The sequence below is a fragment of the Diceros bicornis genome, chromosome 10, assembly GCF_020826845.1.
Source record: "Diceros bicornis minor isolate mBicDic1 chromosome 10, mDicBic1.mat.cur, whole genome shotgun sequence".
Lineage (NCBI taxonomy): Eukaryota > Metazoa > Chordata > Mammalia > Perissodactyla > Rhinocerotidae > Diceros > Diceros bicornis.
In genome coordinates this window covers 6,515,234-6,587,322 of record NC_080749.1, presented here as the reverse complement: position 1 = coordinate 6,587,322, position 72,089 = coordinate 6,515,234, and the positions used below count along the sequence as shown (strand labels likewise).

At 38.2% G+C, this 72,089-nt stretch overlaps 1 pseudogene; it reads right to left on the bottom strand.

The window, feature by feature from the left end:
* Positions 1–48,420: 48,420 nt before the first annotated feature.
* LOC131411048 (constitutive coactivator of PPAR-gamma-like protein 1) lies at positions 48,421–51,833 on the bottom strand (annotated as a pseudogene).
* Between the last annotated feature and the right edge of the window lie 20,256 nt (positions 51,834–72,089).

Below are 72,089 nucleotides of genomic sequence, written 5' to 3'. Positions count from 1 at the left end.
TGGATGGACCTGGAGGGTATTATGTTAAGTGAAATAAGCCAGAAAAAGAAATACAAACACCACATTATTTCACTCATAAGTGGAAGATAAACCAACACATGGACAGAGAGAACTGTTTGGTGGTTACCAGGGGCAAGGGGGATAGGGGGTAGGCACAGGGGTGAAGGGGTGCATTTATATGGTGACTGACAAACAATAATGTACAACAAAAATTTCACAGTAAAGAAAAAAAAGAAATTCTAGAGATCTAGAACACTGTAATAGAAATGAAGAATGCCTTTGAAGGGCTTATTAGAAGAGGAAAGAAACCTCTTACCCATTAGCAGTCCCTCCCCTGTTCTGTCTCTATGGATTTGCCTATTCTGGATGTTACATATAAATGAATCATACAGTATGGGTGTTTTGTGTCTGGCTTCTTTCACTCAGCATACTGTTTCCAAGGTTCATTCATGTTGTACCATAAAGCAGTACTTCATTTCTTTTTATGGCTGAATAATATTCCACCATATGTATGGTGGAAACAGCTGAGGAAAGAATCTCTGAGCTTGAGAGTATCTCAACAGAAACCTCCAAAACCAAAAGAAAGAGAAAAATAGATTAAAATAAAAAAGAATATCCAAGAACTATGGGACTCCTACAACAGATGTTACATATGCATGTTAGGAGTACCACAAGGAGAAGAAAAATAAAAAGGTTCAGAAGAAATATTTGCAACAATAATAACTGAGAATTTCCCAAATGAATGTCAGACAACAAACCATAGATCCAGGAAGCTCAGAGAACACCAAGTAGGGTAAATTCCAAATACATGACACCTAAGCATATCATTTTCAAACTACATAACATTAAAGATGAAGTCCTGAAAGAAGTCACAGGAAAAATAACATTTTATATATGGAGGAGAAAATACAAAAATTATGTTCAATTTATCCTTGGAAACTATGCAAGCAACAAGACAGTGGAGTAAAATAGTTATAAGTGTTGAGAGAAAAAAACCCACCAATCTAAAATTCTGTACTCTGCAAATTATCCGTCAAAAGAGAAAGAGAAACACAGACTATCTCAGACAAACAAAAATTGAGGGTATTTGTAGCCAGAAAAGTTAAAAGAAGTTCTTTAGAGAGGAAAAATGATATAGGTAAGAAACTTGGATCTACTGAAATAAAAGAGAGAAAGAGAGAATTTGAGACGGCATAGTTAAGGTAAAATTTTTTTTTAATTTTTTATTATTAATTGATCTAACAGGAAGCAATGTTCAAAATAATAAAAAATAGCAATAACGTAATCAATTATGCATACATACACACATACACACATATGTGCTTATATATAAAAATATGAATAACAGCAATGATACTAGGGGCAAGAGGGAGGATTTAGGATTATTTTGTTTTGTAAGATACTCACAATACCCATGAAACACCATAGTATTATTTGAAAGTGGACTTGGATTAGTTGTAAATGTATATTGCAAACTCTAAGGAAACCTACAAGAGAAGTAAAAAAAGAAATGTAAGTTATATGCTAACAAAGAAGAGAAAATGGAATCCTATAAAATGCTCAATTAAAATGCATATCAAAAACAGTCTTTCCCTCTTATCTTGGGGTAAAACCAAGTTCTCTCCTCTGTGCCTTTCCTGTGAGTCTCCTTTACTACTCACACAAAACACCTACACTTTTGACACTTCTGATCACCAAATGTGTGGAGGTTTTACCCCACACCAAGCAATGCTCTACAACACCAGCTGGGTGTGCTATCATTTAACATAATCCTCACAATATCTACACAGAGATAGACTGCTCCCACCCTACTTCAGATGCGAATTGCAAGTAGTAGGTGCCCAGATGACCCACAACTTCTGTCCAACTTGGCTACAAATTAGGGGTTCCCATGAACCCCTCCTCGGGTTCAATTAATTTGCTAGAGCAACTCACAAAACTCAGGGAAACACTTATGTGCGTTTACGAATTAATTAAAGGATATGATAAAGGATACAGGTGAAGAGATACATAGGGCAAGATCTAGGAGAGTCCTGAGCGCAGGAGCTTCTCTCCCCATGGACTTGGGGTGCATCACCCTCCCAGTGTGGATGTGTTCACCAGCCTGGAAGCTCTCTGAATTCCCTACTATTGGGATTTTTATGGAGGCTTTCTCACATAGGCATGACCAACTATTAACTCCATTTCTAGCCCCTCTCCTCTTTCTAGAGGATAAGGAATGGAGCTTCTAATCATCACTTGATCTTTCTGGTGACCTGCACTCATCCAGGAGTCATCCAGGAGCCCACTCAATGTCACCTCAATAGAATAAAAGACTGCTCTTAACATTTGTAATTTACAAGTGTTTTAGGGGCCATGTGTCAGGGACAGGGTCAAAGACAAATATTAGAGCAAGAGATGCACCTAGAGTTCTTATTACTTAGGAAATTACAAAGATTTCAGGAGTTCTCTGCCAGGAACTGGGGGCAGAGACCAATGTATATTTTCTATTATCTCACAAAAACCACAAAAAGGAGAGAAAACGTAGAAGACAAAAATAGAAAGAAGGAACACAGGCAACAAGTAGAAAACAGAAATAAATAAGGTAGATATAAGTCCAACTATATCAATAATCACATGGAACATCAATGGTCTAAATGCAACAATGAAAAGACAGAGATTGTCAGAATGGATCAGAAAGAAGACCCAACTATATATTGTCTATAAGAAATCTACTTTAAATATAAAGGCACATATAAATTAAAAGTAAATGGATGGAGAAAATAGTGTTACCATTCTAACACTAATCAAAAGAAATGAGGAAAAGTATATTAATTTCAGATAGACAGAGTAGACTTCGGAGCCAGGAAAGTTATCAGGGATAAAGAGGAGCATTACATAATGATAAAGGAGTCAATTCCCCAATAAGACATAACAATCCTTAATGTCTATGTGCCAAAAAAGAGCATAAAAATATATGAGACTAAAACTAATAGAACTAGGAGGAGAAATAGATGAATCCATTATTATACTTGGTGACTTCAACACTCCTCTATCAAAAATGTACAGATCCCACGACAGAAAATCAGTAAGAACATAATTGAATTCAACAACACCATCAATCAGCTGGATATAATGGGCATCTATAAACTACTTGATTCAACAACAGCAGAATACACGTTCTTCTCAAGCTTGCATGAAACATTCACCAAGAGGCACTGCATTCTGGACCATAGAGCATATCCTAATAAATTTGAAAGAATGGAAATCATACAATGTGTGCTATCAGAATGCAAAAAAATTAAACTAGAAATATTCAAGCCAAAATAAGCAGAAGAAAAGAAATAATAAGAATAGAGCAGAAGTCAATGAAATTGTAAATAGGGAATCAATAAAGTCAATGAAACCAAAAATGGATTCATTGAAAAGAATGATAAATTTGATAAGCCTCTAGCCAGGCTAATTAAGAAAAAATAAAACAGAAAATACAAATAACTACAATCAAAAATGAAAGAGGGGCCATCACTTCAGATCCCACGGACATTAAAAGGATAATCAAGGAATATTATGAACAACTCTATGTCCACAAATTTGATAACCTAGATGAAATGGACCAATGTCTTAAAAGACACACTCTGCCAGAACTCACACAAGAAGAAATAGACAATATGAATAGTTATATCTATTAAATAAATTGAATCAATAATTAATAACCTTCCAAAATAGAAAGAATCAGGCCCAGATAAGTTCCCTAGTAAATCCAACCAAACATTTAAGGAAGAAAATCTATCAATTCTCTACGTCTTTCAGAAGATAGAAGCAGAGGGAATATTTCCTAACTTATTTTGTGAAGTGAATGTTACCCTAATATCAAAACTAGGCAAAGACATTACACGAAAAGAAAACTACAGACCAATATCTCTCATGAACAGACACAAAAATCCTCAACAAAATATTAGCAAATTGAATCTAACAATGTATAAAAAGAATTATACACCACAATCAAGTGTGATTTATCCCAGGTATGCAAGGCTGGCTCAACATTCAAAATCAACTAATGTAATCATCACATCAACAGGTGAAGAAGAAAAATCACATGATTGCATCAATAGCTGCTAAAAAAAATTTGACAAATCCAACACCCATTTATGACAAAAATTCTCAGTAAGCTAGAAATAGAAGGTAACTTTCTCAACTTGATAAAGACTGTCCTACCAAAAAACTACAGGTAACATCCTAATTAATGATAAGAAACTCAAAAACTTTTCCACTAACATCTGGAACAAGGCAAAAATTTCAAACTGATTTTTACCATCACACTAGAAGTCCTATTAAATGCAGTAAGATGAGAAAAGGAGATAAAAGGTATACATATCAGAAGGAAGAAATAAAACTCTCTTTTTTCACAGATAAAATGATCGTCCATGTCAAAAATCTGAAAGAGTTTACCAAAAAACTCCTGGAATTAATAAGTGATTATAGCAAGGCTGCAGGATACAAGATTAATACACAAAAGCCAATTGCTTCCCTATATAACAGCAATGAACAAGTGGAATTTGAAATTAAAAGCACAATACCATTTACAATAGTACCCCCCAAATGAAATACTTATGTGTATATCTGATAACATAAGTACAAGATCCATATGAGGAAAAATACAAAACTCTGATGAAAGACACCAAAGAAGAACTAAATAAATGGAGAGATAATACATGTACATGGATAGGAAGACTCAATATTGTAAAGATATCAGTTCTTCCCACTTGGCCTATGGATTCAGTGCAATCCCAATCAAAATCCCAGCAAGTAATTTTGTGAATATTGACAAACTGATTCCAAAGGTTTTTTGGACAGACAAAAGACTCAGAATAGTGCAAACAATATTGCTGAAAGAGAAGAACAAAATTGGAGGACTGATGGTACCCAACTTCAAGACTTACTATAAAGCTACAGTAATCAAGACAGTGTGGTACTGGTGAAAGAAAAGACAAATAGATCAATGGAACAGAATAAAGAGCCCATCAATAGACTCACATAAACATAGTCAATTAATCTTTAACAAAGGAACAGAGGCAATATAAAGATAGTCTTTATATTGAGAAAAGATAGTCTTTTCAAAAAATGATGCCAGAACAACTGGACATCAGCATGTGAAAAGAAATGAATCTAAACACAGACCTTACATCTACACAAAAATTAACTAAAAATAGATCACAGACTAGATGTAAAATAAAAAACTATAAAGCTCTTAGAAGAAAACAGTGGAGAAAAATCTAGATGACCTTGGGTTTGGCAAAGATACAACACCACAGGCACAATTTATGACAGAAAGAATTGATAAGCTGAGCTTCATTAAAATTAAAATTTTCTTCTCTGTGAAAGACATTGTCCTGAATAAAAATTAAATTGAAAGGGAAAGTAAAATTAAATGAAATAGACAAGCCACAGATTGGGAGAACGTATTTTCAAAGTCTAATGAGTCACAGGGCATTGGGTAGAGTACTCAGAAGGGTGTTATCAAAGTAGTGGGGAATAACTTTCCCTAGGATAATGGCTGCTCTGACCCCAATGAAAAAATATTAAAAGCAATATGCAAAGGATCAAACTATTTCTAAATACTGTATCCCAGAAAAAGGTCAAGAATATTTTTAGGAACACAAAAATATCCAGCACCCCAACAAGATAAAATTTGCAATGTTTGGTATCCAACTAAAAACTACTAGCATGCAAATAAGCAGAAAATTATTATGCAAAATCAAGAATAAAACTAGTCAATCCAAACTCATCCAGAACTGACACAGATGTCAGAATTAGTAAAGAAAAAAGTCCCAAATAGTTATTACAACTGTGTTCCATATGTTCAAAAAGCTAGAAGTCAGACAGAACATGTTAAGTAGAAAGATACTAAAACCCAAATTGTACATGTAGAAATGAAAAATATAGTGTCTGAGACGAAATATAATACACTGGATGAGATTAGTGACAGGTTAGACAGCTTAGATATTGAAGAAAAAAGGGTTAGTGGTTTGAGGACATAGCAATAAATACTTTCCAAATGAAACACAAAGAGTAAAAGATTCAAAATAAGAAACAAAAGAACAAAATGAGGATAGCATCAGCTCCAGTAGTCAGAAATACAACTTCAGTTAGTCTAAATTATGTATAATTGGATGTCTGAAAACGAGAGAGAAAAAATATTTGAAGAAGTAATGGTCAACTCTTTTCTAAATTTAATGAAAATTATAAACCCACAGATTTAAGAATCCCAATACACCCTAATCACAATAAACATGAAGAAAACTACACCAAGACACACTATAATAAAACTGCTCAAAATCAGTGAATCTTAAAAACACCCTAAAAGTGGGCCAGCCCCGTGGCTTAGCGGTTAAGTGCGTGTGCTCTGCTACTGGTGGCCCGGGTTCAGATCCCGGGTGCGCACCGACGCACTGCTTCTCCGGCCATGCTGAGGCCCCATCCCACATACAGCAACTAGAAGGATGTGCAACTATGACACACAACTATCTACTGGGGCTTTGGGAAAAAAAAAATGGAGGAGGATGGGCAATAGATGTTAGCTCAGACCCGGTCTTCCTCAGCAAAAAGAGGAGGATTAGCATGGATGTTAGCTCAGGGCTGATCTTCCTCACAAAAATAAATAAATAAAAAGAAAAACTGTTTAAAAAAACACCCTAAAAGTGAAATAAAATAAAGACTTTTTCAAAGATACAATAGGTAAACGAATTCATCAGCAGCAGGCATGCACTACAAAATCATTTCTGAAAACACTTCAGGTAGGAAAAAAATGATACCAGATGAATATGACTATAATAAATGAAATTAAAAGCATCAGAATTGATAACTGTGTGGGTAAATATATATGATTTTTTTCACAATATTTAAATATCTTTAAAAGATATTTTACTGTTTAAACAAAAATAATGGCAATGTAACATGGTATTTACAATATATGCAAAAACAAAATTTATAACAGCAAGCAATAACACAAAGACTGAAATGGAAGTATACAGTTGAAAAATTCTTAAACAGTATTTGAAATACTATAATATCACTTGGAGGTGAAAGTTAAACAGATATACTATAAATCCCAAAGCAATCACTAAAATAACAAAGCAAAGAATTATATCTAAAAATTAGTAAAGGAAATGAGTCAGAATTATAAAAAAAGTCAATTAATCTTAAATAAGGCAGAAAAGTGATTAAAAGGGTATAAAGAGCTAAGGGAGCAATAATAAAACATATACTGAAATGGTTCATTTAAAACTAACTGCATCAATCTTCACATGGTCTCAATGCCCAAAATAAAAGAGAGAAATTGTCCAATTAGACAGAAAAGAAACATTTAACTATATGATTCCTGCAATATACCCATTGTAAATATAAAGAAATTGATATTTTAAAAGTAAAAGGATGAGAAAGAAGATATACTATCCTAATACTAACTCAAATAAAGCTAGCGTGTCATTATTAGTATCAGACAAAGTAGATTTTATTGCAAAGAATATTACCAGGGATAAAGATGATCATTTCATAGTGATAAGGGAATCAATTTCTTAAAAGAACAAAGCAATCCTAAACATTTATGGACCTTATAACAGAGCTTCAAAATATATATGGCATAAAATAACAACACTGAAAGTTGAAATACACAAAAATAAATTATAAATGGAGACCTCAACAAAAATAGACAAAATCAGTAAGACAGAAGACTTGAATAGCACTATCAATAAATTTCAGAGAACTGACATTTATTGAAAAATATGCCTAACAACAGCTGAATACATAGAGGATTTCATAGATAAAGTCTACCAAACATTTAAAGAAATAATACCTAATTCTATATAAACTCTTCCAAAAATCTGAAGACGATGAAATACTTCCCAACTCATCTATGAATTAAGCATTACTCTAGTAACAAGCATACAAAGGCATTACATGAAATGAAATCACAGGCCAATATCCCTCATGGTCATAGGTGCAAAAATCCTTAACAAAATTATAGCAAATGGAATTCTTTACTATATAATAAGCATAATATATCATGACCAAATGGGGTTTATTCCAGGAAGAGAAAATTGGTTTAACATTTAAAAATCAATCCATATAAGTCACTAAAACCAAAAAAGTCACTAACCAAAAGAGAACAAAAAAATTGATCATCTCAAAAGACAGAAAAATCACTCGACAAAATCCAACATCTATTCCTTATAAAAACAGCCAACGAAGTGGGAATAGAAGATAACCTTACCCTGATAAAGAGCATCTGTAAAAACTATAAAAAAGCGCTACCACCACCATCTTACTTAGTAGTGAAAGATTAGAGGCATTCATCCTAAAATCAGGATGAAGCAAAAATGTCTACTCTTGCTTACTTCTATTCAACACTGCACTGGAAGTTCCAACAGTGAAATGAAGCAAGAAGAAGCAATAAAATCCATCCAGACAGGAAAGGAAGAAGTAAAATTGTCTTTATTCACAGATGGCATCATCATTTATGTAGAAAATGCAGTGGAATCTACATAACAGATACTAGAACTAAAAATCGAGTTTAGCAAGTTTGCTCAATTCAATATCAGTACACCGTATCAATTTTATTTATATACTAATAACAATCAAAAATTGAAATTTTAAAAAATATTATTTACAATAGCATAAAAATATGAAATATCTATATGTAAACTTATAAAAAATGTGCAAGACCTGTACAATGAAAACTACAAAAGGTTGATGAGAAATTTTTAAAGGTGTAACCAAATTGAAAGATTCATTATGTCCGTGACTCTGAAGACTCAATATCATAAAGATGACAATTCTCCCCAAAATTGATCTATAGCTTCAATGTAAAGCCAATAAAAACCTCAGTGGGATTTTTGTAGGAATTTACAAGCTTATTTAAAAATTCATATGGAAATGTGAAGGACCTAGAATAGCCAAAGCAACTTTGAAAAGAACAAAGTTGGAGGGCTAATACTGATTTCAAAATACATTTATTAAGACAGTATGGTATTGATATAAAGACAGATAAAGGGATCAATGGAATAGAAAGAGAACCACTCAAATGTGGACAACTGATTTTTGTTAAAGTTGTGAAGGAAATTAACTGGAGAAAGTATAGTCCTTAGAATACTTGGAGCTGAAACAATGGGGTGACCATATGTTAAAAAATATAACATCACTATACACAAAAATTCACTCAAAATGGATCATAGACCTAAATGTAAAACCTATAATTATAAACTCTCTAGAAGAATACATAGGGGAACATAGTTTTGTCCTTGGATTAAGTAAATATTCCTTAAATACAATACCAAAAGAATAATCACAAAAGGAAAAAAAGTAATAAATTGAAGAACTTCATCAAATTTAAAACTTCTGTTATTCAGTAGTTAGAGTTAAGGGAATGAAATGACTGGCCTCAGTCTGGGAGAAAATATTTGCACTTTGTATAACTGATAAAGTACTGATATCCAGAATATATGAAGAATTTTCAACCTCTATAATAAGAAAACAAGCAACCCAGGGAAAAATAATCAAATATTTGACCAGATACTTCATCAAAGAAGATATATGAATGGCAAATAAGCACATGAGAACATGTTCAACATCATGAGTAATCAGGGAAACGCAAATCAAAACTACAATGTGATACCAGTACACCTATCAGAATGGCTAAAATTGAAAAGATTGACCATAAAATGTGTTAACAAGGACTTGGAGGAATTGACATTCTCATACGCTGCGGGTGAGGATGTAAAATGCTACAACCACTTTGTAAACATTTGAGCAGTTTCTTTAGAAGTTAAACATATACCTACAATATGATTCAACCATTCTACTTCTATATATTTACCCACTAGAAAAGAAAGTATGTACATAAAAAGACTTGTATGCAAATGTTCATAGAAGTTTCATTTCTAAGCTAAAAACTGGAAACAATTCACAAGTATATGAAGACATGAATGGGTAAACAAACCATGGTACATTCATACAGTGAAATACTACTTAGCACTAAAAAGCAATGAACTATTGATCATGCAATAACAAACTAATTATGCTAAGTGAAAGAAGCCAATCCAAAAGAGTACGTATCCGGGGAGGCCCCATGGCGTACCGGTTAAGTGCGCGAGCTCCGCTGCTGGCAGCCCCGGTTGGGATCCGGGGCGCACACCGACGCACTGCTTCTCAGACCACGCTGTGGTGGCCTCCTGCATAAAGTGGAGGAAGCTGGGCATGGACGTTAGCCCAGGGCCAGTCTTCCTCAGCAAAAAGAGGAGGATTGGCATGGATGTTAGTTCAAGGCTGATCTTCCTCACACACACACAAAAAAAAGAGTACATATCAACAACAACAAAAAAATAAACAATCAAATTAAAATATGGGCAAAGAACTTGAATAGACATTTCTCCAAAGAAGATACACAAATAGCAAACAAGCATATGAAAAGATGCTCAATCAACATCCTTAATCATTAGCGAAATGCAAATAAAAACCACAATGATATACCACTTCACACCCACTAGAATAACTATTTTCAAAAAAACAGAATATAACTGTTGGCCAAGATATGGAGAAATTGGACTTGTGGATTGCTGGTGGGAATGTAAAATGGTACAGCCACTCTGAAAAACAGTATGATGGGTCCTCAAAAAAATTAATAGAATTACCATATGATCCAGGAAGTCCACTTCTGGGTATATATCCAAAAGCTGAAAGGAGGGACTAAAACAGATATTTGTACACCAGTGTTTATAGAAACATTCTTCACAATAGCGAAAAGGTGGAAACAACCCAAGTAACCAGCGATGGATGAATGGATAAACAAAATGTGGTACATACATACAATGGAACATCCTTCAGCCTTAAAAAGCAGTGGAGGGCCTGCCCCGTGGCTTAGCGGGTAAGTGAGCAGGCTCCGCTACTGGCGGCCCAGGTTCCATCCCTGGTGGGCACAGACGCCCCGCTTCTCAGACCATGCTGAGGCAGCGTCCCACATACAGCAACTAGAAGGATGTGCAACTATGACATACAACTATCTACTGGGGCTTTGGGGATAAAAAGGAGGAGGATTGGCAGTGGATGTTAGCTCAGAGCCGGTCTTCCTCAGCAAAAAGAGGAGAATTAGCATGGATGTTAGCTCAGGGCTGATCTTCCTCACACACACAAAAAAAAGAGCAGTGGAGTTCTGATTCATGTTACAGCATGGATTAACCTTAAAGACATTACGCTAAGTAAAATAAGCCAGACACAAAAGGACAAATATATGAAGTACCTTATATGAGTTACCTAGAACAGTCGAATTCGTAGAAACAGAGAATAGAATGGTGGTTGCCAGGGGTTATGGGGAGGAGGAAATGAAGAGTTACTGTTTAATGGGTACAGAGGTTTTAGTTTAGGATGGTGGAAAAGTTCTAGAAATAGATGATGGTGATGGTGGTACAACAATATGAATGTACTTAACACCAGAGAACTGTACACTTAAAACACTTAAAATGGTAAGTTTTATGTTATGCTTATTTTACCAGAATAAAAAGAGTGAAAAGACATAACAAAGAGAGAGTACTTATCATATGTCTAAATTTACATAAAATTCTAGAAATTGAAAACTGATCTGTTGCAACATCAAGCCAATCAACGGTAGCTTAATGATGGACAGAACAAGGGACATAAAGTGATTACAAAGATGCACAAGGAAACCAGGGGTGAAGAACATGTTCATTTTCTTGACTTTGGCAATGTTATCCTGGTGTACAGGTGCAGCAAAGTTTATCAAATTGTATACTTTAAATATGTGCAAATTATTGTATGTCAACTATCCGCAATAGAGTTTTAAAAATAAATTTTGAAAAGGAAATTATAGAATTAAAAAATATCACAAGTGAAATTAAAAACAATAGATGAATTTAACCTCAGACACAGAAGAAGACAGCATTAGTTAAAAGATGTCAGAAGGAAATAAACTGAAGCGTGAATAATTAAAAGGATGGAAAAATTTTAAGAGACTAAGAAGCCAATGGTATATGTTAAAAAGTTTTAACATATGAATAATTATTGATATATAATTGGAGTTACAAAAGAGTAGGAAGAAAGAGATGGGATTTAAAAGAAATAATGGCTGAGAATTCTCTAAAATTGAGAAAAATCAATCAAGCTACATATTCAAAAAATGTTACAGTGTCTAACCAGGATGAATCAAAAGAAAGTAAAATGTAGGCACATCAGAGCAACACTGAAGAAAAACAAGATGAAAAAAAGTCTTAAAAGAAGCCAGACGAAAAACACATATTACATTCAAAGGAGCAATAATAAGACTTCCCAACAGAAATGATGGGAGCTAGAACAATGGAATCTGTTTATTAAAATTCTAAAGAAAAATCTTGCAAATCCAAAACCAAAAACAATAAGTGCATGTGTATGTTTATACACGTATAGATATGTATATATAGTTAACATACGTTTATTAATATATGTATACTACTATTGGTATTAATATGAATATATGATTAAAAACTGATGTAAAGCAGTGTACACAGAAGCATCAGAATTTAGAATATTCAACAAAATTTATCATATGTTGAGCTATGAAGTAATTCCCAATAAAGTTGAAAAGATTAAAACCGTACAGAGCATATTTTCTGTTAATGGTGGAATTAAGCCAAAAATGAATATCCAAAATGAATGACTAGAAAATTCCCAACTATTTGGAAATTAAACAATACTCTTGTAAATAACTGAATTGGAGGATATATTTTCAAAATATATAACATATGAAACTTTTCTATTTAAAATATGTGAAGAACTAATACAAATCTATTGGAAATAGAAAGCCTAATAGAAAAGTGGGCAAAATACTGCACAAACCAGGATATGCAAATATCTAGTAAACATGACATTGTGTTCACTTTTATCAGCCACCAGAGGAATGTAAATTAAAATAAGATGTGCTGCCACTACACCCCCACCAACATAGCTAAAATAAAAATGTCTATTAAGGTTGAGTGTTGGTGAGTATGTGGGATCTGTCATGCATTGCTGGTGGTGTAAATTGTTACAACCACTTTGAAAAACTGGCATTACCTTCTAAGTTTGAAAATATACCTACTCTATGATTCTGTAAATCTATCCTCAAATATATATGTAACCCAAATGCATGAATATGTTCAACAAAAGACATATGCTAAAATGTTCATTAACAGCACTCGTAAGTGTTAAAGACTGGAAACAATCTACATTTCTATCAACTGTAGATTGGATAAATAAATCATGGCCTACTTATAAGAAATAAGGTGCTTTTGCTACATGCAACAACATGCAAAAACATGAATAAATCTCACAAATATCACCTTAAGGGAAAAAAATCATAAAAGCATCTGTACTATATGATTCAATTTGTATGGAGTTCACAGTAAAACTACCCAATGTTGATAGAAGAGAGCATACATAGTGGTTATCTTAGGAGAGGAGAGGTTAATGACTGGGAGGGGGCTCAAGGCAGGCTTCTGAGGAACCAGTAATATTCTGTTCTTTAACCCAGATCCATAACCCAGTGAACAGTTATGTTCGCTTTGTCAGAAGGCATTGAGTTGAACACTCATGATTGTGCACTTTCCTATATGTATGTTCTACATCATTAAAATGTTAACTTAAAAAAATAACCATATGTTTCTGGCTCCATATCTTATAGTCTTTCCCTTAAAAGGCTGTATTGCCTCCAAGTTCATAAGTAGGTGTGATCTAAATGCAAGAATGATGGTCATCATAACAAACGTTAATTGATCGCATGCTCTCTGCAGTATGTTCTATTTAGGGTCAGCGGCAACAGTGAAATTCCATATAAGATGCGGTCCCCGTCCTCTTGGGGCTTACAGTCAAATTGGGGAGAATTTTGTAAAATAACAATAAAAGTGAAGATATACATTTAGTGATAGAACATAAGCATTTAGAGATAGAATTTAGTGAGAGAACAGTGACAGCAAGAAGAGTCAGTAATCACTTATACGAGGTACAATAAAAGACTTTAAAGAGAAGAGGGGAGTATGTTTTGGGAGGCAAAATTTATAGCCTAAAAATATTTTGGCTTAAATTAGCTACCACTGCCATCCACAAACATAATTGCAGCTCTTTGTAAAATTTTCACATACACCAGAAAATAATTTACTGGTTAAATGCCAGATTATTTCTTATTTGCTAAATATCCTTTCAAAAAAAACTGATGGCATAGAAACTAATAACAGATAAATGCCATATGATCACAATTATCAATATGTTTTTCTTAATATTAAGATAAAAGGAAATTGCCCTTTAAATCAAAAAGCAAGCATCTAATTGCAATGGTAATTGTATTTTAATTAATTTCATGCAAACTGATTATTAAAACTTGGATTGATGTTGTACTATTATACGGCATAAGAGCACACAAAAACCTTGGGTAATGGCAATTTACATTTATGAGATGCCTATGCTAAGCTAAGCACCAATATCAAGCTTACAATTGCAGCATTTTTATAGTGAACAATAATCAGAAATATAGTGACGGGGGAGATTTGGGCCTTGTATATAATGTAGAAGGTAAGATGTATCCAGAGTGGAAGGACTTTTACAAGAACATTAAAACTCATAAAAGTGCTTTCTGATGCCTTGTGGAAGTCAGTTGCTCCAAGGAAGACATGCTAGCCAGAACTTTGGTCTTTAAAGCATTGAAAACTTGCAGAAATGGACACAAATTTTATAACTGTATTTTTATCCTTGTGACTCTTCCTAGCAACTGTGTTTCAAGTGTCCAAAGGGTTTTGAATCACAAATCAAATGCTTCTCTAACAATTTATGTCCAAGTCAATAGAGTTATTACCCACAACTATAATTAGAAAATGATGAGTATTAAATGTGTTCTTGTTCTCTAAAAATTAGTAATGATACATATGTTTGTGTGTGTCCTTTTTCCAAAAACAAAATTTACTAGATAAGGAAAAAGAGTTCTCTCAACCCACCATCATAGACAAAAGTTGACATAAAAATTAAATGAGGCAACATACCTCAAACACATTTATAAACTTAAAGCGCTATATGATTAAGAGCACTAATAATCTATATCTTTTCCATAATTAGTAACATAATATCTCAGAGCAAGAAGGAATTTGACAAATTTCCTTGTTAAATGCCAAAATTTTACAAATGGAGAGACTAATGCCCAGATTGGGGTTTTACCTCACAAGGCTTCACAGCCTCTTAGAAGCAGAGACAAGACCCAAATCTGGGCCCCCATAATTCCAACTCATGTGTTCTTTTTCCACCAAGTCAAACTTCTGATGTTGACTTATAGTGTGAAGTTCATAGTAGATTTTTTACAAATATTTATATCCAAATGGAGCTCAGATGCTCACTCTCGAGTACACGCTCTGGGACTTCCTTCCAAGCCTCCCTTGCTTTCACTTCTTCACCCTGAACTCCAGGTAACTTGTTCACAGCCTGAGTGCAGGGAACCTTGCACAGATCAAGGGTTTTAAAACGACAAACAATAGTATCTAAGGTTGAACATTTTCAGAATTCATAAAGTGTTGCTGTTTTAGTAATTAAAACTGGTAATAGTGGTAAATAAATTTACCCATTCCCCAAGTAATGCAGAGTAATTAATACTGTATTTCTTTGCTTGAAATTGGTGTTAATTAATTCACTTGCCAGGTAATTTGTTCACCCTGTTTAAGGATTTTTTTTTTATAATTCTGTTATTGACTTTGTTCAATAATGTATTAAACAAAATGTAATTAAATGATAACCAGAACCATCGCAAATCACGCTTAATAAGTACAGTGACAGGCCATCATTTTTGTGTGTGTGTCAGTGCAAAAATTAAATACATGGTATATGTGGTATGTCTGGTGAGCTAGGCAGAACATGCCTCTGTCTTTTTAAGCTATCCTTGGTTTGCAGAACTTTTTTAAAAAATTTTTCCCTTAAACAGTAACAGCAAGAAAGACATTGCTCTTCTCTCTACTCCCCAGCACGTAAGCCCACCCCAGTCTCCTACTGATTTCCTTCCCATCCCCTCCTCTTCACTCCACTCTATTTTAATGACCTCCACTGCGTCCTTCTCTTGAAGTACCTTGTTTGCTCTCTCACTTGTCTTACTCATCCCTCAGCTGGCTGTTAGGTCCTCCTCTCTGCTCCCATGGTGGCACTCTTCATCCTACATAAGAATCACTTATTTCCTGCACATCAACAGATATCAATTGCATTCAGGTCCCAAAAACTCTACTGGTAATGTAGTTGTTAACACAACCAACAGAGACCTTGATCTCAAGGGACTTAAAGTCAAAACAGGCAGGAAGACTTGCCAATCATAATGCAATCATTAGAAGCACACAAAATACTATGAAATAGAAATACAAGGGGCTATGTTGGCAGTACCAAACAAAATTACTGTTATACTTTTTCAGTATTTCAATAATATCTGAAATATAAGCAAACACACAAAAAAGGAAAATGGTTTATTTTCTTCAAATATTGTACATGTACAGATACAAAGAATTCTTGGGTCAACTTGACACATGAATGGCTGTTATCCCAAAGACTTTTCCCTAGACCCATGGGAAAAATCTTAAACAGCATTCTGTTTCTCTGTACTAACCCTAAAACTCCAAAACTTTCTCGGACTTTCAGTAAAGCTGATGAATTTGGTTCTCATTTAAGACCTGCTCTAAACGTGTCATTGGAGTATGAAGTTCTCTTCTTCTGCAAGGCTGTTCCTTACTTCCAGCATGCACTTTGCCTTGGAGATGGGCAGTAATAACCTTTCCAGAGGCATCTAGCTTAACCACTGTTTCTCCTTTGCTAATGAAATCTTTCTCCAATCTATTCAGGCCTGGATACCCAAACCAACTCTCTACTGATTAACTATGGTTCCTTGGAGTGCTGTGGTGATAGAGATTAGTGTTTACCAAATGTGTATCCAAATGACCAGAAGATCATTTAAAACTGCAGTTTCTGACACAGTAGGTCTAGAGTGAAGCCTGAGATTCTGCATTTCTGACAAACTCCTTGGTGATGACAATATTGCAGTTTCTGAAGACTCCATTTTGAGCAGCAAGGATGTAGAGAATACAGGAATTTATCTGGGTGACAAAAACTTAGGATTTTTCTTAGTGTTATAATATCTACCAAATCAGGGTCAAGGGTAGAGATGTCTGCAATTCAACATAATGGCATATACTTTTTTATTATTATTATTTTATTTATTTATTTATTTTTGTGAGGAAGATCAGCCATGAGCTAACATCCGTGCTAATCCTCCTCTTTTTTGCTGAGGAAGACCGGCTCTGAGCTAACATCTATTGCCAATCCTCCTCCTTTTTTCTCCCCAAAGCTCCAGCAGATAGTTGCATGTCATAGTTGCACATCCTTCTAGTTGCTGTATGTGGGACGCGGCTCCAACATGGCCGGAGAAGCAGTGTGTCGGTGCGCGCCCGGGATCCGAACCCAGGCTGCCAGTAGCGGAGCGCACGCACTTAACCGCTAAGCCATGGGGCCGGCCCTGGCATATACTTTTGAGTAAGGGTTTCAAGAGTTCCAAAAACTCCTTCTATTACAAAGTTTCATAATAACTTTCCTAGTATGGGTCTTGTTTCTCTCTCCATAATAGCATATGTCTCTCAAGAAGTGGTGGGTCATTACCAAGAAAGCAATCTGACTCTGTCCCATTTTAACCACCAAGGTCTATCTCATCATATGTTTTTCACATGAGCTCTCAGTAGTCTACGGCTGCATCATCCAGCATAGACTAAGTTCTACATTAGGGTCAGGCTTCATTCTGTATCCTATACCAGGGTAATCAGTGAATTACACCCTAAATCCACCATCAGTGAATTAGACGAATACCAAAAGTCCATAAATACTGCAAACTGCCTGGGTTTTTAAAAAGGGAAGTCAAATGTTTCAAAACACAGAGTTATTATCAGATAACTTTAAAAAAAAAAAAAAGCTAAGTGAATACACAATCATATAGGGTTATATTCGTCCCTAATTGTAGAGAAGAGAGGGAAAAATATTGACCAATGAGTTTTGACTTCAAAGTCTCATTAATTAAATGAGGAATCCCTAACCACTGCCCCAATTCTAACTGAAATTCACTCAACAAAATTACTCTCTAGCCCTTCTTTCCTCCATTATCTCTTACTATGTTTTTCTTCTCATTTTGAATTCTACGAAGACAAGGAGGTGGTGAGCTCCATGTACATCAACACAGATTCAAAGTGTGACCCTCCCCTTGTGGCAGACCCAATGGACCGTATCACGCTTCTGACTTATTTTGTTTGCATTTCTACCAGCTTGCCCCTTTCCCTTCCTCCTGCCATCCCTTCTCCTGCTTTGAGTTTGTGAAACAGTGCCCCATACGCCGTACAGGGTCTGTTAGACGAGCAGCAATCACTGTGCTGCTTTTTAAAATCTTAATTATGATGCTAACTCTCCTTTCCTTGCCTGTAAGGCAGGGAAACTGCCTTTTTTATCAGCTCAAGTACTTGGCTATTGCATTGTAGTCTCTATATTTGTTAAATAGAGATAACTAGTAGAAATTTTAATCCTCTTTCCAAGCGTTATGAAGAACAGAGATAATGATTGAAAAAATCATTTGAGATGTTGAAAACCTTGAGTCAGTGTAGGACAGTTGTTTAAGTCATAGTTTATTAAGTCATAAAACAATAATGTAGCAGGTTTCTGGCATACTGCAAACAGTAGTATTGTTTCTCTAAAAAAAGTTCATACACATTTTTTTCTTCAAGAAAAATGTATGTATAGTTTTTTTATTACTCTTTGGAATCTTCTATTCCCAATAGTTTTAAAAGAAACTTCACTTAAGAGCTTTTGGCCTTATAAGAAGCTACCACAAGTATGGCTTCTTTTATTTTTCAGAAGATAGTTGGGGAAGGGTTCCATATTATTGCTGCATCCTTTGAGAGTTTAGTTCCTAGAAAAGCCAAGGTCCGTCTTCCACTGTGCAATTCTAGCCTAATAGGGAAGTTATATCACTGTTGACAGCCTTCTTCTTTCTTAATAAATCCTGGGAGTTATCCTTTAAGGAATATTCATTTTCCTACAGACATGAAGTGACCATTAAGATGCACCAGTAAAGAATCCATGGCTTTTATTGTCAGGCTCTATTTCTTCTAGTTTAAGGATTTTTAAGGAAAAAATATTGCAATGAAACAGTATATTTTTATTAGCAATGAGGCAGATGCAGTTCTTGTTTCTTAATAAATGAGTTATTAAAAATGTTCAAATAGGATTTGTATTTTGTTAAATTGAAATTTTAAATAAAAGATACATGCTTAAGTATAAAAGAGAATATTATTTACTTGTAGAAAAATGTCTCCATAAGTAAAAACAAGTTTGCAGATTGTCATCTGAGAGTAATTGGGAGTAAGGGGATTTACTTATTAGCAAAGGGTAGTGCCACAGAATGGAGAGTGGTCCAGACCAAAGGTGGAGCTAGGTTATCAAAGGTCTCAGTTTGTCGTATACTATGGTCCTTTCTAGAACCATAATGGCTGAAAATAACAACAGAGTGGACCTACAGTGTGTTCCCGCCTCCACGAATAATTAAATAGACCACCAAGGAAAGCTGACCTTCTCTCTGTCTCTGAGAGTTGTTGACTGTCCATGATGTTTTCGCTCTACTTCCTAATAGTACCTGCTTGCATGGAGAGAGACTAATATTCCATGCTATTGAGAATAGAAAACAGTTCCCTTTGCAAGTATTCCAAGAGGAAGTAAGCATGATAAGTCTGTCCACATGGAGAGGAATGGAGGCAATATTTATTGAGTACCTACCATGTGCTGGGTTCTGTACTAAGATGCTTTCATATGTGTTTTTTTGACTAAATAATTATATTCCCTACTGTTTAAACATCTTTGGTACTGAGAAATTAACTCATTTGCTCTAGATGAGACAGTCGGTAAATATTAGAACCAATCTCAGTCTCATATCTTGATGTTCAAATCACATCACATCATGATGCTCACATACACACTAGACCAGCACTTTTCAATAGAAGTTTTTTTGATGATGGAAATAGTCTATATCTGTGCTGTTTAAAATGGTAGCTACTAGCTTCAGGTGGACTATTGAACCCTTGATAGTTTGCTACTGTGATTGAGAAACGGAATATTAAATTTCATTTAATTTTAATTAATTTAAATATAAATAGACAACGTAGCTAATGGCTTCTCTATGGGACAGCAAAGATCTGGACAACACAGATTTCCTTAGTGAGAATTATAAAGGATTTTCTTTCAACTCCCATTTTTCTCCTCAGTCTGGCATCATTGTTTCCCCCCAACTTCTGTTTATTTTTCAAAATGAAATCCCTAGATATTGGCACAAATGGTGGAATAAAGGCCTCAGAATCGTTTCTTTCATAAAAGCAATAAGAAAACTAGCAAAAATTGTGAGGATCAACTTTTTCAGAAGTCTGTAAATTAACCAGTGTTGTAACAATGCAATTTATTTGAGAAAACAGCTGAATCTCAGTGAGAACAATGAGCTTTGTGGTGTTTTCACTTGTTCTATTTCCATCCACACCTCTCTAGCTCCATAGTAGCCTTGAAAAACCGTAGCCTGAAATCACGGCCTTGGCTGGCACCCTAGGAGGCAGAATGGTGTTGAAACTCCTTCAAAGCCTCATTTCTGGAGAATTGTCATTATTTTACCCATTTAGTAGGTCATTAGAAGATCCCTCTTGCAAGACTTTCTTTATTTGACATGACTCAGAGCTCATCCAGTGCTGCAAAACTTTTCCCAGGGGCATTTGTCAAAAACAATCAGAGAAAATTTAACCTTGCAGCTGGCTGAGGCAGTGGATGACAGTTGGGTCAAACAATACGCTAATCAAAAAAAGCTTAACAGGAAAATCTGTGAAATGAGATGCCATAGGGGCTTTGAAAACCTCTGACATATTTCTGGGAATACAAAAGTTCCCTGATACTGAGAGATTAACTTACTTACTCCAGAAGAGACAGCTGGTAAAAATTAAAACCAATCTCAACCTTGTGTCTTGATATTCAAATCACATCACACCATGATGCCTCAAACACACACCAGACCAGCACCTTCCAACAAGGTAGTGTGTATGCCCAGGGCTGTGCACATACTAAGAAAAGAAGACTTAGAAGGCCCTCAGCTCTGACATTGGTCTAACCCAGAGACTCTGTGGAAGCATGAAGTGAAGGCTAACTCAGAGTTCTCAAATCCCAGGCTGAGTGTTAAAGTTATGCCTCAATATTCACAAAGAGTTCCTTGGGAAATACTTGGAAAATTATTGGTTTCATGAATTCTAGAATATCTATACAATTATTAGCTGACCACAAAACTAACAGAGCAGAGACTTCAGTGAACACACACAACAAATAGTATAGACTTTACAGAATTAGTTCAGAGAAGTCATTAAACAAACAATAACAACAACTAACAGCAGAAACAGCAAGCCCTGAGAGAGAAGGAAACCTGATTTACAGAGCTGCCCAATAATATTATTTAAAATATCCAGTTTTCAACCAAAAAATTACAAGACATGCAAAGAATAGAAATGTTGGCTCACAGACAGCAAAAATTAATAGTCAATAGAAACCATCCCTGAGGAAGCCCGGACACTGGACTTAGTAGACAAAGACTTTAAACCAGCTACTACAAATATGTTCAAGGGACTAAAGAAATCCACATACAAAGAACTAAAGAAAAGTATGAGAACTTATCTTACAAAATAGAGAATATCAATAAAAAGAGAGCAAAATTGTAAAAAAGGAAAAAATAAAAACTGCTGTAAAAGTATAATAACTAAAGTGAAAACTTCACTATGGGGGTTTGACATAATATTTAAGCAGGAAAGAGAAACAATCAGTGAATTAGAAAATAGATTAATTGAGATTATCCAATCTGAGAAGTGGAAAGAAAAAAGAAGGAAAAATGAACAGAGCCTCAGTGACCAGTGGCACACCATCAAGAATAACAGTACATGCATAATAGGAGTCACAGAAGAAGGAAAAGAAAGAAAGGGCAGAAAAATATGTGAAGAAATAATGACTAAAAATTCTTCCAAAATTTGATGAAAAATATTAATCTATACAGTCAAGAAACTCAACAAATTGCACATAAGATCAACTCAAAGAGATTCACACCTAGACATCACAATTAAAGTGTTCAAAGCCAAAAACCAAAAGTATCTTGAAAGCAGCAAGAGAGAAGTGACTCATCATATGCAAGAGATCCTCACTAAGATTAACAGAATATTTCTCATCAGAAACAATGGAGGCCAAGAGGCAACTGAATGGCATATTCCAAGTGTCAAAAAAAAAAAAAGACTGTCACTGAAAACTTTATAGCCTGCAAAACTATTCTTCAAAAATTAAGGAGAAATTAAGAAATTCCTAAATAAACAACAACATAGAATATTTGTTGCCAGACAAAAAATTCTGCCTTATAAGAAATACTAAAAGCAGTCCTTCAGGTTGAAATGAAAGAACACAAAAATGTAACTCAAATCCACCTGAAGAATTAAAAAGCCCTGGTAAAGGTAAATATAGGTAAATAGAAAACACTGTATAAATGTATTTTTGTATGTAACTCTTTTTTTTTTCTTATCATCTTTTTAAAACAACTTCATAAAACAATGATTATAAATCTTTGTTGATGGGCACACAATGGATAAAGATGTAATACATATAACAATAATACCACAAAGGAGAGATGATTGAATGGAGCTAAATAGGACTAAAGTTATCATATGCTATAAAAGTTAGGTTGGTATTAATCTAAACTAGATAGTTATATATTAAGATATGAATTGTGTAACCCCCGGGAAAACCACCGAGAAAATAACTCAAAAATACCTAGTAAAATAAATGGCAAGAGAAGTAAAATACTACTCTAGACAATATCTGTTTAACATATAAAAGACAATAATGGAGGATTGAGGAGAAAAGAAAAGACGTAAGGTATATAGAAAACAAATATTTAAATGGTAGACATAAAATTACATTAGTGATGATTACATTACAGGTAAATTAATTAAACATTCTTAAAAGGCAGAGAATGGCAGAAGAACTAAAAAATGAATCTTTAACCAAGTATATGCTGTCTACAAGAGATACTTTAGATTCAAAGACACAAGTAGTTTAAAAGTAAAACCACAGAAAAAGATACATGCAAATAATGACCAAAAAGAGCTAGGTTTGTTTATATTAATATCAGACAAAATAGACTTTAAGGTAGCTAGAATGATGCCCCTCTCCCAAAGATGTTCACATCCTAATCTGCAGAACCTGTGAATATGTTACAATATGTGGCAAAGGGGATTTTGCAGGTCTGATTATATTAGAGATCTTGAGAGAGGAAAGAGAGTCAAAGTCAGAAAGAGGAGATGTGACAAAAGACGCAATAATTGCAATGATGTGTGTTCAAGATGGAGGAAAGGGCCATGAGCCAAGGAAAGCAATCTCTAGATGTTAGAAAAGTCAAGAAAAAAAATTCTCCCTAAAACCTCCATAAAGACTGCAGCTCAGCTGATACCTCAAATTTATCCCATAAGACTCATATGGGACTTCTCACTTCCAGAACTGAAAAATAATAACTTTACACTTTAGGTAATTAAGTTTGAGGTAATTTTTTATAGCAACAATAGAAAACCAATAGAAACTAAAAGATAAAAATTGTTACTAGAGACTTTTTGTATTAATGAAAGTGATGATTATATAATCATCAATATAATTCATTATATATTAATGAAAGATATGATTATAAACATATAGGCATGAAAAAACAGTCCCAAAACACAATAAGCAAAAACTGACAGAATTAAAGAGAGAAATAGACAATTCAACAACAATAGTTGGAGACCTCAATACATGACTTTCAATAATGGCTTAACCAACCAGGCAGAAAATAAAAGACGAAATACAAAACTTGAAGAATACTATAAACCAAGTAGACCTCACAGATTTCTACAGAATATTCCACCCAACAACAGCAGAATATGCATTCTTCTTAAGTGCACATTCTTCATATAGACCATATGCTAAGCCATAAATCATATTTTAATAAATTTAAAAGGTTTTAAATCATACAAAGTATGCTCTCTGTCAACACAAAATAATCAATAACCATTCTACAGATAAGAGGAATAAGGTGAATTTACTTGAGCTAGAGTGAGGATTATAACCCAAGAAGGCCTTAGAAAGCGTTCCAGAGAAGCATGGTTTTCAGTACAGTCTTATATCTTTTTAGAACAAAGAACATGCATTAAACACACCCAGGATACATTTTCATCAAAATTTCAAAGATATTTAGTTGCAAATTAGCAGGTCAACGTGACTGTGATGTCAGGAAAGGGACTAATCCAGGCGTTACCAGTAGGGCGTTACCAGTAGGGTGTTACCAATAGGGCGGAGGAGGGGAAGTATTCATTCTTATCTTAAGAGAGTGCATTCTTTACTTTAACGGTTAAGCAGATATACAGATAGATATATGGCCTATGTTTGGTACGCCATAAGCCAGGCTTTTTAGTTCAAGCCTAATCAGTTTTGAACTCGAATAGTTATCCTATATACCTCAATATGTGAGAATCTCTTAATGCATGAAATAAAACTAAAACTCAATAACAAAAGCAAATTTGAGAAATTCATTAAGTATAGAAATTTCATATACTCATTCTAATAACCAATGAGTCAAAAAAGAAATCACAAGGAAATTTAGAAAATATTTTGATAGAGTTGTTCTGGTCCAAGATGGCAACATAGGAGCCTCACGAACTCACGGCCTCCAATGGACACACTGAATCTACCGCTACACAAGGAGTAATTCCCCCTGAAAGAAATCCAAAAACTAGCTGAGTGACACCTATATATCAGGTGAATGAGAAAACACCCACAACACCCGTATCGATCAAACTGGGTCAAAAAGGCTGAGAGACACTCCCATCATAAACCCCACCCCTGGTGTAGCACCATGTAATTGGGAGGGAACTCCAAACTCCCACTTTCCTTCTGAGGAGTGAGAGTTTGTACCCCACATCTAGTGCCCCAACATTTAAGACTCCCATCTGAGGGATGGGCCCCTAAAACACCTAGCTCTGAAAGCCAATAGGGGCTTGCATCCATGAGACCCACAAGAATACAGCACACAAAGAAACAGTTCTTAACGGGCTTGCGAGGACTCATTGACTCTCTGTGGCTTTCTCCCAGGGCTCAGTGCAGAGGGGGCTGACAGAAACACCCATCTCCTAGACTTTCCCTGAAAGAGACCTATTTGCATACTTTAAAAGCTGCTGCCTGAAGGTCAGGCTTCTAAATTAGCTTGCTTCTAGGGGCTGACTGTGTTGATCCTCCCTGGAGACCAGGGAAACCAGCTGACACCACACAGTAGCTGTCTCACTGGATCCTGCTACTAATCACTGATATCTTCCTGGAAGGAACTTGTACACATATCTGTGTCCCAGATTTTACAGCTGCTGCCCAAGGAACAGGCCCCTGGGATCCCAGGCTCTGATAACCAATGAGGTTTGCATTCACAAGTACCACAGAATGATAGCAAATAAAGAAGCAGTTATTCAGGGGTGCAGGAACACACCTCTACCCCCCCACGACTAAACACATGGGCCCAGTGCAGAGGGAGCGGGCAAAAAGCCCCCCTCCCAGTTTCTCCCTGGAAGGGCTCTTAACTACACACTTTCCCAGAGGCTGCCTGAGATCTGGCTGTTATCTTTATCAGTTCCTTATCAGTGCCTTCAGACCAGGTGTCTTGGGTTTAGCAAAACCAGCTTTCTGTGTCATCTTGGACCCCAACAGTCAGTCAGACGAGTAGTTGAAGCCAGAGTCTGGGTGATATGGACTAGAGCATTGTCCCTCCACCCTGTAGAAAGAGAGGAAGCAATGGACAACATCAGCAAGTATTTTAGGTAGGGGAGGGGGAGCTGTGGCCTTGCAGGTCATTGCTTTCCCACTAGCCTGCCTTTGGCCTTGTGAGGCTGCTGGCAGGGAGGAGGAGGGTGAGATAAGGGAATCTGTAGGTGGGTGTCCTTGGCTGTCTGCCTCCATGGTGGATGGTGGATTCTGGCGCCAGGAAGCCAAGTAGTTGGGTTCTGGGAAGCTTCAGGTTCATGATATTCTCTGGATATCAGTTTCCCTGTAATAAAACTTCCAAGGACCCATAGCTAGCCAAAATGTTAGCACAAGGCCACCTGGGCTCTAACAATTTGTAACTTCTGCCTGCCTTGTGAAGTTCAGGGATACAAAGGTTTAAAAAACCAATACTTACATGTGAATGTAACTTAGAGCAACAGGGAAAGGGGATGAGTGCTTTTGGTTTTAACCCCATATATGCTGGGTTTAATGTAGGGAAACTGATATCAGGGCTGGCGTCAGCACCACACAAAAGGAACAGTCAGCTACAAATACCCACCAAAACCAGAGAGCACCAGTAGAAATTCATGGCCAAACTCACCCCCTGTCTCTTGCTTTCTCCTTCCCCCTACCCTCAAATCCTTCCATCTAAACCCTGTTAAAAAAGAAATAACAGGCTCAAAATGGAGTTATTTGCCCCCATGACAGCAAACCAAGACTTAATTGCAGTTTGAACCTCTCCCAGGAAAGTGACCTTTAAACCTTCAATCTGAAGTTTCCTGACTAGCACTAGTGAAGTAATCTGCATGATAAGACCCCTGCCCTTCCCTCCCCCCAAGAGAAGGTAACCAGGCCTGAAACAAACCTTTCGTTTCTTTTGCTAGTGACTTCCTTGCCCGACCCCTGCCTATAAAAACCTTCCATTCTGATTCTGTAAGTTCCCCTATCCAGTTGATGCTGTCACCTAAGTGTTCCCACGCCATCTGCCTCAGGAAGCAGTGGGTTAGAGGTCACTAGGTGGGAACTAAGTCACAGAATACTCAAAAGCTCTGGGGAGAAAGAAATGTGGTTTTACAAAGTATATGAGACCACACCTGAGGAATTGAAACTAATGGACACCTGAGGGACACTCTGCCAGTTATACAGGAAAATGCTCAAGAATTCCACTGATTTCTGATCACTGGGTGAGTGATCCTCCCCTGGACAGGGATTGAAGGCCAAAGAAATGTAACTGTGTGGAGACTCCAGGCTGCACCCTGGCTCACACGATGGGTCACATGACTCTTGCCATCCCTCTCACCTCGCCCTGCCCCATGCACAGACCTGCACATCCTTGCTGTCACCTGATGGTTTCTAGCAGAGACCTGTGCTGGCTGTGTCAGTGCAGAGCAAAGTGCTCTATCACTTCATTCCCCAAGATGACGTGGATTTGGGTCAGAAAGCCTCATTCAGGCATCCTTCCTGCTGGACACCCAGACCTGAATGTATGGCCTCTTCTTTCAGAAATTCCTCTTTCCAGGCTAAGTTTTTTTTTTTTCCTATTTGTTTGTTTTGTTTTTTAACATACGAGCCAGAGGGGTCATTTTAACTTCCCTGCTTTTGATTCATACCTCTCCCGTGTGTGGGTCTCTAATGATATCTACCAGACCTCTATTACCAAGCCAGACTACCAGTCATGTGTGTCTCAGTGTCACATGGTGACGAGAACTCCAGCCTCAGCATTAAAAGTGTCTGGCTTTTGAGGCGAGTAATCTGGGTATATAATCAGTCAGACACAAGCTGATTTAAGTTTCTTCGTCCCCAAAATAGGGATTTACATTCATCCTACCTAGCACAGAAATAAACATCAAACAACATACCTTAAAGAGCTTCAGGACCCGTAAAGAGCTGCATCACTCTCTTTCGCTTGGTGCTACTGTCTTCTCCACTTGGGCCTGGAAGCTCAGCCTAGAATGTCGATTTCACTCTTAATTTCAGCCATGTCTTCATTACCTCTCTCTTTAATTTGAACTCTGTCTTTCCTCAACCCCATCCTCCCAGTTTGCCTAATTCTAGCACATATTTTCTGTTGTGATCCAGTACCTAGTCATTCATCTATTCTTCATATATTTTGTTATTGTTGTTTGTTTCTTTGATTTGGTTTGGTGCTTTTGTTTTAACACTACCCAAGTGTTGGTTTCTGCAGTCAGTACTAGAGATAATTACACCGCAGAGTGGTGAGTGCAATAAGAAAGCTTAACACAGCGTGCTTTAGAGAAAGAGAAGAAGCCTATCTATTCTGTTCTGTACTGTCCTTTATCCCACAACCTTGCTAAGACATCAAGAAACAGTCCTTCTACCATGATTAAGGCCAGGTGGCAAATTTCTAATAGACAGTTGAAGCAGCTCACCACATTAAAATCTACCTTAGCAGGTCCACTGGAACTCTGTGAGTCTCGGAGAAACAATACAAGCGTCAGACACCATCAATGCCAAATGAAAACAAGACCACGCTGTATGAAACCTAAAGGGATTATTTTACATTTAACTATTCTCTATGCAAAACCTACCAGAAGCTGTTAGAATGCCAGGTCTCATTTTTCAGGTTTAAGCAAGGGGGTGCACAAAGAGCCCCTGACAACAGCTGATGAAACATAGGGAGAATCTCAGAGTGGATATTCATCACACAAACAGCAGCGAGTGGCCATGAATTCAAGTAGCTCTCTCTTTAGGCTGCAATGGTAATTAAGTAAAGAGAGGTGGATGGACACTCTGGTTTGCCTCAGCAAAGTCCCAGAAATTATAATGCTTCTCCAAAACTCTACATCCTGTGATGTTGCTTGACCATAGAATTTTCTGTTAACACATGATTGTTTATCTTGGATTATGAGTGCTCCTGGAAAACAGAACTTATGATTTAATTCTGCAGCCCCAGCCCTTATCACTTTACCCAGCACATACTAGAACTCTGTAATTTTTTATTGGGTTAATTGTCTGAATTAATGTAGTATCGATGACATAAAACAATTGATTTTCAAAGTGGGGTCTGAAATTGCTATGACAACTCTAACTGAAAACACAATAGTTTTAATTGTTTTGTTTTTGTTTTAATATAGTATAAAAAAGATAATATAATATTCAGGATCATTTCATGATCACCTTACAATAGAATTCTGGCCCAAGATCCTGGGGTCTGCACCAGTTCTTATGATCATCCTTAGGAAGTATGATCCCTTACTTAGGGAGACCTGGGCCACATGTGTGTGCTTAGCTCTGTGATGAAGGATGCAGGCCTCTGAAGGATACCCATATCACCAAGGTCAGAGGCAATGAGAACTGATGGGAGTATTAGTTCATCTTTTTGTGATTTCAGCAAATGCTGTAAGTCTAGCCTACCCTGCTCTCCCAGACTTTACATCTGTCTTCCCTTTCTGACTGCCTGTCAGGTGGACTTCAAGGTCTAGTTTCAGAAGCAAAGACAACTATCCAACCAGCTCCCACAATTATGTAAGCCAATTCTCTGCAGTAAATCCCTTTATATTATAAGCTGGTTGTCCTGCTTCTCTGGTTGAATTGATACACGAGTTGATGCATTACCCTGCTGTTATCACTGTTTTACTCTTGCCCAAGTTTTACTAGTAGCAAGTACAATAATCACTAAGCAACAAAGAGTTTTATGTTCCTGATCTAATAAATAATTGCATTAAGGCATAATTTAATAATACTATAATCCTAACCTTATCTTCAACTAGACTAAAAAATTTTACAGAGTTATTAAGTGATGTTTGTAGTACCTGTAAGGCCTGTTCAAATGCTTGGTACACACACTTACCCAAGAACAGTAGCATAGAATTTGCCATTGGCAGGTGAACCTGGATATCTTCATTGCCTGACGTCCAGCAGGGTCACCATTCCTGTTTGTAAGCATTATCCTTTGCCTGATAAGATAAGGGCTGTATGACTAGGAACCATTTTGAGTGACAGACTTCCAGTTCTGCAGAAACTATAAATCTGACTCAAGCAATGCCATTTTGCAGTGGCAGGGGTCAACAAACACAGATATGAGAGTCCTCTCACCTCCAGCCTCAGAACTTTTTTTACCAGTATTCTGGAAGTTTTAGGCAGGCCCAACAATGATAATGCATTTAATGGCAAAGGAAAGGATTGATGAGTAGTGGGGAGCTGAATCCACCATAAATGGGGATGAGTTCTGCCGGTATATATGGTGTTCTTGCTTTTGATTAAAAACACTTTTGTTTTTCTGCAAACCAATAAGAGGAAACTAAAAATCCATCATAATCTAGAAAGGAGATCAAATTTAAGATTTGAATTTAGCATGCCAGAATTGCTTGCTGGCAGAATTTTGGTTAAGGATGGAGAATGATCATTTTTAACCAGCTAATACTGCTGTCATTAATACAATTTAGTACAACATACTTATAGGAAAGAAGATCTCTGCATAAGTATTATTGAGTTCAAAACATAAAAACATTAAATATAAAACAGAACCTTAGGCTACAACTTTCTGCTATTAAAATCAACGGCAGGGCCAGCCCCGTGGCTTAGCGGTTAAGTGCACACACTCCGCTACTAGTGGCCCGAGTTCGGATCCCGGGCGGGCACTGACACACCACTTCTCCTGCCATGCTGAGGCCACGTCCCACATACAGCAACTAGAAGGATGTGCAACTATGACATACAACTATCTGCTGGGGCTTTGGGGAAAAAAAAATGGAGGAGGATTGGCAATAGATGTTAGCTCAGAGCCAGTCTTCCTCAGCAAAAAGAGGAGGATTAGCATGGCCGTTAGCTTGGGGCTGATCTTCTTCACACACACACACACACACACACACACACAAAAATCAATGGCAATGTTGTTTCAGAAAAACATAATCCATAAGATATTAAATTAATTTTGTGAATTTTAATATTGGTTTTTTGATTTTGTATATAATTCTAATATTTGTTTTGGTTTTATAGTTCTATAAGAGGTATAAGTAAGCTATAAGCAATGTTTAAATCTCTATTTTTTACAAATTTAAGCAACATAACTATTTAAGTTATTTCTGTCAACAAATAGTGTCAATAAGAATTTCATTTTTCTCTAGAACGATAGTTCTCAACTCTGCTGACACATTAAAATTACTTAGGGGAGTGTATTTCTAGTGATTCTGATTTAATGGGTCTAAGTGGGGCGCTGGCCCCTAGGTCATTTTTAATACTCATCTCTCAGTAACCAATAAAAACAATAGAAAAACAATAAGGATATAGAAGATTTGAACAACATCATTAACCAAATTGGCATAATTAGCTTTTACAGAGCATTACACTTGACAAATGTAAATTTATTTCAATTGCACCTGGAATCTTCACTAAGATAGAATACATGTTGGGACATTAAAATACATCTCAAGAAATCATAAAATGATTAGAATATTTCATAATACAAGCTCTGACCACAACATAATTACATTAGAATCAGTGACAATAGTGTATTTAGAAAAAAGCCTCAAATGTTTAGAAATTAATCAAGATACTTCAAAATAATAATTGGGTAAAAAGCAAATTACAAGATATATTAGGAAATATTTTGAACTGAGTGATAATGAAAATACAGCATATCAGAACTTGTGGAATGCAGCCAAAGCAACACTTTGAGGGAACTTTATAGCTTTAAATACTTATTTTAGAAAAGAAGGAAGGTTTAAAATCAATTCTCTGTATTCTACCTTAAGAAGTTAGAAATGAAAAGCAAGTTATACCCAAAGTAAGTGGAAAAAAGAAGATAATAGAAATAAGAGCATAAGTCAGTATATTAGAAACAATAGAAAAAGTAATAAAGCCTAAAGATGATTCTTTTAAAATATAAATAAAATTGAAAACTCCCAAGTAAGACTGATTAGAATTTTTTTAAAAAGAGAGACAAAAATTATTGCAATCAGGAATAAAATAGACATTATTTATATATATCCTACAGACATTAAAACTAAAATAAGTAATGATTATGAACAACTTTTTATAATTAAATTTGACAATTCAGATGATGAAAAAATTACTTTAGAAACACAAATTACTAAACTGACTCAAAGTGAAAGAGAAAATCTCAATAGCATTATGTTTAGTAAAGAAAATGAATTCACAATTAAAAGTCTCCTTTCCACAAAGAAAACACAAAATAATTACACTGGCTAAGGCTATTAAACTTAAGAGTGAAATAATACTCAACAAATGCTACATATTCTTTTTTCTGAAAAGGATATTGAGCCAGCATAATCCTGATACCACAACCCGAGAAAGTCATTATAAGAAAATTACAGACTAATACTTCACTTGAAAACAAAAAAATTCTATACAAAATATTAGCAAATTCTGCAATGTATAAAAAAGAATAATGCATTATATAACCAAGCAGGGTTTATCACAGGTAGTCAATGTCGATTTAACATTCAAAAAATATATTAATTTTATTCGTCACATTAACCAAATAAAGGAGAAAAAAAATATATCATCACAATAGATGTAGAAAAAGCATTTGATAAAGATCAACATCCATCCACGATAAAAACAGAGAACTAAGAATAGGACGGAGCTCTCACAATATGATAAAGGGCATCCACAAAAGCCCTACAGCTTGTGTTACATTTGATGGTGAAACGCTGAACATTTTTCCAAAAGATCAGGAATAAGGAAGAATATCTTTTCTTACCACTTCAAATCAACATTGTAGTGCACATCCTAACAAATTCAATAAGAAAAAGAAATTAAAAGAAATAAATATTGAAAAAGAAAAAGTAAAGTTGCCATTACCCACAGATGGCCTGATGTAGGTAGAAAATCTTATGGACTCTAAAATAATACATTAAAAAATTCTAAAATTAATAAGTAAATTTCTCAGATTGCAAGATACATGATTCCTATATACCAGCAGCAAAAATTGGAAACTTCAATAGAAAATTATTGCAATTAAAATAACATCAGAAAAAAAATAACATACTTCCACCTCATACCAACTAGGATGAGTAACTTCTTGGTTGATGGAAACGTTCTATACCTTGATAGTTATGTGTCAGTAACACGGGTGTATATATTACTAAAACTTGAATTGTACACTTAAGACCTGTGCATTTCACTGTACATAAATTTTACTTTAACTTTTTTAAAAAAAAATCTGTTTAAATCTTTTGTGCACTTTCTGTTTTCTTTACTGACCCTGACTGACAGCCTTCTTCACCGGGTGCCATAGGGAGTCTTACTCGTCTTTGTTTACCCCATGCTTGAGTGGAGAGACAAATGAATGTTTATAATGAGGATGTAAGAAGAGTAGAATAAACCAAAACAGGTGAAATATAATTCAGACAAATCACAAAAACTAAATTTTGCACTAAGTATCTTTTCATTGTCCTCACTGCTCCTAGGGCAGAAGATTCTACAAGCCAACCAAGTATTTTGACTACAATTCAACCCAAAATCCAGTGTTGTCAATTTTGCTGTTTTTTAAAAATTTGAAGCAAAAAAAACTGTATGAGTGGCAAATATACTATCTCTATTAATAGTAATAACTGGCACGTGCAAATAACAAACCTTAGTATTGATATGAAAACTGACATTTTTTCCTAAACCATTGTTTTCACTCAAGGTGCACGTGAAAAGGAAAAGCAAATTGCTTGCATCCTGTATCCACTCACTAATTCATTCCACTCACAAGGTCATTCATTCATTCACTCAGCATTTGTTTGTTGAGCATTTACTGTGTGCTAGATACTAAGCTACAAGTGAGAATATACAGATTAATAAGAAATTGTTCTTTCTAAAAACAAACTGACATGCTAGTTGGAGAAAAAATAATCAGACAAATAGAAGAGGTGGATTGCACCATGAAAGAGGTGGATACAGAGTAACACGGGTTTCTGCTATTTCTTTGGCCAACTGCACCAGACAGTTCTGCCAGAGGCAAGTCTCCCCACTGCCCAGCTCTTGCCCTCATTCCCATCTCAGAGTTTTGCTCAGGTTGTACTCTGTCTAGGTTCATTTACGATTTCTCCCAATCATATCCCAACACCCACTTTTTAAAATTTTTTTCATTGATGTTTTAATAGTTTATAACATGGTGAAATTTTTGGTTGTACATTTTTGTTTGTCCATCACCATATACATGTCTCCTTTCACCCCTTGTGCCCACCCCCTACCCCCATTGCCCCTGGTAACCACAATATGGTTTTCTCTGTTCATGTGTTGGTATATATTCCACGTATGAGTGAGATCATACAGTGTTTGTCTTTCTCTTTCTGGCTTATTTCATTTAACATAATACCCTCCAGGTCCATCCACGTTGTTGCAAATGGGAGGATTTTGTCTTTTTTACAGCTAAGTAGTATTCCATTGTATATATATACCACATCTTCTTGATCCAGTCATCAGTCAAGGGACATTTGGGTTGCTTCCACCTCTTGGCTATAGTGAATAATGCTGCAATGAACATAGGTGTGTGTAAGCCTCTTTGGATTGTTGATTTCAGGTTTGTTGGATAGATTCCCAGTAGTGGGATAGCTGGATCATAGGGTTTTCTTTGTTTTGTTTTTTGTTTTTTTTTGTGAGGAAGATCAGGCCTGAGCTAACATCCATGCCAATCCTCCTTTTTTTTTGCTGAGGAAGACTGGCCCTGGGCTAACATCTGTGCCCATCTTCCCCCACTTTATATGGGACGCTGCCACAGCATGGCCTGACAAGCAGTGCATTGGTGCGTGCCTGGGATCCAAACCCTGGGCCGCCAGCAGCAGAGCGTGCGCACTTAACCGCTACACCACGGGGCTGGCCCCAATACCCATTTTTTAAAAAGACCTAATCCAAGTTTCCCAAACAGGTTTCACTGGTGTCTTTCTTTTCTACACTCCTGTGGTTCTCACGTGCTACCACGTCCATTCTCTACTTGCCTCCCATGAGCTTGTCTATGTTGCACTGCATGTCATACATTCCTATGAGAGCAGAGACCCATCTCACACTCAGTGGCTACTCACAGCATTGGACCATAGTTGTCAGGTGGAAGATGCTCAAAAGTAGAGGTGGATGTTATTAACTCACAATTGTTGATCACATATCATGTACAAAACACTGATGATTTTTCCTGCTGAAGGTACTTGAGATTAGGTGGCATTCAGATCCTTTGATCCGCTCTCCCTACCTGTGTCCAACACATCCTTTCTCAACACAGCTGCTGCAAATGTAGTGCAAGTAGAGACCACTGTGCGCAATTTCTCTAGTCAGCAAGTGTGCTGATGTGGAAAACCTGTAAAACACAGTTGAGAAACAATGACTGCCATTCCTGAATTTCTCTGGAGCAGCAATTTGCTAGTGTGCCAATGCCATTGGTGACTTGTAAAGTATTGACTTGGGTAAAGATGAACACTTTCCTTCCATCTATGCAAAAGGGAACAGGCCTGGATACCCTTAGAAGAAGCTCTTTCCCCCTGAAATGGGATGGAGATAGCCATAAGAAATATCAGGACTGTCCTTGGATAAGTCTAAAAGCTCTGGAGGTAATTTGATCCCTGGCCACTTCTCACTGTGGCATGCTAGCAATGGCCTGCCATCTGAGAAAGTCAGAAAGACCACAGTGCTGGTGGCTGGGACTAAAGGGTCACCAGCTGCATTCCAGAACAAGGGCTCTAGCCTCGGTCTCAGGCCTGACTGCATATTAGAATCACACAAATTAAACCGGAATCTTTAGTGTTGGGACCCAGGCATTAACGATTTTTGAAGCTCCCCAAGTGATTTCAATGTGCAACCAAATTTAAGAATTACTAAATACAACTGTAGGGATATTTCAGAGGTTTCTGGCCTTTTTGCATCTGCATTACCTGGAGTGATCTCCAAAACTGCCTGTGATGGTTAATTTTATGTGTCAACTTGACTGGACCGTGAGGGGCCCAGATAGCTGGTCAAACATTGTTGTGGGTGTTTCTGTGAGAGTGTTTGTGGATGAGATTAACATTAGAATCAGTAGACTGAGTGCAGCAGAGGTGCCCTCATCCAATCAGTTGACACCTGACTGGAACAAAAAGGCTGATCCTCCCATGAGTAAGAGATAACTCTTCCTGCCTGACTCCTTTGAGCTGGAGGGCACGTTAGTCTTTTCCTGCCTTCCAGCAGAAAGGAAAACATTAACTTTTCCTGGGTTTTGAGCCTCCTGGCTTTCAGACTGGAACTTACACCATCAGCTCTCTGGGTCTCCGGATTGCTGACTGCAGATCTTGGGACTTGTCAGCCTCCATAATTGCGCGAGCTGATTCCTGATAATAAATCTTTATATATGTATACAAGAGAAAAGAGAGAGAGAGAGAGAGAGAGCGACTGTTGGTTGTTTTCCTGGAGAACCTTGTCTAATATATTGCAGATGCTTTGGTCCCTCCCTCAGATTCTATTTCAACTGGAAAACTGTGGCCCAGGACCTTTGCTGTTTTTATTATTGTTATTATTATTATTATTCTCAGATAGTTCTAATGAGGCCAGACTTTGTAATTCAGAAACAACTGAATGATCTCAGGCAAGTTATTCAACCTTGTCTAAGCTACCATCTTGGTATGTAAGATGAGGATAACTATACTACCTTATGAGGTTATTTGTGAATTTGAATAGTATATGGTACAGTGCCTGGCACATAGGTAGGGGATATTGATTTTCACACATACGTGTGCAATTGGCAAAATATTTTTCTGTAGTAAATGCTCAATATTTATTTTGAACACAACTAAAAAATATTTCCAAATCATCAGTAATTTAATTCTTTTCCAAGTACAGTTTGAGACCTATATGTGTCACAGATACATCATTTTTTCAATTTGCCCCAAAACAACACATACCTATTTTTTGCTTGTCTTTCCATTCATGATGTAACTATGGACCCCATTCAGATAGGCATTGGCCCAACAAACAGAACTTGCTTAACGTATTTTTGCCTGTTCCTAATTTCTTCCAGGTAATCACCTGGCTCTCTTTGGGCACTGAGTGTCTGAGTACCTTCCAGTCTCAGTTCATCTCATTTCAGAGAAACAGCTGGAGATGGAAAACAGTTACTAAGTGACACTTGAGACGAGATTTTACCAAACACCGCTTGTTGGAAATACTTGGTCTGAACTTTAAACCTGTGTTTCTCATTCATGCTGCTCTACTGTCACTTGAAATTTGAGATTCCTTAAGCAGTACTTTTGACCTTAAAACACTGTTTTAAAAGTCTTCATTGGCTGCAGGGTCTCCCTTTTTATCCATTCCATCTTTGTTACCTTTAAAACATTGGCAAATGAGATTCTGTGTAAGAAGGTGCTGGCAAGTTTATAGCCATAAATGAATGGGTGTTTAAGAAAGATTTTCCATAAAGATTATTTTAGGTTATTTAAATATCATTTTTACTTAAAAGATTGCTTTACTTGAATCTGAAACCTCAGTAATAGCAAATAACTCAAACAGTCTAAGTAGCAAGTATGATGCAGTTATAATTATCTGAATATGTTAACATTTAGAGAACAGTCAGGTGCATTACTGGCCTTTAGAAAAATAGAATGCTTCATGTAGACCCTAATTAATCAATAAAATCCTAATTGGATTCTATTAAGTATTGGAAACGACATTTCAACTTAAATATTCCATGTACAAACCTGACCCACTCCCAAGCAGCAATAAAAGCCAATTAGGATGGTATTCAAATTATAATCATGAATGCTCTCATGACCCATATCTACATTAATGTTACAACAATTAAAGAGAACACAGTAAGGAAGAAATGAGGCAAGTTCTCCTGCATAGGCACCTCATTTTTGGCTATTATTGAGGAATTCAATACAACACAAAATTGGCCTTTAAAGAACATGAGCTTTGGAATTAGAAAGCCTGAAATGACACCCATCCTCTACTAATTGTGTGTATATCTGAGACCAGTGTCTAAATATTTTCAGGACTGTGTTGAAGGTTAGAATTGACATATAGGAGTGATGCAGCAGAGCGCTGGACACACTGGAGTTGTGCAAAAAGTCACGGATCTCTCCCAGAATACTGAAGTCTGCATTCATGGAATCTTAGGAATAAGCCCAAGATTCATCAACTCTCATCTGCCATTTTCAGTGCAAGAACGCTTTTTACTGTAGGCCCCAAAGATTATGTTCCAATCTCTGCTTCAACATCTTTATTGTTTCAGAATTTATTTCCATGGAGTATCATGGTTTCACTGTCAGAATGTGCAGAAATTGACCTCCTTATCAACTCCCATTTGACCTAGTTTTACCTTCAAGATCAACATAGACCATACTGAAATCCTTTTCTAGGTGAATTTTCAGAAAATATAGCCAAGGGTTTGATAGCACAGACTTTGGAGCTGAGCAACCTCAGTTCAAATCCTGGCCCTATCATTGACGAGCTGTGTGACCTTGGAGTCATTAACCTCCCTGTGCATTAGTTTTCTCATCATTAAATGTAGATAATAGTTCTCCTGTCTCTTACATGTGCTGAGCATGTTAGCTATTATCGCATTCTCTCCATCTCATTCTCCTTTTTCACGCTCTCAGACATTTTTTACAGGATATGATGTACAAGCCCTTTTCCAGCCTAGTCAATCCTGCCTGGATGTCAGCTTAAACACCAAAACCCCTGTTAAATTGACCGTTTTGATGCATATCTTTGTAAGATGACTCACATCTTTCCAGATCTGTGTGAGAACAAAATCTCCTTCTTTTTCCACTGTGCAAGTGAGGAAACAGAGGTATGGAGAGGTGAGGTAAGGAAACCTGCCCACAGGCGCCCAGCTTGTGTGTGGAGGGCCAGGGATCACAACAAGCTGCAGGTGCCACAGCGCAGGCACTTAGGAGTTTTGCTGTAGTCTCTCCAGCATCAGCCACGGTAAACAAAGAAAGGAGATCAAAAGGGATGAGACCAGAGTTGTGGAAGCTGAGACCTTGGCTTTAGAACTGGTCACTGTGAAGAGTCACAATGCAAACCAGGTCTAATGCACATCACAAAATGACTTGATCTGGTCACGGCAGCAATGTTTAGACAGAGATGCTCAGCAGTCAACCAAGAGAATCACGCTGATTCCTCCTGGGAAAGGTGGAATCTGATTTAGACCTTGTGCTGTAATACAAACACTCAGCTGAAAATGCTCTACTCACAGCTCACAAAACGTAAGAGCATGTTAGCAACCAGACAAGATGCGTGAAGTGCGTCAGTGACCTGGAAACAATGCCTTTATTCAAAAGATGAGTTTAACAGTTGTAGGGGGAAGAGGGAGAATCTCCCTCTGCCCTTTCCCTTAAGGTTCTTCTGGCTGGCCAAATAATCAACAAGACAGGTTAGCAGGAGAAAATAATACCAAGTTTAATAACATGTATACATGGGAGAAAGCAGGGACACTGCGTTTCTCAACACAATAGCAGAAATTCTCGTCTTAAATATCATTTTCAGCCAATGACAAAGGAGGATTTTGGGGGTGGGGGGAGTCAGTTACAGGAGATTACCACTAAAGCACAGTAAACAAGAGTAAGGTTATTATGCAGCTCAAGGCCTCACCTTCCACATTGATAAGTCACTAGAAATGAGCTCATCCCCCTCTCTTCTCAAAACAGAGAGGGAGATACCTTTACAAATGGAGATTTCCCTTATAAATGTAAATGATTGTCTGGCAACTCTTCGCAGGGTCATCCAGAGAATGTGGCCAGAGAGACAGAACTTCTGATAAGAGGGGCTTGTTGGTGTCTTTCCTATTGTAACATTTACCCTACGTTATCTTTACAGCCATCATGATAGATCTGTTTTAGGAAGGAGCTACCATGTCAAATTTTTTAGGCAGTTAGTGGGGGAGGTCAAATGTCCTCAGAGAAAACAACCAAGGTAAAGAGATAGATTTCAGGGTGGCCAAATCTTGATCTCCCACACAGTCAAATTTTTCTATACAGTGAACAATCTGATTGGAAATATATTTGGGGTGGCACTAAGTTTTATGATGACCTTCAGATCATGTTATGTAATTAGCTACTTCTTTATTTTTACTTTTAATATTATTTATAGAACTATTTCTGACTCTCAGGACAAGATGGATGCTGCTACCCAGTGGCTGCTACCTGAGTTAAGATTTGTTCCTAAAACATAGCCTACTAGGGAGAAACATTCTAGGATTGGGCCTCAAGATGGTGTAGACTGACCATTCTGTAGACTCAGAATGTTATCTTGAATTTCCCTAGCATCACAAAGTCAGCAAATAATTGAGATAGCTCCTAGATTCAAACCTCTTTAAATCTCATGCTGTTTTGTCAACAGTTTCTACAATGTATATTAAGCAAAAGTCCCCAGATCCAAAATATATTATTAGTATATCTGAAGAATTCCCCATTATAAGCTAAAGTTTCAATAATCTAGTCTTATATACTTTTCTATATTTCAAATTAATTCTAATTTAAAAGGCCATTAAATAATTGTATGACTCCATTTACATGAAATAACTAGAATGGGAATGTTCATAGTAACAGAAGTAAGATGAGTGGTTATCAGTGGCAGAGGGGAAGGAGAATGCAGAGTGACTGCTTAATGAGTACCCGGTTTCCTCCCGGGGTGATGAAACTGTTCTTGAACTAGATGTGGTGATGGTTGTACATCATTATAAATTTACTAAGTGGCACTAACGGTGAATTTTATGTTACGTGTATTTTAACACAAAAAAATCATTTTAGGAATATTTCAACCCGTGGAAGTTAGTAGAGTTTCATGGGGAAACAAAGATTGGGGACAAAAATAGACTCATTCTAACCTTGGCTCCACCACTTACTAGCTGTAAGACCTTGTACAACGGGCTTGATTCCCCTGAACCTCACATACCACTGTGGGAGATCAAAATTTGGCCACCCTGAAATATATCTCTTTACCTTGATTGTTTTCTCTAAAAGACGTTTGACCTCCCCCACTAACTGCCTAAAGAATTTGACATGGTGGCTCCTTCCTGGAACAGATCTTCCATCTGATGGCTGTAATATAATGTAAAATAGATGTTACAATAGGAAAGGCACCAACAAGCCCATCTTATCAGAAATTCTGTCTCTCTGGCCACATTCTCTGGATGGCCCTGCGAGGAGTTGCCAGACAAACATTTACATTTATAAGGGAAATCTCCATTTGTAAAGGTATCTCCCTCTCTGTCTTGGGAAGAGGGGGGATGAGCTCATTTCTAGTGACTTATCAATGTGGAAGGTGATGACTTAAATCTGCATAATAACCTTACTCTTGTTTACTGTGCTTTAGTGGTAATCTCCTGTAACTGACTCCCCCCCCAACATCCTCTGTCATTAGCTAAACATGGTATTTAAGACGAAAATTTCTGCTATTGTGTTGAGAAACGCAGTGTCCCTGCTTTCTCCCATGTATACATGTTATTAAACTTGGTATTATTTTCTCCTGCTAACCTGTCTTGTTGATTATTTGGCCAGCCAGAAGAACCTTAAGGGAAAGGGCAGAGGGAGATTCTCCCTCTTCCCCCGACAGTTTTGGCGAGCCAGCCAGGAGAACCTTAAGGAAAAGGGATCAAGATCTACCATGGATGCAAGAGGCATCCCTGGTGAGGGCGCAGATGATGTAGCCCCCGTGATCCACAAAATTCACTCCCAAAGATATTCAGAGACTGGGCCCTTTTATGACAAACTCCCCTGAGAACTTGGCACAGCCGGACAAAGAGACAGTTCGGAACCCCAGTCTACTCGACTGGCCACCAAGGTGCACCCCGGTAAATGCACCTTGGTCTCCACCATACGGAAGGTGCATTTACCGGGGTGCACCTTGGTGGCCAGTCGAGTAGACTGGGGTTCCGAACTGTCTCTTTGTCCGGCTGTGCCAAGTTCTCAGGGGAGTTTGTCATAAAAGGGCCCAGTCCATAAGGGCTTTTGTTGTCTTTACCTTCGTTGCTTGTTAGTGCTGGAAAAATCCCATTCCAGTATCGCCCGCCCGGTGTCACAGATTAGCGGGTCTGTGATGGAGGCGTCCCACACTATTGTGGGAGACCGGAGACACCCTTTTATCCTTACCGCCTGTGCAACGAAGGTCTTTACTGTCTCTGAATATCTTTGGGAGTGAATTTTGTGGATCACGGGGGCTACATCATCTGCGCCCTCACCAGGGATGCCTCTTGCATCCATGGTAGATTTATTCTAAGCGTGGAAAGTTACCTCCGGGTCTTTCCTTAAAAAGGCTTATTGGTTCGAGTCACTATTGGAATAAATATACAAATGAAGATCCTACTCGTCAATGGCCAGACGACGGATCCTTTGAATTGGAAAAACTTCTAAATTGGGAGAAAAAAAAAAAATGTTTTGAGAGCTCTCACATAATTGCTTAATTGGTACCTAAGAATTAAGGCCAGAAAAAAAGGGAAAAATTTGACTAGTCTTAAGACCTTGACTCAGGTTACAATTGAATTGAGAACATGTAAAAGTGTAAGTGTTGATAAGATTATAAAGGTTGGAATGTTTGAGCTAATTTTATACAAAGAGGTTACATCAACTTTGCCTGAGTATGTTTTAAAATGTCTGACTGGGAATGCTTCTCTTGTCCAAAGTTAGAAGACCAAGACCTATTGATAAAAATCTTAATGATAATTATGTTTAAAGGTATAAGAGGTGACGAAATTTACATGAAATTTTGTAAGAAAAAAAAACTGATGTTATTTCTATTACAGAACTGGTTAACAAAAATAGTAATTTAAATGATGGCTAATTTTATCTCAAGTCTTATGAAGTCTTGTAGGCAATCTAAATAATTATTGGGAATAAGTAACTAAATAGTTGTGAAAAAGATGAATGTTAGATGAACTTTAAGCAATAATTATGTGTTATGTTGGTTACAGCTTCCAAACTCTTTTTGGTGACTTAAAACTTTAGAGTTTTGCTAAAATTTATGATAAAAATTCACTGAGTATCATCATTTCCAAATAACATAAGATATTAGACATTGATTGCTAAATGTACGTTTGTCTACTTTTGGCTTTTCATTACAGGAAAACTAAAAGATGTTTTGGCTCTATTGGTAAACATGTGTTTTATTAAAAGATTATACTATAAAGTAACATGTTTCTAGAAGTTATGAAGTGTTTATAAATTTTCCAAGCCACAAGATACTAATGTAAAAGATGTTTATAATTGTTTACTTAGTTTTTACTTAGAAATTAAGGTTTCTAGAGGTTAAAATTTCTAATTAGTATATGTGATTGAAAATTAAGAAAAATATGTCTGTGTGCAAGGAAAGTAAGATGTATAAAGGTACAAAGAATGGAAATGTTTTGTTTGGTCGATTAAGAAAGATAAAGTTGTCCTCAAGTACTAGGAGGGAAAAGAAAGACATGGGACAAATTCTGAATGTAAAAAGAAAGTTATAGAAGGTTTGTGGAAGAGGAATTCTGGAAGAGGAGTTTTATGCATGGTCAAGTTGGCTAAGATTGAAATGAATTTAATTAAGTAAATGAGTTTTAATAGCAGAAGTAAGCTGGTGCAAAATTGAAATTTCTCGTAAAAGGATAATTTGCTTAAACTTGATAAAGAGGTTACAAAAGATTTTTCTTTACCTTTGAGTAAGTCTACCTAAAAAAAGAAAAAAAAAAAAAAACTGTTAAAATAATTTCCTACGTTCAAAAGACTGAGGTCTCTCTATTAAGGCTTTTTGGACTGTTAATGCTATGTTTGCTTTGACTGTTTATATTTTTGACAAGCTCCCCCAAAATTCATATCTTAAAGTCTTTTTTTAACTTTTATTTCTTTGAGAATTTTCAAAGGGCCCTGGAACTTCTCAAAGAAATTTGCTCTCTTCCTATAAGGGGAAAGATACTAGACTTATTAGGCTTATTCAATATGTTCAATTACATGGAAAACATTGTCAGACAAGTGATGATAAGCCTGCTTAGGTGGTATTTTGTGGGTTAATGTTATTGATATAGGTGTTTTAAAATTGTATAACATTACTGAAATTATGATCTGTCCTGGTTATCAGTCATAATTCTGGTTATTATTATTTTAAAGTGTTGTATGTCACAAAATTAACCAAATTTCCTTGTCAATTGCCATTTTGAGGTCTTGTTGTTTACAGACTTATTTCTTTGCTCTAATGCTTTTGCAAATTGTTTCGACGTCAGAAAAATTCATGGAAAGGACTCTGACATTTACACTGGAGTACAGGTTTCTGACAAACTTTCTGATCATAAAACTGAACTGGGTAAAAAATTATAGAAATCTGATGGAGAGACTGATAACTTCATGAAGCTGCTAACAAAAAGATTGGGATCAAGAATGGATTACACAGGACTGAACCAACTGATAAGGATGATTATAATTTTTATGATTTTTCATTTGAAGTATTGCTGAATTTTTAATGTTTTGTTTTTTCAGATTTAAGGAAAACTTTTTCTCTTTTCTCCCGAGATAGCTATGACTTACAGCAATTTAGTAAATGATATTTTTGTAAGTAAAATTGAAATATTTATCTTTTTCTCTCTACCTGATCCCTCCAGGATTTGGAAACTCTTAGTGAGTGAATATTGTTGTTTTCATCGCAATATAGTTATTTGCATAAGTTCAATAAGAATCTGTTCTCCTTATAACAGGACACAATTGGAAACACTGGGTCTATTACCAAGGTTGTGACTGGAACATCATATTTGCAATATAACCATACAGCTTTTGAGGAATGAAGATTGGACTTTATGGAATAAAGCCACGTGGAAATATTGGCCTGGTACCTTTATGTTCCAAGCAGCACTTACCAGGATAAGTAAAGAATGTCACTTATCTGGCAGGTACAAGGAACCTCAAAATATTTTGGGGGAACCTCAGAAGAGAGGAATTCACCCAAATCTGTAGGTATTGCAGGCAACGTCTGATGATAAAATCCTTGGCTTGGCTTTCCTGGCCTCGAGAGACCTTTCAAGTTCAATCTGAGATTCCTTATAAAAAGTTCCAGCAAAGCAGATTTAAAAGAGCCTATGTGATCAATTGCTATTCTTGCTGTACTTATGTAAATAATTGGGCCAACTCTATTGGATCTAGACTTATTTTGCAAACTAGTTAGTTTTAATTTGGCTATCTTAATAAAAATGAGGGTGATTTTAGAGAGAAAAATTATATTTCAGTAAAAACTATAGTATACATTTGTGGATATTAGATCCTAGTTTTGTTGTCTTTTGAGGTTTTTGTTTTATATCTGTTGACTGGACTGGATCCTGATTTCTTCTAGTCTCCTGAAATATCTGGCTACAGATGTCCAAACTAACGTTTTTGATTTTTTTCCATCATTTTCATTTGAAATCACTGAAAACTGAACCTGCCCTTTTTCCTGAAGCCTTACAAACTGAAGCTAATAGACTTGATATAAACTTGAGATGACCTGACGACACCATCCGAGACATTTTAAACTGCAAAAGATGCTTTGACGCTGACCTATAAAACCTTAACTGGCTGTCCTCTAACTCAGAAACTGCTTTACAACTTGCTCCAACCATTAACCTTGTTTTTCTTTTGTTTACATAGAAATGCTTCTATTAAATACTTGATTGCTTGCTTCCATAATATAGGCGTGACCTTGAGAGCCCACCTGCATCACCACCTACCTTCCAAAAGGAACTTAATTGAACTGATCTATTATCAGGACTAAGAAATGTGTTCAGTGAGATGAAACAATCTACCAACACAGCTTCTGGACTATGAAACTTCTTTAAGTTTCAAAAGGACTGTGAAACTTTTAGTTTCAAAGGCGGGACTGTGGGAGATCAAAATTTGGCCACCCTGAAATATATCTCTTTACCTTGATTGTTTTCTCTAAAAGACGTTTGACCTCCCCCACTAACTGCCTAAAGAATTTGACATGGTGGCTCCTTCCTGGAACAGATCTTCCATCTGATGGCTGTAATATAATGTAAAATAGATGTTACAATAGGAAAGGCACCAACAAGCCCATCTTATCAGAAATTCTGTCTCTCTGGCCACATTCTCTGGATGGCCCTGCGAGGAGTTGCCAGACAAACATTTACATTTATAAGGGAAATCTCCATTTGTAAAGGTATCTCCCTCTCTGTCTTGGGAAGAGGGGGGATGAGCTCATTTCTAGTGACTTATCAATGTGGAAGGTGATGACTTAAATCTGCATAATAACCTTACTCTTGTTTACTGTGCTTTAGTGGTAATCTCCTGTAACTGACTCCCCCCCCAACATCCTCTGTCATTAGCTAAACATGGTATTTAAGACGAAAATTTCTGCTATTGTGTTGAGAAACGCAGTGTCCCTGCTTTCTCCCATGTATACATGTTATTAAACTTGGTATTATTTTCTCCTGCTAACCTGTCTTGTTGATTATTTGGCCAGCCAGAAGAACCTTAAGGGAAAGGGCAGAGGGAGATTCTCCCTCTTCCCCCGACACCACGTAAGCTTTTTGTAGGATCGGTTAACGCAGATCAAACACCTTGCATAGTATTTGATGTATGGTCGGTGCTCAGTAACAGCAATGGCCACTCAGCCCTGGGTCCTCTAAGGTGATATCACAGGTAACAGAACAGTGATTTAGAGGTTGGTTTTACTGCAAGGAAATTTGCTGAAAATGTGTAGCAGTGATTCCCAGGAGTCTGCTTCTGGTGTATTCATATTAGTCCACCATGTTTTAGTCTTTTATTTCTCCCTAAGCTGGAATTCAGTGCAAAGAATATTTTGACATTTAAATAAAACCCATAAGGGAAAATACTATCTACCCAAATTATTGAGTTTCTGTGGCTGATACCAACACTCTTGCTTGAAAAAGTTAAGCTGTGAAGTAAAAGATCAAATTGGCAGGGACAAAATACAAAGGATGAAACTAATAGAGAAAACTGTATTTCTGGAATATATACATTTTACCAACATTTCTTGAAGGGTCTTATCTTGGTTTGATGATTAGGGCAAAAAGCAGATGAAATGATAGCAAGTGAAAATATAGCTGACAATTATATCAGTTAACACATTGAGCACTTACTATGCTTCTGGCACTGTTCTAAGGGAGATTTTATATATACATATATTTTTTTACTAAAAGAATAAAGACTTTTATTAAGCATTGTAAGTTGCATTCAATAGCCTTCAGGTATACCACACCACAACCCATCTACAATCAGTCAAACCCAACAGCAGTTCATTCTTGCACAATCCATAAGTTAGGGCAAACCTCTCTTCAACTTACAGTAAATCCTACTCAGGTGTTGTGGGCAGAGATTGCAGAATTACATATCATTTCTGATCACTAATGTGTGATGAAGAGCGTCAGAATTATATGAAAATGAAAAAGAAGTGATTCTGATTCAAAGTACATTGTTTGGAAACATTAATAAAAACATCAAAATTAAATAAGTATACCTGCTTCTACTAAATTCTTGATGGGAAAGTTCTCAAGAACAAGCAATGTGTTTCCTGCTACAGAAGGGGGTGGGATTTTTTTTTTTTTAAAGATCAAAGGGATTTTTTTTTTTTTTTTGCTTTTCACAGAATTTTATATTTTGCTAATATGAAGGCAAAAAACAGCAACAAAGAACAATAAAGCATACCACAGTGAGTACACCAGGGTAATGCTGATATTCAAAACAGCCAGATAATTTTGGGGGGGTTTTAGAATAAATGCAACAGAGGTCAATAATCACAAAATTTTAAGGTTAGAGCAAGATCAGTCCATGACTAAACAGAGTTAACATTGTTTATAGGACTATTACTGATTATCAGTACTTTTGTTTTGCAAATGGGCACACACTGGTAAAAATGGAAGAGAGGACAACAACATGCATAATATTAACCAGACACTTGAAAAATCATGAACCATGTAGAACTTTAGCTCAAGTAGTAGCACTAATGGTCAACGTCCAATTCAAACCACATAGTTCACTGATCACAGATGCATGGTATTAAGTTACGAAAAGTTTCAGAACACTTTTTGTTGACTGTGAAAGGTTATTTGCATCTTCGATGATTTCAACTTTATCTCCTTTTAAATTGCTTGTAAAGTACGTATGCTATACTGTATATTTAAAATCAGCAGAACGGCAATATTACTCTATAATTTTTTTAGTTTTGATAGTTGTACTTTATTTTTAACACAAAAGAACCACATCGACAGTGATGATATTTAAGAAAGAAAAACTGTGGTTGTACCTTATTTCTTTCATAATCATAAAATCAAAGCTTTAGACAAAGCTTTCTTGTGAACAGTAATGCAAAATCATAGATAACAGCATACATACTGTGCCAAGCGCTTAAAATGATATTTTAAGCTATATGCTCTTAACGACTGAAAAAATCTGTTTTCTTTATAGTTCAAGTACAACTATAAGCTTTTGTCATACCCAGTTTAAACTTTGTGTGTATTTCATTTTAAGTGTAGGAGTCTAACTCTCTTCATTTTCTTTCTCTTTTTGTTTTATTGTAGCATTTTGACTACAACTGGTTAAAACTAAAATGTGTTGTTTAAATCTGATATCAAATAGGGATCCCAATTTCCAAAGTCCTCATTTTTCTCTTACGGAAAGGAAAAAAATGTATGTAATGGTAGGCTTTCTTTCTCTCCAGATATTCCTAAATCCTTACCCTTCCAGCATCCTTCACCCTCTATAAAAAAATAAGTTTACTCTTCTTTCTTTAAGACAACTGCCTCCAGAGCATCAGCTCGACGGCAAGCCCCATCTGTACTTAGTGCACTGAAGTGAGGATTTGTATTGCACGTCTTAGAGTTATTGTTCAAGGCACTTGCCGAGTGGCGGGGGGCCCCTGGCGTGGCCCCGCGCTCGCGTTCATCTGGAGAGCCGGCTTCTCCTCAGCCACTGCTCCGTTTTCAGCCAGGGACCCATCTGAAGACACAGCAGAGGACTTGGATTCCCTGGACCTCGACTACAGTTCTTTGGCCACATCTTCTGCTGAAGCTGCATAAGGAGGCTTGCTCTGCATCGGATCCTGGGTTTTGAAGCCTCTGCCCTAGTACCTGCCACCGCTTCCAAATGTTCTGATAGCGGGGTGGAAATAACTCCTCCCGGACGCCCTCTGGCTGGTCCTCCGACAGAAACGACCCGCAGAGGGAACGGCCCGCGGCCCCCGGGGCTCCGCCTGCTCTCAGCCCAGTGGCCGGCCGACCGCGGTGCGGGCTACTTCTAGCTTCCCCACCCCCCCAACCCGAGAAGGTATAGGCTGGATTCCGCCCCGCGCCTTGCTAGTCCTGCTGCTGTCACTGCCTAAGAAGGCCCCGCAGCGTCCTGCCGCCGTCGCCACGCGGAGGGCACAGTGAGCGCCTGTCGCTACGGTTTCCCCCTAGGGGCCTCCAAAGCCACAGACTCCTGCGAAGCCCCGCCCTCGGCCGGGAGCTGGGGGCACGCGCCCCAAGCGCCGCGGGTACACGGAGGCGGGGTAGAGGCGCAGCGCCGCGGGCGGTGGGAAGGGGAGGCGCGGCTCTGCCGGGAGAAGCTCAGCCCTTCCAGGGTGTTCTGCCGCATCTTCTCTACCTTGGCAGCTTGCTCGGCCTGGCCATCGCAGAGGTCGATGAGTGGGGTCTTTTCCCCGCTTGCTTTGAGGAGTGTGGGCTGGAAGAGCTTCCCATCAAAATACATCCAAGGACAGCAGTGTTCCCAGGGCACTGGCTGGCCGCACGTGTTGTTTGCAAACAGGGCCGTGTCCACGCCACTCATGAAGTGAGCCGACAGCTGAATGCCTCGGGGATGGAGGTTCTCGATCTTGAGCTCCTGCAGCTGATCAGGCTCATAGAGTTTTGGGGACAACGCCTGGGCCAGGAAGGCGTCCAGCTCCGGGCGACGCAGCATCCGTGCTCCAGGCCACTGCACTGGGTACGTAGGACGCAGCACGGAACCGGGAGATGGGTGGGCACGCTGGCCGGGCTGAGCATGGGGGGTGCGTCCGACCTCATGCAGGCCAGGAAGGCCCTCATCCTGCGGTTCTTGTCCTCCACGGCCCTCCCCAGCCACAGCCTCTTCAGGTTGGGGCAGGTCCACTCGCTGAAGGCAAGAGCTTCCACCAGTTCCGGGGTCTGAGGGGACTTCCCCTTGTAGGCTGCCCACTCTTTAATGATGACTGGAGAGAATTCTGGTGGACGTCTGTTCTTTCTAAAAGCAAGTTGCTGAGTTTTCTTTCTGCTTTCTGCCAAGCTAAACAGGCCTCCGCAGCCATACTGACGAACCGGCTCATAGAGCAGGGCGGGGGGGGGGGGGGGGCAGGTCTTTGCTGGCTTCATCTTCAACAGAAATAGCAATTTGATTTCACCCTTCGCCAGGACGTGGAAGATGTAGAGGTACGTCAGCCCCTTCTTGTGCCGGTGCTCGGCCCCTCTCAGCACCTCAGGCGCGACGCGGGGGGGGGGGGGGGGTGATGTCCATGTGGTTCCTGGTGGGCATGGACAGGAGGCACGAGATTGGCTGGACAGTGCCGAGCAGGCTCCCCTTTCCTTCAGCGAGCTGGCTGCCCGAAGCGGCAGTGGATGAACCTTCTGCCTTTGTTTGGTCTCCTGGGTCTCCCCCTGCTTGAGGCTCCGAGGGGCTTCCTGTCTTCTCCCAGCCCATTCCGTTCCCACTGATATGGTTTGCAGCTCCACCGCTGCCTTCACCATTGTCTGAAGACGACACGTGGAAGATGCAGGAAAGCACGCCCAGTCCACGTGGTTAGGACTGCCGCTCGGGGCCGGGTTGATGGGGGAGGACCGTTCATACAGTGGAGTATGCTTTCCTTCGTGAGGAATGTTACTATAGCTGTTCTGCTCAGTCAGATTCTTTCCACTCGTTTCCAGGGTGAGAGCCGGCTCAGCGAGGCTGTAGCGGTGTGGACCCCGGCTCAGGGTGCCTGGGCCGTGCACCTGTGGGGTCACGGGCTTGGCTTGCAGAGACGTCTGTGGGATGCTGAGCATCTGCGGGGGGCGTACGGTGGCGCCATCCCAGGATTTCCAAACGGACTTGGTCTGGCTGAGTAATGTGGTGGGTGAAATGTCATAGGCTTACTAGTCGCTGAATAACATCCAATTGCTCTCTTAAATCGAATAACTTTGTCATCTGTTCTAGACTGAGAATGCTGGAAAACATCTTTCGCTACGGCATCCAAGTCCAAGGCGTCCTGGACGTTGCGGACGTAGTTAGCCACGGCCTTGATCACCACGCTGCAGGGCGGCAAGACCAGCTGTGGGCCCGGACCTTAAGTGAGGCTAGTGGATGTTCTGGACCAATAAACTCCAACGAAAGGAAGCCAGATCTTCATCAGGTAGAGTGTGATTTCCTAACAGAGCAGCAAAGAGGGGGAAGCGGTTTAGGTTCAGGTCCAGCTGCTTGGCCACCTCGTGCATCAGGTATTGGCTTGTGGTCAGACTTTTCCCCTTCCGGCTCAGTTCCAGGGCCTGGGCACTGAAACAGTAGGGCTGTCACACAGCGCATAATCAGAGTCGTAGGCCACCAAGTCATGGAGGCCGTTTTCTCTGCAGAAACGGATCACTTCTCCCTGATGGTCCTCGATGCTCTGCGCAACCTTGACATGGACGCGGATGAGCGCCAAGCGGGTGCAGCGCGCCGTGCCGACGGCGGCAGGAACCAGACCTCCGGCGGCCGGGTGCCCTTGTTCTGGACGTGGCTGACGATCTGCTGCGCCGTCTGGCGCTCGTTGCCCTGCCGCTTGACCCACTCGTGCAGCCACGTCTTCTCGAGCGCTCCGTTGAAGAAGATGAAGAGCTCGATGTTGCCGCAGAAGCAGGCCTTGGCCAGCGTGGCCAGGTAGTCGAGCATGTGGTTCCACTGGCCGCCCCTGACCCAGTCGGTGTAGAATCCGCCGTAGAGGCGGTGCAGGCATTTGTTGGCGTCCAACAGCAGGCGCAGCTCCGTGTGCAGGGGCCGCTGCCGCCTGCCGCCCACCAGGCTGCCCCGCACCATGGATCTCGGGCAGTACTTCTCGATGTAGTCTTGGAAGCCCTGCACGCCCAGGGACATGGCGGGGAGGGACCTGCGCCGTGCGCTGCTCCACGCCCGGGGCCAGGCTCTGTATTTTTCAAAATAACCATCACATCTATTCTAGGTACTGTTGTCATCATGCTATTTAAAGATGAGAAAACTGGGGCAATTTGAGTTGTTGCTTATTTATTATATTATTATACGCATAGTAAGATCTAAACCAGGATTATAAATTGAGGTCATCTGCCTCTAGGGACCTTGGTTTTAACCACCACACAATAGCTACCTCTCTAATCCATACATCTAAGTTCAGTATTGTCTTGAGGCATTTTTAACTGGGAAGTTTGTGAAGTTTATTTATTGATACTTATTAAAATACAAGATATAAAAAGAATTTTGTATAGTATGATACAGTTAACTCATTCATAGCCATCTACAAGAAAACATAAATATTTTTCTTTACATTCTGTATAAATTTCTAATTCTTCCTACGTTAGGAACTCATGAGAAGTTTTGTTGTGGACAGTGGGAATATTGTATTACGTGCTTAAGGTCCTTTTCACAGCTTTTCTCTTATAGAGATTCTGGGCTTCTGTTTCGTGGGGAAAACACACACAAAGACTAGAAGCGGGTGGAGAAATGAAGTACTACTTTAATAATCTTGGGGAGAGCCCTATAACCTTTCCAAAAGCAGGGGGTATCATTTGGGATGCCATTAGATATAAGTTGCAGAATATACTACTAAAACTGGCTTAAATGGTAGGGAATTTACTATCGTACATAACAGGTCATCCAGATCCAGGCCACATGTGAGTTGTCACAAGGGTTCAGAGGCTCAGTATCATCTTCTGGGACCAGGGGACTTTCCTTCCTGCCTCTGCTGTGATCCTCATAGCGTTGGTTTCCATTTTGAAATGTGTTGCTTCCTGGTTGCAAGATGACGACTTCAGCGCCAAGCATCCCATCCTGACACAATTGTGCCCAAAGACTAAAGCCTTAAAAGAGCAGAGAAGAGCTTTTCTCAAGCATCTCTTCACTTTTATTTAGGTGAAATATTTCCAGAAGACTTGTAAGAGACTTCTCCCTTTATTGCATTGACCAGAACTGGGTCCCATGGCTACTTCTTACTGCAAGGAAACTGAGAAAGACAATAAATGGCGTCATAAGCTTCTACAATAGGAGGAAGACTCTGCCAGTAAGAATAAATGTGAGGATGTTTTAAAATGTAGGTTTTATTACTATTTAGGCATGATGAAGCCGACGGACCAGGAGATGACTGCCATTGAAAAGATAGTTTGTTAACACACAGTCCCCCAAAGAAGGGGGCATGTCACACCATGCAGGGCCACACGGGGAAGCACCAGGGTTGATCAGGAGTCATAGGGAAGGAGGGGAAAATGTGAGCAAGAGGCTTGATTGTGGTTTCCGTGGAAAGGGCAAGGCAACTAAGCAGGCTTAGGATTGGTTAGTTCAAACAATTTCAGCAGGATCTGGAGCATAGAGGCTATCTCTAGTTGCCTGATACCTGGTCCTGAGGTGATTAGGGCACAGGAATGTTGCCCCAGAGTGTGAGAGACCGATAAAGGAGGTGGGGAGGGGGAAATACAGGTTCTAGATTGGTTAGTTTGCATATGAAAGGTGCACTCCTGGGTAAATTGCTATCTCTGGGAATTTAGCTAACCCTGGGAGGGGCAGTCTCTCTTCAGTCAGTGAAGCCCCAGATGTCAGAGCATTAAGAATACAGAAAACAAAACCTCCCAACAAAGAAAAGCCTGGGACCAGATGGTTTCACTGGTGAATTCAACAATAATTTTTTGACTATGACACCAAAAGCACAAGCAACAAAAGTAAAAATAAACAAATATGACTACATCAAACTAAAAAGCTGTGCACAGAAGAAGAAATATCAACAGAATGAAGAGGCAACCTATGGAATGGGAGAAAAAATTTGCAAGTAATATATCACATGAGGGGTTAATATTAAAGATATATAAGGAACTCATATAACTCAATAGCATGAAAATAAATAATCTGGTTAAAAAAGGACAGAGGACCTGAATAGACACTTTTCCAAAGAAGACATACAAATGGTCAACAGGTATATGAAAAGATGCTCAACATCACTAATTATCAAGGAATGCAAATCAAAACCACAATGAGATATCACCTCACACCTGTTAGAATGGCTATTATCAAAAAGAGGAGAGATAAGTGTTGGTGAGGATGTGGAGAAAAAGGATACTTTGCGCACTGTTGGTGGAAATGTAGATTGGTACAGCCACTATGGAAAACAGTATAGAGGTTCCTCAAAAAATTAAAAAATAGAGCTACCATATGAGCCAGAAACTCCGCTTCTGGGTATCTATCTGAAGGAAACGAAATCACTATCTTGAAAAGATATCTGCACCCCTGTGTTCACTGAAGCATCATTCACCATAGCCATGACATGGAAACAACCTAAATGTCCACTGATGAATGACTGGATGAAGAAAATATATATGATATATAGGTATATATATATAATGGAATATTATTCAGCCATGATAAAGAAGGAAATCCTGCCATTTGTCACAACATAGACATTAGATCTGGAGATTTAATATTAGATTAGCATGGTAACTATAGTTAACAATATTTATTATATGCTTGAAATTTGCTAAGAGCGTATATCTTAAATGTTGTCGCTACATGCACACACATACAAGTGCACAAAATGTAATTATGTGAGGTGACAGATGTGTTATTGTGGTAATAATTTTGCAATGTATACATGTATCACATCATCACGTTGTACACCTTAAACTTTCACAATGTTATATCTGAATTATATCTCAATAAAGCCAGAAAGAAAAGAATACAGAAAATGAGAAAATACAGTTAATACAGAGGAAAATGGCTTTTGGTAACCTAGTAATCTGTGTTAAACATTGTAGGTCTTAGATTCACATGGGGCTTTCTACTTCCTGCCCGAGTCTAAACCCAGAAGCCAGAACGCCTATAAATACCAGAGGCAGTGTGTGAGAACAATAACAAATTAACAAGTTGCTGCCTACAGAAAGGGCCTGATTGGCTTGTTTTACCTACAAATTGCAGACAGATCAAAGATACAGCAGGGGAGTCTTCCCTTGTCAATTTGGAGATCTTTCCCAGATATGCTTTTCAAGAAGTGACAGAAAGCACAAAAGTGCTCTTTATACCTGAGCACCATGTATAAAAAGAGAAAGTACCGAGCCCAATACCTGTCATGAGGGCATGGACCCTCAGTGGGGTCCAAAGAATGGTCTGGATTCTGATCAATCACAATAGTTATGTCTTTTCCCAGGAGTGGATTCCATCAAAGGATGAAGGGAGTCTGGGAGGTCGGCAGAAGGAAGAGAAGCATTCTCCTCCCAGAATAGTGTTCTTGGCCAGAAGTACTCTTTTTGATTGATTGGTGTCAAGTGTTGATGAGTTCTGCTGATCCTCTGCTGTGTGCACCTTTCTGTTTTGCCTCACCTCATTTAAGTTAGAAAAAAGACATCCATGAATTAGAACAGTTACTGCTCTCTGAAGAAAGTGCCTGCTCTTTACATATGCAAATGCTCGAGTTCATTTTCCAATTGAGTCTCTATCCATTGATTCCTATGGGGCCTTGCATCTTTTATCATGCTCTAAATATTGTTGACTGCTTGCATTTTTTATGAGCTGGAACTGTCTTATGACTTTGTGCTTGGCTCTTTAGTTCTGTCTCTAGTCTGAGTTTTTGATCTGTGTCTAGAGACTCTGTATCAGTGAGAAATATTTGAGGTAGGGGCAAATTACAAGGAACTCCTTTCTTTTGCTGTTTTTAATTATTTTTTTATTGATGTCATAATAATTTATAACATTGTGAGATTTCGGTTGTACACTATTATTTGTCAGTTACCATATAAATGTTCCCCTTCACCCCTTGTGCCCACTCCCAACCCACTTACCCCTGGTAACCACCAAACTGTTCTCTCTGTCCGTGTGTTAGTTTATATTCCACATATGAGTGAAGTCATCCAGTGTTTGTCTTTCTCTGTCTGGCTTATTTCACTTAACATAATACCCTCCAGGTCAATCCATGTTGTTGCAAATGGGACGATTTGGCTTTTTTTTTTTTTTTATAGCTGAGTAGTATTCCATTGTGTATATATACCACATCTTTTTTATCCAGTCATCTGTCGATGGACACTTGGATTGCTTCCACTTCTTGGCTAAAGTAAATAATGCTGCAAGGAACATAGGGGTGCATAAGCCTCTTTGGGTTATTGATTTCAAGTTCTTTGGATAAATACCCAGAAGTGGGATAGCTGGATCATAAGGTATTTCTATTTGTAATTTTTGAGGAATCTCCATACTGTTTTCCATAGAGGCTGCACCAGTTTGCATCCCCACCAGCAGTGAATTAAGCTTCTCTTTTCTCCACATCCTCTTCAACATTTGTTACTTTTTGTCTTGGTAAGTATAGCCATTCTCACGGGTGTAAGGTGATATCTTAGTGTAGTTTTGATTTGCATTTCCCTGATGATTAGTGATGTTGAACATCTTTTCATATGCCTATGGGCCATCTGTATTTCTTCCTTGGAAAAATGTCTGTTCATATCCTCTGCCCATTTTTGATCGGGTTATTTGTTTTTTTGTTGTTCAGATGTGTGAGTTCTTTATATATCCTGGAGATTAATCCCTTGTGAGATATGTGATTTGCAAATATCTTCTCCCATCTGGTGGGTTGTCTTTTCATTTTGATCCTGGTTTCATTTGCCTTGCAGAAGCTCTTTAGTCTGATGAAGTCCCACTTGTTTATTTTTTCTTTTGTTTCCCTTGTCCAAGTGGACATGGAATTCAAAAAGATTTCTCTAAGACTGATGTCAAAAAGTATTCTGCCTATATTTTCTTCCAGGAGTTTTATAGTTTCAAGTCTTACCTTCAAGTCATTGGTCCATTTTGAGTTAATTTTTGTGTATGGCAAAAGCAGATGGTCTACTTTCATTCTTTTGCATGTGGCTGTCCAGTTTTCCCAGCACCATTTATTGAAGAGACTTTCCTTTCTCTATTGTATGTTCTTAGCTCCTTTGTCAAAGATTAGCTGTCAGTATATGTGTGGTTTTATTTCTGGACTTTCAATTCTGTTCCATTGATCTGTATGTTTTTGTAACAGTACCATGCTGTTTTGATTATTATAGCTTTGTAGTATATTTCGAAGTCAGGGATTGTGATGCCTCCAGCTTTGTTCTTTATTCTGAGGATTCCTTTAGCTATTCAGGGTCTTTTCTTGCCCCACATGAATTTTAGGATTCTTTGTTCTGTTTCTGTGAAGAATGTCTTTGGGATTCTGATTGGGATTGCATTGAATCTGTAGATTGCTTTAGGTAGTATGGACATTTTAACTGTGTTTATTCTTTCAATCTATGTGCATGGCATATCTTTCCATTTCTTTATGTCTTCATCGATTTCTTTCTATAATGTCTCATAATTTTCATTGCATAGGTCTTTCACCTCCTTGGTTAAATTTATTCCTAGATATTTTATTCTTTTTGTTGCAATTGTAAATGGGATTGTCTTCTTGAGTTCTCTTTCTGTTAGTTCCTTGTTAGAGTATAGAAATGCAACTGATTTTTGTAAGTTGATTTTGTATCCTGCAACTTTGCTGTAGTTGTTGATTATTTTTAATAGTTTTCCAATGAATTCTTTAGAGTTGTCTATGTATAAGATCATATCATCTGCAAACAGTGAGAATTTCACTTCTTCATTGCCTATTTGGATTCCTTTTATTCCTTTTTCTTGCCTAATTGGTCTGGCAAGAACCTCCAGTACTATGCTGAATAAGAGTGGTGAGAGTGGGCACCCTTGTCTTGTTCCTGTTCTTAGAGAGATGGCTTTCGGTTTTTCCCTTTGAGTGTGATGTTGGCTGTGGTTTTGTCATATATGGCCTTTATTATGTTGAGGTACTTTTCTTCTATACCCATTTTGTTGAGAGTTTTTATCATAAATCGATGTTGGATCTTGTCAAATGCTTAATCTGCATCTTTTGAGATGATCATGTGGTTTCTATTCCTCATTGTGTTAATGTGGTGTATCACATTGATTGATTTGCAGATGTTGAACCATCCCTATGCCCCTGGTGTAAATCCCATTTGATCATAGTGTATGATCTTTTTAATGTAATGCTGTATTTGGTTTGTAAATATTTTCTTGAGGATTTTTGCATCTGTGTTCATCAGGGATATTGGTCTGTAATTTTCATTCTTTGTATTGTCCTTGTCTGGCTTTGGTATCAGAGTGATGTTTGCCTCATAGAATGTGTTAGGAAGTGCTCCATCTTCCTCTATTTTTTGGAATAGTTTGAGAAGGATAGGTATTAAATCTTCTTTGAATGTTTGGTAAAATTCTCCAGAGAAGCCATCTGGTCCTGGACTTTTATTTTTTGGGAGGTTTTTGATTACTGTTTCTATCTCTTTACTTCTGATTGGTCTATTCAGATTCTCTATTTCTTCTTCTTTTTTTTTTTTTTTGTGAGGAAGATCAGCCCTGAGCTAACATGCATGCTAATCCTCCTCTTTTTGCTGAGGAAGACTAGCTCTGAGCTAACATCTATTGCCAATCCTCCTCCTTTTCTTTCCCCAAAGCCCCAGTGGGTAGTTGTATGTCATAGCTGCACATCCTTCTAGTTGCTGTATGTGGGACGCGGCCTCAGCATGGCTGGAGAAGCGGTGCGTCGGTGTGCGCCCAGGATCCAAACCCCGGGCCACCAGTAGTGGAGCGCGCGCACTTAACCGCTAAGCCACGGGACCAGCCCCACAGCTGAGTAGTTTTATCAGCCTGCTTCCTACCACTGTGGTGAGTCCTGTCCTACAGACATTCTTTAACAGCAGCAGACCGATGAGAAGAGAAAGGGAACAGGAAGGGAGACTGGAGTCAAGATCGCATCATCTTCAGAATCAAACAGACCTGGTGATGCTCGTTGTTGTTCCCTGAGCTTGGCCTCCTGTGAGTTGTGCAACGTCGGCTCACTTATTTAACCTCTGATCCTCAGTTTCCTCATCTCTAAACTAAGGATACTATTACCAATCTCATAGTGTTGTTATGGATATTAGATAAAATAATGTTTTATTATTTTATAATGTAACAATTAAGTAAAGCACACAGCGCCCATGGTTTGTTCTGTACATGGCAATTGCGTTATTGGTAATTCTCTCATTCTCTTTCTCTTTCTTTTTGGTTATTGTGAATTTCAAACAATAGTTCCCATCTTGGCTGCACGTTGTAATCACCTAGGAAACCTTTAAAAGCACTGATACCTGGGTCCCACCCCCAGAGTTTCTGATTTCATTAGCCTAAGATCTGATATTAGTGAAATCCTCCAGCTGATTCTAATGTGTAGCTAAAGTTGAGAATCAATATAAGATTTTATAAATGACCACCACCTGAACCTTCTCAGTGGCCTACCCTTTCAGTTCACCTCTAGATGGTTCATGCACAGGCAGAGTAGGGCTGACCCAGAAAGTGGGCTCTTAGGAGTTTGTCAAGTCCTTTCCCCAGAACGGCCCCTCCCAAAGCCCCCTCACATACCCACAATACCTCTAATCTAGTAATATTTTTTAGTACAGCATTACACAATCCTGTTAAGACATGTTGGCTTTGTTGTGTTTTGTTGGGATGGGGTACTCATTCACATAATGTCAGGTGCACCATCCACCCATTGTCATGACACATAGTTTGTCAGGGCAAGTGAGAGATCCAGAGAGCAGAGATCAGACTCATTGAACTGGGGCAGGGGGAGGGGAACTACCGTCAGAAGTGTGGGGGCCAGAGAGAGTAAACTTAGATGAGTGCACCTTTGTGAAAGCTGAGACCAACCTTGAAAGGAAGGTAGAAGGGGTAAGGAAGGAGGGGTGGGAAGAAGGGAGTTTAGAAAAAAAAGAGTTCAGAATAGAAGGGCTGAAGGACCCAGAGGCAAAACAGTGACTGTCCACTGTAGTTCCATACACAGTGCATGTAGACCGTACGCCATGTTTTTGTGCAGTAGCTACATTGTCTTATGCCATCTAGAGTATAGAGGCCAGCATCCTTCCTATAATTAGGGGATATAGGAGTCCTGGCAGAGGGGCAGAATTTTGATAACACCAACATAATTAATTATGTTGCTTAATCACTTGAGTGTTTAATTAAGTAGCTTAGTTACTCAGTCAACCTGTAGGCAATTTCTGAGCATGTATTAAATGCAAGGCACCCTGCAGAGGCTCTGAGTGTCTGAGTGCATCCAGTCTTCCAGACTTGTACCTAAAGGAAGCAGCTGCTGCTCCTGTTTGTTACTGGTGACTATGAATTAAACTCATTGGAGGGGGTGGTGGGCAGTGGAGGGGGAAACAGCTGGCAAGTCAGGGATTCTGCCTTTAGTGCTGGCTCAGTGACCCACCGGCCACGTGACTTGGAGGGAGTTGCCTCCTCTCTCTGATTACTAGTCTTCTGGCATAGACAATATATATATATCGAACTAGATCTTTCCCTCCCAGTGCTGACATTTCCAGATTCTATGATACTGTACTCAGACACTTAGAAAGTGAACAATACGAAGAGATAACATTGATTGACATTGTTTGGAAGATCCTCAGCAAAAATCTTCAAAAAGTTCCTGAAAAATCTAAAAGTCATGTAATGATTTTTTTCCCCCTGGGGATCACGTTGGAATTCTAGACCCAAACCATTATTGGACAGTAAGTTACCCAACAAAGGACTCTGAACTTCTTTATGTAACAAAGACCTATAGGGGAACATATGACAGAAATCCCTTACAAGCTCTCTTTCATTTATAATTTTGCCTTTTGTAGCCCATGCAGGCAAAGAAAGTTATGACAGAATTGCAGACCTAACCTGGGGTAGGGTTTACAACTGAATTTCACCTGGAAATCTCTCCGTGAAGGCGGCTGATACAAAGAAATCCCTTCACGCTTGGCTTCTTGAGGAAATTCCCTGGGGCTTGGCTCTGAGTTACAGGCTGGTCTTGGTCTCCACCCTTTTCACGAGGCAAACCGTGCCGCTCTGGTGACAAGGAGTATTTGACCTATCCTTCTTCAGGGTGACTGAAGACCTATCACTTCAAGGGTGATTGACCTATCCTTCTTCAGAATGAGGCCAGGGCAGCATTTAGCAATCTCTAGCTTTTGTTTGGTGCAGTGCCTTTGATGTACCTCTCTGCTTCATTATGATGTACAATACACAAATCAGGACACATGTTGTCCCAGAAAAAACAGGTCTCCTGAATGGTGGCCGGAACACATGGGCACACCTGTCTGATGGCAGCAGAGCTGAGGAGCAGCCAATGCAGCTCAAGTCTGGCTTCCTTTATACGTCTCTGCAGCCTGATTATTCCCATTGGTGACCTCACCCATTTCCCCTATCCAGACCTCTAGTCTCTGAGTTTAGAATAGTGGCATTCATGTAGCTGACCAGGAATGTTTTATCCAAGTTAGTTATCTCAGAGATAAGATCACTCATATCCCTTCTTCAAGTAATGAAAACATTCAAAACTTAGTACAATGTGTGGTAATCAAAAAAATGTGGTGCTGGCATAAAGACAGACATACAGACCAATGAAATAGAAGAAAGAACCCAGAAATAAACCCTTGTGTATATCAAATAATTTTCTACGTGGGTGCCAAGACCACTCAATGGGGAAAGGACAGTCTTTTCTACAAATGGTGTTGGGAAAACTGGATATTCACATGTGGGGAAAAAAAAAATGAAGCTGGACCCTTACCTTACATTAAACAAAAATTAACTCAAAATGGATCAAAGACCTAAATGTAAGAACAAAACTTATAGAATTCTGAGAAGAAAACATAAGGGAAAAATCTTCATGGCATTGGATTTTGACACCAAAAGCAGAGGCAATAAAAAAAATAGACAAATTCAACCTCGTCAAAATTAAAAACTGTAATACGTCAAAGGACCCTATGAATGGAATGAAATGGCAACCTATGGAATGGGAGCAAATATTTGCCAATCATATATCTCTTGGAGATGAAACCCAAAATATATAAAAAACTCCTGCAACTCAAAAACAAAAAAAACAACTCGATTAAGAAATGCAATTTTACTACATGAAAATTTTAAAAATAAAATGTAAAAAGTATGCTGTATGTTACTCCATTATTCAAGAATCTTTTTAATTTCTCATTTGATACTGAATAAAATTCAAACTTCAAAATTACCTTTCCTCTTTCATCTTCTGTCACTTAGCATGTAATCATCAAACAGTCAGTTAATAAATATTTGTGTGATTTATGCCTCAGATTTTACATTTATACTTAAAAAAATGAAAACAGTTTTTTTTTTTTTTTACTCCCCCGTGAAGAAATTCACTTGTTTTTGCCTTGTAAAAACTACCTAACTTCTCTCCAGGGAAGCATCATCTGGAAGTTATTTTCTCACACTAGGATTCATGTGTATTGAGGCAGTACTTTTTTTTCTTTAAAGAAAGGAGGCGTGGCCTGTTTTAAGAATCTCTGCCTGGGTTAGATGAAGTGAGGGAGTGAAAAACTGTTAGTGCTGATCTCTAAAGACCAGGGTTCCAATTCAAGATGAGAGAAAAGCAAAGGAAGGGCTTTCAAAGCAAAAAAAAAAACCCAGCAAATGCAAAGCCACATGAATCTGCAGGCAATTCAGTATTGTTGAAATGCAAACTGGTATGGGGTGGGGTGAGAGGAAGGAAAACGAGAGAGGAGACGCAACTGGGGATGCCTATTGGCAAAAAATAGATAACAAGTGCCTTGTAACCATACCAAAGAATTTAAGTTTATACTTAAAGATGACAAGCAAGGGATCAATGTTCACATGAGATCACTCTGACAACAGCGGGGAGGATGGATGGAAGAGGAGGTGAGACTCAAGAAGGGAGATCAGCAGTAATTCAGCTGAGAAGCAGGTACTTGTGACAATCTGGTTGACTTGAAGGCAACAAACGTGAATAAAATATAGGCGGTGGAATGGAGAGGTCTTAGTAACTGACCACCCGCGGGAGATTCAACTGGAGACTGCTGGGATGTTTTCCGGATCCTCAGCTTAATCATCATGCACTGAGACGGGAAGGAGGGTGAGTGTTGGAGTGGTTGTGTAGAGGGATGTAGGGGGGCCCTAGGCCAATACATTTAGGCAGAGATGCCCTATCTCTTGGCTTATTCTAGCAAGATCACCTGGATAAAACTTGTACTCTGAAACAATAACATTCTGCTCCTTGGTCCTTGTAAGTACTTCTATTACAACGCTCTGGAGTAAGACTAACATCTCTATTTAATTTCTGGATTGCTTACGCAGATTCGATGTTGTTTTCCTAGGAAAACTCCAGTATCCTCAAGTTGCATGAGTGTTACTTAAGGTAATCACCAATGCAGTGTGAGGGAACCTGCTGCCAGTCCTCAAGGACCCCCCAGGCACTCCTCAGGAACATGTACTGATCAAGCTCTGTGCCTGTGTTCCTCTAAAGCCAGTCGTCGATGTACAACACCCCAAATCTAGTACCTTAGCTTTTCCACGGTGTCACTATTGTTCTCTCTGATATCACCTTTACCCTCTCCTTGTAGCTCACTTCTTTTCCCTGGGCCAGAGATACTGCTATAACTAAACAGTAAAACTGGTCCCTCATCAGCATTTGGAATAATAACAGATTACTGTTTCAGTGGAGCAGTCCCTTTTCAAGGCTGCCTGACATGTCTCCCTTAACCTCCTGCCCTTAGAGTGACATTCTCACTGGCTTCTCAGTAAAGAAGTACTCCTCTCCATACACAGTTGTTTTGTAGGATTTGCTAGGGATTAATTATTTCCTTTCAGCTGCAATTTGTCAGAGACCACGAACGAACAAAGAGGAACGTCAAGGAATCGGAGATAGACTCTGTTTGCCTTTGTCTGGCATTCACCCCTATTCACCAGGCCAAATTTCTTGATGCTGTTGTGACAAGGCATTGTCGTGGGTGGAAAGCTTGGAGCTATAATGTATGCTGCTGCCACACACAGCTGGCTCTGTCTGCTTAGAGCTGGAATGGAAGGAACCCGCCTGTTAATTTGTGTATAAACACACGTTAATCCCTCATTTGCACCCTGGGTAGCTGGTTTGTTCATGCACACAAAGGAACCTAGTAGGCTTTGGCCCTTTGGCATTCTAGAGCTGAGATTCTCATTAGGAACTGCAATTTCCTCTCTGATTCAGCAGAACAAGCACCATGGGCTCCAGGCCCAGCCTCTCATTCTCTCCCTATTTAATATAATAATAATAACAATAATAATAACAATAATAATAATAATTAGTATTTTTTGAGCCCTTTTTAGGACCAGATCTGTGCCTAGCAATGGATATGTTCCCCATCTCTAAAATTTCCCCAGACCACTTGCCATCTAGCTGTCTGGACACGATGATTGCTGCCCTAATTTCCCCCAGCATTCTCATCCCTCTTTGGATCTATGCTTCAGTTCCTGGGCCCTCAGGGGCCACCACTCTAACTGTTCTCTTCCTCAACTCCGTCCCAGCACACTCCACCCCACATAGTCCTGGGATCATGGACATTGTGGCTGTAAGAATCTATCCAACAGCCAGGCTACCTCCAGCTGATAATTATAGTGAAATTTAAATTTGATTCAAATTATATCATTTATATTATTATTAAGAAATTTAATTGGAATTAAGTTTATATTTAATTATAATCATTAATATATTATAAATTTAATTTTTAATAAATTTAATTATAATTAAATAATTTTTAAAACAAAAGCAACAAATACTCAAAATTCATCATTTCCTAATGATTTTACTACATCTATTTTCTCTACTCTTGAGATAATTTGCATGTATTGTTGTATGTATACAGTAGAAATACACAGAATGGTGTTCTCTATTGTGCATCTCTTCCCAGCTCTGGAGTCAGTGACATCATATTAATAGTTTACATTCAGCCCTGGGAATATTTACACAAGAGAAATAGACAAATTCTACAAATCAAGGCTTGGTTTATTGTTTTGTTGATTGTCTACACCGGGGAGCACCAAACTAAGGCAAGTGGGTCACATGTGGCTTGTAAGCTAAGAATTAGCTTTGCATTTTCAAAGGGCTGTAAACTAAAAACAAGGAACAATATGCTACACAGACCTTATGTGGCCCAGAAAGCTTAAAATATTTACCACGTGGCCCTTTACAGAAAATTTGCTCACCCGTAGTCTAGAGCATGGCTTGACACGTTATGGCTATTGGCCAAATCCAGCCTGCCACTTGTTTCTGTAAATAACGTGTAATTGGACATAGCCAGGCCCATTCACTTGTGTTTTGCCTATGGCTGCTCTCGAGCTTCAGCGGCAGAGCAGGGTAGTTGCGGCAGAGACTACTTGGCCTGCAAAGCCTAAAATGGTTACGATCTAACACTTTACAGTAAAAGTTTGCTGACCCTTGTCTAGACTAAAGAAAATAATGGAGAAAAGTTAATAATGCAGATTAAATTTCAAAATATGTTGTGTCTGTAGCTGTTCCATTCCAAATAGCACAAAAATACATACACACGCACACGCATACATACGCACATTCTATTTTGTTCAGAGAGCCAGTTTTTAAACATTTACCAACATACCACCCAACTAATTAACAGGACCTGGTAAAGCTACTACGCACAGAAACTGTAGTACCACTTGGATTGTAAAAGGAGGATAAAAATCCTATAAAAAGGGAAGAGGCAATAATATTAACAAATATCATTTTTTAAATTGAGGTCACATTGATTTACAATATTATGTAAATTTCAGGTGTACATCATTATATTTCAACTTCTGTATAGACTGAATCATGTTCACCACCAAAAGTTTAGTTGCCATCCATCCCCATACATGTACGCCCCTTTAACCCTTTTGTCCTCCCCCTTTCCCCTTCTCCTCTGGTAACCACTAATCTGTTCTCCATATCTATGTGTTTGTTCATTTGTTTATCTTCCACATATAAGTGAAGTCATAGGATAATTGTCTTTCTCCATCTGAATTAGTTCACTTAACATAATACCCTCAAGGTCCATCCATGTGGTCACAAATGGCAACATTTCATGTTTTTTCATGGCTGAGTAGTATTCCGTTGCATATATATACCACAACTTCTTTAACCATTCATGCGTTGATGGGCACTTAGGTTGCTTCCAAGTCTTGACTACTATTAGTAACGCTGCAGTGAACATAGGGGTGCATATATCTTTTTGAATTAGTGTTTTTGTATTCTTTGGATAAATACCCAGAAGTGAAATACCTGGATCGTATGGTATTTCTATTTTTAATTTTTTGATAAATCTCCATACTGTTTTCCATAGTGGCTGAACCAATTTACAGTCCCACCAGCAGTGTAGGAGAATTCCCTTGTCTCCATATCCTCTCCAACACTTGTTATTTCTTGTCTTTTTTTTTTTTTGGTGAGGAAGATTGGCCCTGAGCTAACATTTGTGCCAATCTTCCTCTATTTTGTATGTGAGTCGCTGCCACAGCATGGTTTGATGAGTGGTGTAGGCCCGTGCCCAGGATCTGAACCCATGAACTCTGGGCTGCTGAAGTGGAGTGCTCTGAACTTAACCACTACGCCACTGGGCCAGCCCATTTTCTTGTCTTTTTAATAATAGCCATTCTGACAGGTGTGAGGTGATATCTCATTGTAGTTTTGATTAGCATTTCCCTAATTATTAGTGATGTTGAACATCTTTTCATTTGCCTATTGGCCATCTGTGTATCTTCTTTGGAAAAATGTCTGTTCATATCTTCTGACCATTTTTTGATCAGGTTGTTAGTTATTTTGTTGTTTGGGTTCTTTATATATTTTGGATATTAACCCATTATTGGATATAAGATTTGCAAAATTTTCTCCCAGTTGGTAGATTGTATTTTCATTTTGTTGATGATTTCCTTTGCCATCAGAAGCTTTTTAGTTTCATATAGTCCAATTTTTTAATTTTTTTCTTTTGTTTCCCTTGCCTGAGGAGACATGATAGTCAAAAAGATACTGCTAAGACCAATGTCAAAAAGAATACTGCCTATGTTTTCTTCTAGGAGTTTTATATTTTCAGATCTTGCATTCAAGTTTTTAATGCATTTTGGATTAATTTTTGTATATGGTGTAAGATAATGGTCTATTTTCATTCTTTTGTGTGTGGCCAGTTTTCCCAATACCAGTTACTGAAGTGACTTTCCTTTCTCTGTTGTATGTTCTTGGCTCCCTTGTCAAAAATTAGCTGTCCATAGATGTATTGGTTTACTTTTGGACTGTCAATTCTGTTCCATTGATCTTTGTGGCTGTTTTCTGCCAGTTCCATGCTTTTTCAATTACTGTAGCTTTGTAGTATATTTTGAAATCAGGGAGTGTGATACCTCTAGCTTTGTTTTTTTTCCTCAAGATTGCTTTGGCCATTCAGGGTCTTTGTTGTTCCATATAAATTTCAGGATTCTTTGTTCTATTTCTGTGAAAAACATCATTGGGATTCTGATTGGGATTGTGATGAATCTGTAGATTGCTTTAGGTAATATGGACATTTTAACTATGCTAGTTCTTCTAATCCATGAGCACAGAATATTTTTTCCATTTCTTTGTGTCTTCTTTGATTTCTTTCAACAATGTCTTATAGTTTTCAATGTATAGGTCTTTCAACTCTTTGGTTAAATTTATTCCAAGGTATTTTATTCTTTTTGTTGTGATTGTAAATGGGATTGTATTCTTGAGTTCTCTTCCTGCTAATTCATTGTTAGTGTATAGAAGTGTGACTATTTTATGTGTGTTGATTTTGTATCCTGCAACTTTACCATATTCACTTATTATTTCTAATAGTTTTTTTGTGGAATCTTTATGGTTTTCTACATATAAAATCATGTCATCTTCAAATAGTGACAGTTTTACTTCTTCTTTTTCAATTTTGATACCTTTCATTTCTTTTGCTTGCCTAATTGCTCTGGCTAGGACTTCCAATACTGTGTTGAATAAGAGTGGGCATCCTTGTCTTGTTCCTGTTCTTAGAGGAATAGCTTTCAGTTTTTCACCATTGAGGATGATGTTGACTGTGAGTTTGTCCTATATGGCCTTTATTACATTGAGGCTCTTTTCTTCTATACGCATTTTTTGAGAGTTTTTGTCACAAATGGATGTTGAGTCTTGTCAAATGCTTTCTCCATGTCTATTGAGATGATCATGTGATTTTTTATTCTTCATTTTGTTAATGTGGTGTATCACACTGATTGATTTGCAGATGTTGAACCATCCCTGTGTCCCTGGAATGAATCCCACTTGATCATGTTGTATGATCCTTTTAATGTTTGATGTATTCAATATGCTAATATTTTTTTGAGAATTTTTGCATCTATGTTCATCAGCAATATTGGCTTATAATTTTCCTTTTTTGTGTTATCCTTTTCTGGTTTGGTATCAGGGTGATTTGGCTTTGTAAAATGAGTTAGGAAGCATCCTATCCTCTTCAATTTTTTGGAAAAGTTTGAGAAGGATAGGTATTAAATCTTCTGTGAATGCTTGGTAGAATTCACCAGAGACTGTCTGGTCCTGGACTTTTGATTTTGGGGAGGTTTTTGATTACAGTTTCAATCTCTTTACTTGTGATTGGTCTATTCAAATTCTCTATTTCTTCTTGATTCAGTTTTGGGAGGTTGTATGATTCTAAGAATTTATTCATTTCTTTTAGTTTATCCAATTTGTTGGTGTATAGCTTTTCATAGTAATATCTTATAAGCCTTTGTATTTCTGTGATATTCATTCTAATTTCTCCTCTTTCATTTCTGTTTTTATTTGTTTGAGCCTTCTCTCTTTTTTCTTAGTATGTCAATTTCATTTATCTTTACAAAGAACCAGCTCTTAGTTTCATTGATCCTTTCTATTGTCTTTTTAGTCTCTATTTCATATATTTCCATTCTGATTTTTATTATTTCCTTCCTTCCACTGACTTTGTTATTCATTTGTTCTTATTTTTCTAGTTCTTTTAGATGTAGTGTTAGATTGTTTATTTGGTATTTTTCCTGTCTTTTGAGGTAGGCTTTTATTGCTATATACTTCCCTCTTAGTACCACTTTTGCTGCATCCCATAGGTTTGTGGTATGTTGTGTTTTCATTTTCATTTGTCTCCAGGTATTTTTTGATTTATCTTTTGATTTCTTCATTGATCCAATAGTTGTTCAGTAGCACATTGTTCAGTCTCCACATATTGGTGACTTTTCCAGCTTTCTTCTTGTAGTTGATTTCTAGTTTCATAACTCTGTGGTCAGAAAAGATGCTTGATATGATTTCAATCCCCTTAAATTTATTAAGACTATTTTTTTATTGAGACTTTTTTTGTTTCCCAACATATGGTCTATCTTTGAGAATGTTCCACGGGCACTCGAGAAGAATGTGTATTCTGCTGTTTTTGGGTGGAATGTTCTATATGTACCTGTTAAGTCCATCTGGTCTAGTGTTTCGCTTAAGGCCAATGTTTCCTCTATGACTCTCTGTCTGGATGACCTATTCATTGATGTTAGTGGGGTGTTAAAGTCCCCTACTATTAGTGTGTTGCTGTCAATTTCTCCCTTTAAGTCTATTAAGAGTTATTTTATGTACTTTGGTGTTCTTATATTAGGTGCATATATATTAATAAATGTTATGACTTCTTGATGGATTTATCATTATATAATGTTCATCTTTGTCTCTTGTTATCTTTTTTGGCTTGAAGTTTATTTTGTCTGATATAAGTATGGCTACATCCACTTTCTTTTGATTGCCATTTTCTTGGAGTATCATCTTCTGTCTGTTCACTCTGAGCCTGTGTTTGTCTTTAGGGCTGAGATGGGTCTCCTGGATGCAGTATATTGTTGGTTTTGTTTTTTAATCCATCCAATCATTCTATGTCTTTTGATTGGTGAATTCAATCCATTTATGTTTAGAGTGAGTATTGATATATGAGGACTTAATACTACCATTTTATCTTTTGTTTTCTAGTTGTTCTATATTTTCATTTTTTCTTATATTTCTGTCTGCCATTTCAGTGTGGTTTTCTTCTGTGATATTTTTCTCAGTTTTCTCTTTATTTATGGTTTGTGGCTATGCTCTGATTTTTTGTTTTGTGGTTACCATGAAGTTTGTATAAAAGACCTCATAGACGAGATAGTCCTTTTTCTGCTGATAGCATCTTATCTCCATTAGCCTATTCAGGTTTCATCCTTTTCATCTTCCCCTTGTATGTTTTTGTTGTCACAAATTATCACATTTTGTATTGTGAGTTTGTTACCAAATTAAAGTGGTTATAGTTATTTTTGATGCTTTCTTTCTCTTTAGCCTTTATGTTATAATTAAATGTTTACTAACATATTCTGATATAGAGTTGCAATTTTCTAATTCTGATAAACAGATATGTTTATCACTTTTCTTAAAGTTTTGTATACCTTTACTTTTTTGTTTTAGCTAAGAGGTCTCCTTTCAACATTTCATGTAAGACAGGCCTAATGGCAATGAACTCTTTCAGCTTTTGTTTGCCTGGGAAAGCCTTTATTTCTCCTTCAAATATTACTGGATAGAGTGTTCTTGGCTGATGGTTTGTGTCTTTCAATATTTTGAATGTATCATTCCACTCTCTCCTAGCCTGTAGAGCTTCTGCCAAGAAATCCACTGATAGCCTGGTGTGGGTTCCTTTGTAAGTTATTTTCTTCTCTCTGGCCCACCTTAATATTCTTTTTCTGTCATTTACTTTTGACAGCTTTAATATGTGCCTTGGAGAAGATCTTTTTGAGTTGAGATAATTAGGTGTTCTATTAGCTTCACGTACTTATATATTTAGTTCTTTCCCCAGATTTGGGAAGTTCTCAGCCATTATTTCTTTAAATAAGCTCTCTGCTTCTTTCCCCCTCTCTTCTCCTTCTGGGATACCCATTATCCTTATGTTGCTCTTCCTAATTGAGTTGGATATTTTTTGTAGAATTTCTTCATTTTTTAAAAATCTTAGTTCTCTCTCCTCTTCCACCTAAGTCATTTCTAGATTTCTATCTTCAAGCTTGCTAATTCTTTCTTCCATATGGTCTGCTCTATTTTCAATGCTTTCTGCTTTATTCTTCCTCTCATTAATTGTATTCTTCAGCTCCAGAATTTATGTTCAGATTTTTTTTTTCAGAGTTCCAGTCTCTTTGGTGAAGTACTCCTTCTGTTCATTAATTTTATTCCTCAGCTCATTGAACTGTCCTCCTGAGTTTTCTTGTAACTCATTGAGAACAGAATTCTCTGTCAGGTAGATCACTATCTTCCATGACTTGAAGTTTGGCTTCTGAAGAGTTGTCATTTTCTTTTGTGCTATGGTGTTACTGTAGTTCTTAATGGTGTTTGATGAGTTGTTCCTCTGCCAGTGCATTTGTTGTAGCAAACACCCTTCTTATTTAGATAAGGCTTTGATTATTTTAATTCTGAGCTGATTCTGGTTGTATTTGAGAACCTGCACTTTCCACCCTCCATTGTCTCTCCCAGAGGCATCATCAGTGCTCTCCTTCTGCTGCTTGGGCCTCTGAGGATGCTTGAGCCTTGCTGCTTACACTGTCTGCAGTCATAGGTAATGTCCCTGGAGTCACTGGGCTGTGAGCACCTCTACTGCTTATGAGGTCACTTGGGTCTCATGTTCCTTTGCTTCAGTGGGTGGAGGGGGAGATTGGGGCAGGAGCTGGGGCTATAGGCACCTCCACCGTGTCTGGGTTTGTTGGGTCTGCAGGTGCCACTGCTATGGGTAGTGGGGCTGAAGTTGCAAGTTCCTCTGCAGCTTGTGGGGACTGGAATCATAGGCTCTATTGTCACTGTTACCTGGCTCTTTGTGGGCTCTCCATGGACTTGAGTGTTGCTGCTGCATGTGCCACCTGTGCTGATGCTCCTGGGGTTATCTAGGGGTGCTGGCAGCACCACTGCTGGGGTTTTTGGGATCATGGGTGTTGCTGCCACTACGTGGGGCCCAGGGTCTTGTATGTAGTCCCTGCTGAAACTGGTAGGGCCTATGGAAGGGGTACCACCACTGGAGGCTGGGTCGCAAGTACAGCTATGGCTCCTGAAGCCTCAGGTCACAAGCACCACCTGCCACTGCTGGAGGAGGGGGAGGGGCTAAGCCACAAGTGCTGCGTGGCTCCTGCAGCCTCTAGTCTTGGGTGCTGGCTTAATTCCTGGAATCACAGTTCACAAGCACTGCTGCCACTGCTGGGGGTATCAGGGTCTTGGATGCAGCCCCTGCTGCTGGAAGGGCTGGTGTCAGAGGTGCCACCACCAGGGGAGGGGGAGGCTGATTCACAGGT